This window comes from Labeo rohita, chromosome 20 (assembly GCF_022985175.1).
Source record: "Labeo rohita strain BAU-BD-2019 chromosome 20, IGBB_LRoh.1.0, whole genome shotgun sequence".
In the NCBI taxonomy this organism is placed as follows: Eukaryota; Metazoa; Chordata; class Actinopteri; order Cypriniformes; family Cyprinidae; genus Labeo; species Labeo rohita.
The window spans coordinates 18,568,195-18,629,142 of NC_066888.1; the positions used below are offsets into that span (position 1 = coordinate 18,568,195).

General features: G+C 35.1%; 4 protein-coding genes across 11 annotated transcripts in view; 1 reads left to right on the plus strand and 3 right to left on the minus strand.

Moving 5' to 3' along the window:
* The window catches only part of sipa1l1 (signal-induced proliferation-associated 1 like 1), a 97,012-nt gene extending 96,212 nt beyond the window's left edge, over positions 1–800 (minus strand). For 3 of the 5 annotated variants that reach the window (XM_051138932.1, XM_051138931.1, XM_051138930.1), the window contains exon 1: positions 495–800. The gene's annotated coding sequence lies outside the window, so the exon portion shown is untranslated. The remainder of the gene's footprint in view (positions 1–494) is intronic. The other 2 variants (XM_051138933.1, XM_051138929.1) reach the window with 1 other exon arrangement.
* Positions 801–12,016: 11,216 nt separating this feature from the next.
* rab15 (RAB15, member RAS oncogene family) lies at positions 12,017–26,933 on the minus strand. The gene is made up of 7 exons (XM_051139394.1): positions 26,558–26,933; positions 15,463–15,523; positions 15,324–15,384; positions 15,095–15,172; positions 12,687–12,776; positions 12,542–12,607; positions 12,017–12,423 (listed from the first exon to the last, which is right to left on the minus strand). Exons 1-7 carry the CDS (start codon positions 26,679–26,681, stop codon positions 12,265–12,267), a joined length of 639 nt encoding a protein of 212 aa, XP_050995351.1. The 5' UTR covers positions 26,682–26,933; the 3' UTR covers positions 12,017–12,264.
* A 1,672-nt stretch (positions 26,934–28,605) lies between these two features.
* On the plus strand, positions 28,606–43,888 carry fntb (farnesyltransferase, CAAX box, beta). The gene is made up of 12 exons (XM_051139522.1): positions 28,606–28,877; positions 30,441–30,505; positions 34,523–34,595; positions 36,225–36,316; positions 37,887–38,033; positions 38,132–38,215; positions 38,518–38,604; positions 38,729–38,858; positions 39,248–39,380; positions 40,989–41,100; positions 42,053–42,167; positions 42,258–43,888. The coding sequence occupies exons 1-12, from the start codon at positions 28,779–28,781 to the stop codon at positions 42,378–42,380; spliced, it is 1,260 nt and encodes a 419-aa protein (XP_050995479.1). The 5' UTR covers positions 28,606–28,778; the 3' UTR covers positions 42,381–43,888.
* A 1,492-nt stretch (positions 43,889–45,380) lies between these two features.
* max (myc associated factor X) lies at positions 45,381–53,619 on the minus strand. 4 transcript variants are annotated; one of them, XM_051138674.1, is made up of 5 exons: positions 53,438–53,619; positions 53,091–53,117; positions 49,727–49,834; positions 46,878–47,001; positions 45,381–46,781 (listed from the first exon to the last, which is right to left on the minus strand). In XM_051138674.1, exons 1-5 carry the CDS (start codon positions 53,471–53,473, stop codon positions 46,594–46,596), a joined length of 483 nt encoding a protein of 160 aa, XP_050994631.1. In that variant the 5' UTR covers positions 53,474–53,619; the 3' UTR covers positions 45,381–46,593. The 4 variants fall into 4 exon arrangements, with proteins under 4 accessions (XP_050994631.1, XP_050994630.1, XP_050994633.1 ...); XM_051138673.1 differs by having other exon boundaries at positions 46,878–47,016; XM_051138676.1 differs by lacking the exon at positions 53,091–53,117 and having other exon boundaries at positions 53,438–53,618.
* Between the last annotated feature and the right edge of the window lie 7,329 nt (positions 53,620–60,948).

A 60,948-nucleotide genomic window follows, 5' to 3' on the forward strand; every position in this document is an offset into this window, starting at 1 on the left:
TTGCTCTCCACATTATTAAATTATTTCCTGACTGATGCAATAATGATTAAATGTGCATGTGACATGCACAATCCATGTTGATGAAGTTGCTAGGCTGTCAGCTCTGTGTTCTTCCCACATCTGGGGTTAAGACCAAAACTCTTTAACTATAACCACATAATTTTCACCTTGCACTGTCTTGTTTTGTCAAAATGAGAGCAAATAATAACGACACATAGGACGACGTGTTTATGTTTACATCCTGACTACTATCGGTTATCAAAATATGATCGTTTTCAATGCAACTTTCTGACCGAATCTTGTTTTCCTCTGATAATCAGGTGAGCTGAGATCATTGGTTAACCGTCGCAACTCGCTCGCTCGATATATTAGCGTTTACAAAACACGCTTTCTTTGGAAAAATATTTGCCACATCCGTGGCTCTCTTTCCACATATATACGTGCGGTTCGGAGTTGGCATGGATAGTTAAATCACAGACATCTTACAAACTCACCTTCTTCCCTCTCCACCTCTCTCTCGCTGCTCTTGTGCGGTCTGTGCTTCCACGAAATCTTGCGATAAAAGTCCGACACAAGCGTCTCTCCGCCTCGTAATAATCGCCAGCGGAGTGCAGTCTGCGTGCGGCCGTTATTCCTGCTGTTTCCCCGTGTGTCGCGGGAGATTTTTTCAGTGTATTGTTGTATCTACTCCAGCAGCAGTACCGTTGGCCTCAGCGTCTCGTTCACAATTATTCAACTTCGAAGTTCATACAAAAGTTGCAGCTCCGCCTCACGCTGCAGCTGCTGATGAGGTCACTGCAAGCGCTGCTCCGCTTCGCTTAGAGGAATCTCGCGATAGATGGGAAGCGTGATTTGCAGGATTATTTGTATCTGTGGGAATGGGCCCCCTATGGATAGGGTTGCCGTAGCAACAGCACAATTTATGTGCTGCACGGTTATCACACGACTGGTATTCTGTTGTCTTTGACAAGAGTTGCAGGGTTGACCTGTCCTAAATCTGTGTCGTGTTAATTGGATAGCATTGGTGAAATGTTACATCCTAAGCATTAACATTTTGGTTACTAGTAAGAACAGTCAGTGTTTTACTTCATTAGAAATCGTCTCCAGTTTAACCTGTTGTACTAGATATGTGCTGGTGAGTATTTTAAATTCTCTTTGGTATTTGTAGCCAACAGTGCCTGATAAATGTAAACACCAGCAGGAAGTAGTTGAGAAAAAAACATACTGTGAAATTGTTATACAAGTTGTTATACCATCAAATATTTTGTCAAATATAACTCAAAAAAGTAAAGGCATTTCACAATATATTTTACACAAACTGCCAGTTATACACTACCAGTCAGATTTGTAATGATACTTTAAAGTCTCTTCTACTCACCTGCCTGCATTTGTTTGATACAAAGTACAGCAAAAACAGTAACATTCTGAAATATTTAAAATAAGTCTTTTTAAATATATTTTAAAATGTAATTTACTCCTGTGATTTCAAAGCTGAATTTTTAGCATCATTATTCCAATCACATGATCTTTCATAAATCATTGTAATATTCTGATATGCTGCTAAAAAAATCATTTATGTTTATTATGTTGAAAATAGCTGAGTAGAATTTTTTCAGGTTTCTTTGATGAATAGAAAGTTGAGAAGAACAGCATTTGTCTGAAATAGAAATTATTTGTAACATTATGAATGTCTTTATCATCACTGTTGATCAATTTAAAGCATCCTTGTTAAAGAAAAGTATTAATAAAGTATTAAAAAATATATCAATAATAATTAATAATTTTTAAAAATGTTTCTTCAACAGCAAATCAGTGTATTAGAATGATTTCTGAAGGATCATGTGACACTGAAGACTGGAGTAATGATGCTGAAAATTTAGCTTTGATCACAGAAATAAATTACATTTTAAAATATATTCAAGTAGAAAACAGTTATATTAAATAGTAAAAATATTTCAAAATTTTACTGTTTTTGCTGTACTTTGTACCAAATAAATGCAGGCTTAGTGAGCAGAAGAGACGTCTTTAAAAAAAATCTTAATGTTAAAAAACTTTTGACTGGTATGTCTACAATTTCATTCAGCAACTTTTATGATGACTATTCCACTGAAACGTTCAAAATTTGGTGTCAAATAATTAGAGGTTGACAGATATTAGTTTTTATGACAATACACTAGTGGTTATTTATGGTTAAGGCTCTGATAACTAGCAACCTTCCCTGTTGAAAAAAAAACAACATCTGTTGGTTAGTTATGTTTCTTTGAGCTCCAGCTTTGCTCCAGCTCAAACCAGCAGCGATGCTTCAAAACATACCTAACCAGCATATGCGTTTTTTTTTTCAAAAGGGTTTCTTCTTTTGTTGACAGTGAACACTAATAGGTGTTATATTGTATGTAATGATATAAGGTGCATGCATAAATGTAACTATAAAATGAAAATAATAATAATAATAATAATAAAGAATAAGTAGGTTTGTCCAAACTTTTGTGCAAGATTTAATGTATAGTTCCTGATACCAGTACGTCTACTCATGTCTCATAAATATTCCAGAAAAATCTAATTATCACATCAACTTAAAGGGATAGTTCACACAAAAATTAAAATACTGTTATTCATTTATCTTCAGAACACAAATTAAGGTATTTCTGATGAAATCTGAGAGCTTTCTGACCCTGTATAGACAGCAACACAACTGACACATCCAAGGCAGAGAAAGGTAGTAAGGACATCGTTAAAATAGTCCATGTGACATCAGTGGATCAATCGTAATTTTACGAAGCTCCGAGAATATTTTTGTGTCCCAGAAAACAAAAATACTTTATTCAACAATTTCTTCTCTTCCATCTCAGTCTTTGACACACGTACCACAACGCAATTAATCTCTTTAAAATGAGTGCACTTGATTCCATTACTTTGTGAGACACACAAACAGAAATCATGTCGAAAAGGTTGCTACCATCTGACCATTCCTCCAAAATTATTTAGGAATGTCTTTGTCCTGTTTGAGTGATCAATACTTGACGCCCCCTACATGTTGGCCACACAATTGCATGTGTGACCTCACATAGGAATGTCTTGTCAGGGATGCTGGGGGAACAGGAAGAATGGTCCCATTCATTTAGCTCCACTCAAGCGATGCAGATACACTAATACAGAATGACATGCAGAAAGGTGACAAGTTGTTGCTGAGCACATAGGGTCTTTGTGTGACCCAATGAGAAGCGCAGTGCAGAGAGCGTGCAAGGCCTTCAAAATGGCTGTTGCGCTAGTTAGTTTATGTGATTAACATATAGGATAATTAAGCTAGCCCATGTTGTTTATTGTTCATATCTGTGTTATTATATTGATGGAATCAGTGAAGTAATTACCAAATGCCCACAGAGAGAGATGAATGACTGTCACTTTTATTCACTAGGTGTGTTCCAAGACTTTATTAGCATTTCCCTTAAGAGAAGCATTAACTGCTAATGCAAGTTAGTAATTGCAGTTGCCTTAAGAAATCATGGTTTTTCTTTTTATAGGTGCACAGTGCACACAATGCAGTGTGGAGTATGAAATTGGAGATATCTGTGCTGAATGTTTCTCCTGGTGCTCTGAGATTCATGATGCCTGAGTCAATATCCTAAGGCGCTTCCCTGGCTGCTTACCAACTGATTCTAGGCTGAGAACCACACAGGCACATTCAGTGTTTTATCCACTAAAAAAGTACATTTGTTTTATGTCCTCATCTGTAGAGTTATGAAAACGGGACATTTCTAATTGTACATATTGGGATTTTAAAAGGTACAGAAGGTACAGAACAAAATATGTACAATAGGTACAGAACAAAATACAAAAGGTACAGAACAAAATATGTATATTTTTAATTTATTATTTACGTGTGTGTGTGTTCTATATTTTAACAATATATATTCATATTATTTATTGTAATATATTGCACATTTTATATATATATATATGTGTGTGTGTGTGTGTGTGTGTTAGACAGACATATAGTTAAACAGATCATCATATATTTATTTATTGAATATATATATATAAATACATCTATATGTATGTCTATTTATAGCATATTATATATAATGAACAATATTTATTACAATAATTTTTTTACAATATATATTTCACATTATAATGTTTAAAATTTTGCACCATCTGTAGCATATTTGTATTTTATAATATAATGTATCTATTTATAGCATGTTATATATAATGTTTTACATTATATATGTTTAAGTTTATTTCATAATGTACATTTCTCATATTAGTTACTGAATATGTAAATAAATATGTATTTGTCTATTTATAATGCATTATATATAATAAATTATTTACTGAATATATATAAATAACTATATAACTATCTGCCCATCTATAGCGAATTATGTGTAATAAACATTCATTACAACACATTTTTACAATATATATTGTGCATTATATGTTTAAAATGTTATTTTTTATTTTATAATACACATTTATCACATTATTTATTGAATATGTAAATAAATATATATATGTCTATCTATAACGCATTATATATAATAGAATATATAAAAGATTGTTTGTTGAATATTTATATAAATAAATACATCTGTATCTGTCTATCTATAGCATATTATTTATTGAATATGTAAATAAATCTATCTATCTATCTATCTATCTATCTATATATCTATATATATATATATATATATATATATATAATGAATAATATATATTACAATAAATATTTACAATTTATATTGAGCATTATATATAATGTATAAAATGTTTTATTTTTATTATATAATATACATTTATCACATTATTTACTAAATATGTTAATAAATATATCTGTCTATCTATAACGCATAATATATAATAGATTATTTATTGAATATATATAAATAAATTATCTGTATCTGTCTATCAATAGCATATTATTGACCGAATATGTAAATAAATATATCTATCTATCTATCTATCTATCTACAAGGCATTACATTTAATAGATAGATTTATAGAATATATATAAATAAATCTATATCTATATCTATCTATCTACAGCATATTATATATCATGAATAATATTTATTACAATAAATTTTTACAATATATATTGTGCATTATAGTGTTTAAAATGCTTTACTTTTAATGTACATTTATCATATTATTTATTGAATATGTAAATAAATATATATCTGTCTATTTATAACATTATACATTATTGATTATTTATTGAATAATCTATAAATAAATATTTATCTGTATCTGTCTATCTATAGCAAATCATGTTTAATGAACATCAGTTACAATATATATATTGTGCATTTTATATAGTTTAAAATATTTTATTTTTATACATTTAGCACATTATTTACAATATACATTTATCACATTTTTTAATCAATATGTAGATAAATATATTTATATATGTCTATCTATAATGCATTATATATAATAGATTATTTATTGAATATATATAAATAAATATGTCTGTATATGTCTATCAATAGCATGTTATATGTAATGAACAATATTTGCTACAATATATTTTTGTAATATATATTGCACATTATATGTTTCAAATGTTTTTTTTGTTTATAATATACATTATATGTAAATATATAACATATGCATTATATAATAGATTTTATATTGAATATAAATAGATAAATATATCTGTAAATGTCTATCTATAGCATATATATAATGAACAATTATTTATTGAATATGTAAATAGCTATTTATCTATTTATAATGCATTCTATATGATAGATAGATAGATAGATAGATAGCCTAACAGTAAGGTAAACCAAGGTAACACCAAATGTACATTTAGTTGTGCATATGAACAGAAAGATCAAGCTGCCTTCTCTCAGCCTTTTTCAACATCTCCAAGCAGGTATAAAGGAGAGATGAGAAGGCAGAGTAGAAAGAGTCTGAATGCTGTGAAGTTCTCTCAGGGTGCTTAGCATTCCACATTGCGCACCTCCAGAGCTCAGAGAGCCAGCGTGACTCACTCTGGTGTGAAAGCACAGTGTGGCGAGGTGGGAGGATGACAACACAGTGCTTAGCAGAAGTGTCCTGAAGCTGGACCCCCCCTCTCCTCACCAAACGCCCCCGCTGCATGCGCACGCACCCCAAAAATAATACTAAAGCACATCTTGTTTCTCTCTCTCTCTCTCTATTTCCTAAGGATGTATTGGTTTATTTCTCTCAATGCCTGGCAAGTTTTTGTTCTGAGCAAATCATTGATTAAATGAGGATAGGTGAGAACCAATTGCAGGGAAGTATTTGGTTATGGCATGACAGGATTATCTAGGAAAGGAACACTGAGGGGAGCTAAAGGCTGTTTTTGAAGCTCTCCCTCTCTTTTAAAATCAGCTTGAGCCCGCATCCAAACCTCGGAATGCTGACAATGAGGATAAAGAAAAAAGATTAATCTTGTTTAAATCAAAAGTGAGACTAATGACAATAGCTGGATTAAAGTTCGGCTCAAAAAGAGGCAAATGTGTTCTCATGTAATCTTCAGACTTTAGCTGTTCTTACATGATAGCCATCATTATGTTATCTAAGTTACCCCTTCATTTTTTAACATCTTTATCATGTGTGGAGGGATTGAGTTCCCTCATGCAACTAGACAGTTGATGACAGAGATGAGAACTTGTCAGTATTAGCAACACTATATAGAGCTCTTTCACTTGGCCCACACTGTCTCTCAGAGATGACACATAATATTAGAGTCATCGTCAAGAAAACAAATTGTGACACCTGAATAGATTTACTAACAAGCCTTACAAATGCATCCTCACACACAATGTACATTTAAATGAAGTATTTGTATAAAAGGCAAATAGCAGAGTTAGGCAAATCAGTGAGCCTTTTAGTAGAATATGAAACATTTGTGCATTCATGTGTGTCAAACAGGCTTAGAGCACTCCAATAATATTAATGAAGATGAATGTTTGTTTTTGTAAAGAGATGTACATGCATGTAAAGTACTGCATTACTATTTCACATCATTCATTCTGATTTGTCATCTGGGATAACATAAAAATGTTGTCTTTTGAACAAATAGTTCACCTAAAAATGAAAATACTGTCATTACTTATTAACCCAAGTGTCATTCCAAGCCTGTATGACTTTCTTTCTTCTGTAGCACACAACAGAAATTTGGCCTTTGCAGTTAAAGTTACTTTCATATTATGGACACTTACTAACCCTAACTTTTGATTGTAATAATCTATTGCAAATGTTGGAATTTACATTAACTAAGATTAACAAATGCTTTAGAAGTATTTTTTATTGTTATTTTATGTTAAAGGAGAAGTCCACTGCCACAACAATAATTTAGAAATAATAATTTACTCGCCCCCTTGTCATTCACGATGTTCATGTCTTTCTTTCTTCAGTTGTAAAGAAATTATGTTTTTTGAGGAAAACATTTCAGCATTTTTCCCTATGTAATGGACTGCTATGGTGCCCCAAATTTGAACTTCCAAAATGCAGTTTAAATGCGGCTTCAAACGATCCCAAATGCGGTTGTATAATACAATTTATATACTTTTTATTCTCAAATACTCGTCTTGCCTTGCAGTCCTTGAACTCTGTGTATTCCGGTTTAAGACAGTTAGGGTATGTCGAAAAACTCTGACCGTATTTTCTCCCTCAACTTCAAAAATCATTTTAAAATCATCCTACATCACTGCAGAAGTACCGACCCAGTTTTGCAAAGTGAACATGCAAAGAAGATCAAACACCTTTAACAATAAAGGTAAAACAGCAATATAGGACAATTTTGAAGTTGAGGGAGAACATGACATGGGAATTTTACCCTACCTGTCATGAACAGGAACAAAAACAGTCTTGTAAGACAAGACGAGTGTTTGGCATTAAAAAGTATATAAATTGTATTATTTTTTATTAAAATAACCAATCGTTACGGTAGATAAGACCCTTCTTTCTCAACTGGGATTGTTTACAACCATATTTGGGATCGTTTGAAGCTGCATTTAAACTGCATTTTGGAAGTTCAAAATCAGGGCACCATATCAGTCCATTATATGGAGAAAAATGCTGAAATGTTTTCCTCAAAAACATAATTTCTTTACGACGGAAGAAAGAAAGACATGAACATCATGGATGACAAGGTGGTGAGTAAAGTATTTGTAAATTGTTGCTCTAGAAATTGACTTCTCCTTTAACTGAAGGGCTGGGTAAAAAAAAAAAAAATATTCTCGATTGTAATCCATTCTCAAACAATGTTGATTCTTAAATCGCAAGAATCGATTAGCCAAACCTGTTTTCAGTTAGGCTAATGAATGGAACATTGTAGCCTACTTCCCGTCCAACAAATCGCAATAAGCTTTATTACTTTTTTATTACTTTTACTTAAAGTCTCAGATATCAAATTCTGTCCATTTTATTACAGTATTCAAACAATAAATGTCGTTTTGGCGCTGTTTAATGTGGAGTGACAGATATAGCACCTCAGAAGCTGCAGTTTTACTGATCATCTCTACTTCAATACCAGGTTCAACATGAAAATAAACATGAATAAACATCTAAAGGTACGTTTAAAGAAAGAGTACAGCTTACCAAAATCTGTATCTTGTCTCATGTAATCGCTCAATCAGTGTTTCAACTTCCAACGACGTCAATGTAACAGCTTGTAAACATGGTCACGTAACGTCATATTTACCTCAGAAAAAAAACACCTTGGATGACCATAAATTCGCTAACTGCTAAGGCCTCATTCACTCAGCAGCAGAATACAATTGTCAGTACTAGTTTTGAGAGCTTAATACAGTTACGTTCACACAGAGCACGGTTATTTACAGGTGTGACAACCGCATTCTCGGAACACACGCGCTGTGTGAACGGAACAGGACTGGACAACTAGTTGTCCGTCACGTCATTCACTGTTCTTTCTTGTGTGGTTTCGCTAACTTACAATGACGAAGATATGTGTCATCTGAAAGTTTCATCTCCAGTCTCCCGTCAGTGTGGTGTTCTGTGCGCGACTCAAATGCGCCCTTCACCCGAATATAAAAGCTGCTGTTGGTTAATGAAGGTTTGATGAATGAACTCGGGGCTCGATTGGACTCTTGTGTGTCAGAAAGTGATAAAACGTTAAGTTTTATGGATGTTGCCATCTTTGATATTACTTTGGTCCCTGTTGCTATGGTTACTTGTAAGGAATACAGGCTCGACTCCCATTACACGGTCATACAGACAGTATTCAAAACGCTTCTGTAAGCTGCTGTGTGAACGGAACATTTCGAGACTCACACCTTTGTCAAGTCCCAAAAACTGCAAAGTGAACGTAGCCTTCGTCATCTAGAAAAAAATGAAAACTCAAGAGAAGCATTTTGCTAAATATAATAACCATAACATATTCATTATAATTTTTACTGTTCAATATTTAAATATTTATGTATTAAATATTCATGTTTGAATACATCTGTCAAATTTTTATGACAGCCAACAATTATTTACATTATATTTAAAAAAACAAATTGGAGTAGAAATATAATTACGTAACTATAACTTTATTATTATAAAAAAAACTGCTGAGTGTAATTTAAGCATTTTATACAGATCAGTTCCTTCAATAGTAATGTATTTTACAGCATTAGTTGAGGTTTTTTCCTTGAGAAAATGTATGTACTGTGCCTGATATACATTCAAAATAATCAATATCGAATTGAATAGAATCAAGCTGTGAAATTTGTCAAAACCCAGCACAATTAACTAATGCAGTTAACTAATGTTAACAAATGGAGCCTTACTGTAAAGTGTAAACAATATATCAATCATTTTTATTAAATATCTGTCTTCCACAGAAGAAAGAAAATGTTTGTAGGGCATAGATTGTAACATTTAGATAATTGTATTGAGTAATATATATCTGCACTGTAATTGTTGCATCCATGTATCTGCATGTGGCATCAAACTGGCTTATTTGCTTAAATCAGTGCTCTCTCTGTTCAAACTTTATCTATCGGTGTATGGCCTTGAGAGAGAGATCTGCTTTGCTACAAAATGCACAAGCAGAATATTTTGTTTCAGAGTGCTTTAAAGTACCATTAACAATCAGTAGCATCAAGGCATAAATTCTTGTGTTAAGAAAAAAACATCATGACCTTGATAAAATTGAGCAAATGAACTGACTTCATTATTAAAATACCTCACAAATCCCAGTTCTGAGCATTAGATAAAACCGCAAACACATTCTTCTTCCCCTGTTGTTTGCCCCAAAATGCACAACTACATTTCAGTACAGGGATTTCAGCTTTGCAAAACTGCCTCCTAGTGTTAACTTGTGGTGTTGCACTTACAGAGACTTGTATCTCAAAATTCCTCATTATAATAAAAAAAACCTGTTTATAATTAGATGTTTATTCATAACTATTTGACCCCCTAAACAGAATCACAATATTACAGTTTATATATAAATAACCACATACGCATTTAAATTTCTCAGATTTTTTCATAGACATTTCATGAAACAACTTCTCAGATGAGACAGGTAAACATCAGCATTATTCAAGAGTTCATTTAAAGTAACAGAGTACAATACCACTTGCACATATAAATGCTGCAATAGTGTAATATACATTGAATCATAGCAATACAACTCATTTCATTGCAGCGATGCACATTGGCATCAAATGCTGGGAATCACGACGGTCTGCATACGTTTCACTCAAGTTTGTATAAGATGTTGATTTAAGCAGGAGAAAAATATTATTCGGTGTGCTGTGATGAAAACTAAACCACATCAATTCCAGAATCATTTATAGAGTAAAAGTTGAAACATTCCAATCTATTCTAATCAGCTAAATAGTGATTACTGATGGAAAAGGAGCTTGATGTAACACTGGTATAAAATACCACATTAAATGATACAATTTGAATAAATTTTCTGCAGTAACCTCCAATTAATGAGATAAAAATCCTTGCATTCATTTACAATCACAGTGGACCAGAACTGGTGAGCAGCATGTTTAGTGACAATATTTTTACAGTGCTTTTACAGAAAAGAAGCTTATATTGTTACACTGACATGAGAAGCTTCATCAGTTCATCACTCGGGAATAAATTTATTACCTTGAAACAGCATTTAGTGGTCAAGTGGGTGCATTCATGGTTTTAGTATTCAAGAATTTTATAGAAAGCCAAATCAGATCTGAATATATTCACATGAAGTATCATAGGAAAACACAAGAATATGTTAAAGGAACAGCACACCAAAAAATGAAAAATTGCTTAAAAATTTACTTACCTCTAACTAATGTTTGTTTTCTTAGAAATGTAGCATTACATCACTTGCTCACCAGTGGACTGTGTGGAATGAATGGGTGCCGTCAGAATGAGAGTCCAAACAGCTAATAAAAACATTATTACAATAATCCACATCTTGTCAAGTGAAAAGCCGTGTTTGTAATAAACAAATCCATCAATAAGACACTTTCCATAATATTGCTTTCTCTAAACCAAGAGAGATATATGCACAAACCAAGCACTGTTTACAAGACAAAACATAGCAAAACAAAGTCTAAACATATGTTGGTGTATTTTTATGGATTATGATACTTTAGTTTAAAGTTAAAATGCCTTAATAATGGGTTTGTTTATTACAAATGCATAGTTTGTCGCTTCACAAGACATTACTTGATGAATTGGGGTTGTGTTGATTGCTTGTGGATTATTGTGATGTTTTTATCAGCTGTTTGGACTCTCATTCTGACGGCACCCATTCACTGCAGAGGATCTATTGGTGAGCAAGTGACGCTAAATTAAAAGAAAACTCATCTACATATTGGCTAGACTGAGGGTGTGTAAATATTCAACAGACTTTAATTTTTGAGTGAGCTATTCCTTTGAAAAAAACATTATGTCAATGCTGCCTTACACTTTAATCAATGTTTTTTATATGTCAAATTTAATATAACGTGACTGACTCTGAATGTGTGGCTTGAACTAAATAATGTACAATTGCACTGCAGTGCCAGTTTGATCTCATTTTGAGGGAAAAAAAAAAAGAAAAATATCCTTTATATACATATACAAGAATTCTGTAATGTTCCTAATTTGTAGTAACTATAAAATAAATAATGAATAATAAATAATATTAATAAGAATCAGCAGGAAATAAGCCATTAAAGGCATCAAACACTGTTCAACAATACCGTTCAATTTTGCAAAATGATATTCAAAATGGAAATGCAACTTAAATATGGAAATCAACTGAAAAAGTAGTCATGTCACTTCCTGTCCTCAGCACCAGCAGGACTTACGCGTGTCGTCGCTAACATTACACAATCCTTCCTGCTCCTCCAAAATAGCGAGGTTGAACTCATCATTCATGGATCCTCCCAACAAATCCAGATCCTTCTTATTGGCTTGTAAAACTAATTCAGCCAATCGAGTGAAAGACTGAAAAAACATGCAAGGAAAGATAAAAAAAATTGCATATTTACTGCTAATAAAAATGTGCAAACAAAAATACAGAAATAGCATGCAGAGAAGATAAAACATGCAGATAACATTGTACCTCTGTGATGTTGTGGTTGGTAAAGGCACTTGTCTCAAAAAAGTCCATTCCATAAGCCTTGGCAAGCTGGAGCAAAAAAGATTAAGATGTCTAAAGAAAATCTTTAACCTTAGACATTAGATATTAGGTGTCACATGATTATTACCTTGTTTCCCTGTTCTGTAGCTACTTGTCTCTTCTGTTCTTCATCAGACTTGTTCCCAACTAGTATCTTCTGCACTTTCTCAGGGGCGTACTGATAAAAAACAGAACAGATGAGAGACTTAGTAGAGGCGAATGGATGGAGCAGAGCGGAAACAGACAAATATGGTATGAGACGTAGTATTCATATAACAGAAGAGCTTCAGCTTGAGTAAAAACAATAATCGCAATTTTTTTTATCAAGTTTTCTTTTGACCTCTTGTGGGAAAACGAGAGGTTAATTTTTTTTAAAGTAATCTACAAATCATATAATGAGATCCAAAAGTCCACAATGAACATTGAGATTTGAGATTTGTTTTTCAGTGTTTTATTTCTGATAATAATATATAAACATATCTGTAACATTAAAAAGGCAAAAAAGACTCTTCTGTTCACCAAGCCTGCATTTATCTGATACAAAATACAGCAAAAACTGTACAATTTTGAAATATTTGTACTATTTAAAATAACTGTTTTCTATTTGAATATATTTTAAAATGTAATTTATTCCTGTGATGTCAATGCTGAATTTTTAGCATCATTATTCCAGTCACATGATCCTTCAGAAATCATTCTGATATTCTGATTTGCTGCTCAAAAAACATATATTATAATTATTGTTGTTGTTGTTGTTGTTGTTGTTGTTGTTGTTGTTGAAAAGAATAGAGTAGAATTTTTCCAGGTTACTTTGATGAATAGAAAACAGCATTTATCTTTTGTAACATTATAGATGTCTTTATTGTCACTTTTGATCAATTTAGCATCCTTGGTCAATAAAAGTATTAATTTTGATCATTCCTTTCACAAAAATTATACTGACTCCAAGCTTTTGAATGGTATATTGTATAATGTTACAAAAGCTCTTTATTTCAGATAAATGCTAAACTTTGGATCTTTCTATTCAAAGAATCCAGAAAAAAATGTTAAATAAATAAATACATACATAAATAAATAATATTTTTAATATATTTAATGTTGATAATAATAATAATAATAATAATAATATTTCCTAATTATTAGCATGTTAGAATGATTTCTGAAAGATCATGTGACACTGAAGACTGGAGTAATGATGCTGAAAATTTAGATCTTTTCACAGGCATAAATTAAATGTTAAAATATATTCAAATAGAAAATATTTATTTTAAATAGGATTACATAGGATTAAATAGGATAAATTTACTGTTTTTGCTATACTTTGGATCAAATACATGCAGGCTTGGTGAGCAGAAGAGACACATTAAAAAAAGCCTACTGTTTGAAAACTTTTGACTGGTAGTGTATATTATTAACATCAATAACATTTTTTTTTAAAAAATTAAAAAAAATAAAGTAAAAAAGTGTTTTGGTGCTATGAAATAAAAATAAATACAATAAAAAAAACTGTTGAATTTATAATTAGTGAAAATTATTAATAAGTAACAAAATTGCATATAGTGCAAAATCATAAATATTTATGATTTATAATGTTTCTTTGTTTTACTTTTTTCCTATATCCCCAAACATTCAGCTGTTAATTAAATGTAATTTAAAGTGCCCCTATTATGCCATTTTTAGGGTTCCCAATAATGTTTTGTGAGTCTCTTAAAATAGGTTTACATGCATGTAAGGTCAAAAAAACTGCATTTGTTTTCTCAAAATATGCATTTAATATCACCTCATTTTCCAGTGGTTCTCAAATGATTAATTCGAAGCAGTTGAAAAATGCAGTCTCGCTAAACCCCTCCTTTCCCTGAGCCTACTCTGCTCTGATTGGTCAGATGGCCCAGTCTGTTGTGATCGGTCTACCGCGTAACATGCTCATTATAAATATAAACATCAACTATTTATCATTTTTACAGGTTGTGATTCAGTGGAGCCAACTGGTCCAAATAAACTGGGTACTGAGCCATCTTTCAAAAGCAAGTATTTTGTGAACCCGAGATTAGTGAAGCAGTCGTCAGTAAAATTACGTGACTGAGGGCGGGTAAATTCGTTTGTGGCCGGCCAGTGTAGAACGTTGGCAGGAATTATGAAAATGTGTTACACTGTGATGTGTAGCCATCTTGGAAGTGGGATTCAAATGACTAATGATTTGTTTGGGCTGTTGGAAGACAATAACTTTATTTATTGTGCATTTTCAGCTTTACAACTTTACAACAACAAGCTGCATTACACACTGCATGAAAAGGCAATATTCAAAATGGCATAATAGGGGCACTTTGAAATTCCAGATTTGCAGTGTAGACTCTGACTGTTAGAACCCCACTGTGGATGTAGAGTTAAAGAAAGAAAGGGGCGGTGGAATTTAAATGAAGAGGTATTAATAAGAAGCAGGTTATATTTAGATACATAGAACATAAGACAGATATGCTTTAAACTCCACAGCCTCACCTCATCTACATCACTGGCCCACTTCATGATGTGCTGGAACGAGCGCTCGCTTGTGATGTCATACACCAGAAAAATACCCTGTTGATACAGAATCCATTTCAGTCCACCCGTACATAATAATGAGAGTTTATCAGTGAAGTATCACACAATGGAGACCAACAGGCATCTCTATTAGATCTGACTCCATTATTAGATCAGTATATGAGTCAGTGAGATGTGTGAAGATCACCTGCGCTCTTCTGTAGTACTGCTTAGTGATGGTCTGATATCTCTCCTGACCTGCTGTGTCCCTGCGTACATACACACATCTGATTAGCACAACGAATGGATCATATTCCGTTATATCATCAGCGAAACATAAAACATACCATATCTGTATTCGTACTTTAATGCCATCTATCTCCAAGGTCTTCATTTTGAAATCAACACCTGGGGTAAAAAAAAAATCAAATGAGTTTAAAATAAAATAAGCACTCTTTGTCCTGATATCGACACAACTTATCTGTTAAATCATCGTCAGGCTCGATGCCAGATCTAAATGAAATCTTTCAGTATAATCAGTGTTCTTATGAAGTTTACGGAACCGTTCAAATCACTCATTAAAAGGCAGTGAAGTAATAAAGAATAAGAATAGTAAGAAAGCAGCATTATAAATAAGCCTGTGTTGCTATTTAATAAATATTTCTATAAATGGTATAGCTTCTTTTTGTTGTGAGATTTATTGATTATATTACCTAGGGGCTGGGGGGCTAGGGACGTAGTGCCTCCTCAAATTATTGGATGAGAAAAAAGTTTGTTTTACAAAAATAAAACAATTCAAATATTACAAAATATAACTTTAAAAAGTGTATAAATCACTTGTTTTTCTAAAGAAACATTGTCCAACAGTGACACCAGCAGGGAAAGTTAGAGAGAGAGTTTGCGTCTCTCTCGCCTCCCCTGAGCCCACTGAGTTTTAATAGTCCCCCTAAAGCGTGCGGTGGGTTTGGGTGGGGGGTAATTGAGAATGAATGGGGGAAAAGTCATGTGAGAGGAGGCAATGCCTCCATTGCGATATGATTGGATATGACTGGTTATGTTTGGCTGCGATTGGTTCATGTGATAAATCCCACCTCTTGTGTTCATGTGCGTTCTACAAATCAGTCTGAATTAACAATATAATGGCGTTAATGGGAAGACTAATTCGAAAAATTTGGAAAAAAATTCAATTTTTTTTAAAAAAGGACTTAGATATAACCAGTTTGTCAAGTCAAAATAAGACTTTTTAGAGTTTGTAGTGAGTAATCAGCTTGGTGAAATTTAAATTAAATCTTTGCGTCTGTGTTTAATATTTACTGAGCTTTGATGATTGATTAAATTAAAATTCAAAAATAGTTGTCTGGAAGTCCACTTCCAGAACAAAAATTTACATTTAATATACTCAGCCCCTTGTCATCCAAGATGTTCATGTCTTTTTTTCTTCTGCTGTAAAGAATTTTTGTTTTTTGAGTTAAACATTTCAGGATTTTTCTCCATATAATGGACTGCTATGGTGCCCCGACTTTGAACTTCCAAAATGCAGTTTAAATGCGGCTTCAAACGATCCCAAATGTGGTTGTAAATGATCCCAGCAGAGGAAGAAGGGTCTTATCTAGCGAAAGGATCGGTTATTTTCATTAAAAAAAAAAAAAAATGCAATTTAAGTACTTTTTTATCTCAAACGTTCGTCTTGTCTTGCTCTCCCTGAACTCTGTGTATTCTGGCTCAAGACAGTTAGGGTATGTTGAAAAACTCCAATCGTATTTTCTCCCTCAACTTCAAAAATCATTTCAAAATCATCCTACATCACTGCAGAAGTACCGACCCAGTCTTTGCAAACTGAACATGCAAAGAAGATCAAACACCCTTAACAAAAAAGGTAAAACAGCGATATAAGATGATTTTAATTGAGAAGTTAAGGGAGAACATGAGATGGGAGTTTCGACATACCCTAACTGTCATGAACCGGAAAAAACAGTTTAGGCAGAGTGAGACAAGATGAGCGTTTGACATTAAAAACAAAAAGTATATAAATTATATTATTTTAATGAAAATAACCGATAAGACCATTCTTCCTCGGCTGGGATCGTTTACAACCGCATTTGGGATCATTTGAAGCCGCATTTAAACTCCATTTTGGAAGTTCAAAATCGGGGCACCATATCAGTCCATTATATGGAGAAAAATCCTGAAATGTTTCCCTCAAAATACATAATTTCTTTATGACTGAAGAATGAAAGACATGAACATCTTGGATGACAAGGGGTGAGTACATTATCTGTCAATTCTTGTTCTGGAACTCCTTTAAAAGTTAACTATTAAAAAGAATAGCTGAACATGAATTCACAAAAAAATATACAGTTTAAACTGTTACTGCCTTGAGTTATTATTTTAAAATAAATGTAAAACACTTGTTCATATTCATACTTGGCTTTAACAAATAGAATATTGATTATATTGTTGATGTAAAAATATAAAATAGATTTTTTTTCTTTTCTGAAAGGAGTAGTTCACTTCCAGAACAAAAATGTACATTTACTCACCCCCTTGTCATCCAAGATGTCTTTTTTTCTTCAGTCATAAAGAAATCATGTTTTTTGAGGAAAACATTTCAGATTTTTCAGATTTCAGATTTTTCTCCATATAGTGGACTTCTATGGTGCCCACAATAGAACTTCCAAAAAAAGCAGTTTAAATGCAGCTTCAAAGGGCTCTAAATGATCCCAGCCGAGGAATAACGATCTTATCTAGCGAAACAATCTGATATTTTATTTAAAAACAAATAAATAAATGCAATTTATATACTTTTTAACCTCAAACGCTTGTCTAGCTCTGTGTGAACTGTTTTTTTTCCGGTCATGACAGTTAGGGTACGTCTAAAAACTCCTGTCTCATTTTCTCCTCTAACTTCGAAGTCATCCTACATCACTGTTTTTACCTTTTTCTTTGCATGTTCACTTTGTAAACTCTGGGTTGGTACTTCTGCAGCGATGTAGGATGATTTTGAAGTTGGAAGAGAAAATAAGATGTGAGTTTTTAGACGTACCCTAACCATCATGACCAGAAAAAAACTGAGTTCACACAGTGCTAAACAAGACAAGCGTTTGAGTTTTGAAAGTATATAAATTGTAATTTGAAAAAATAAAAAATAATAAAATAAATTGTTTCGCTAGATAAGACCGTTTTTCCTCGGTTGGGATCATTTAGAGTCCTTTGAAGCTGCGTTTATAACACATTTTTGAAGTTCAAATTTGAGGGCATCACAGAAGTCCATACATGGAGAGAAATCCTGAAATGTTCTCCTCAAAAAAACATAATTTCTTTACGACTGAAGAAAGTAAGACATGAACATCTCAGATAACAAGGAGGGTACATTATCTGTACATTTTTGTTCTGGTAGTGAGTTAATCTTTAAAGTAACATGTTTAAAAAAATGTAAGTTTAATATTTTATTAAGTTTATTTTGAGAAGTGAACATGAAAGTGTACTGCATGGTAGGAATGACGTGTTCTCGTAAGATATGAAACCATAATGAGATCTTGAGCCCTGAAAGAAAGCACCTCTTATTTAAACCTGTGTCAGGCAAGAAAATAAAGCCACAGCAAAACTGCAGTAATAAATGGGTATCTGTCAACAAAGTCCACTGCGAGACATTCCAGCTCCTGGAAGAGTTGTTTTTCGAGGAAGTTTCTTTCTCAATAACAATTCTGACTCCAAAACAACAGTAGTCGGGTGTTTCTTTTATTTTTAACATGCCCTGGCAGCAATGTGATTAAAAAAGGATTAATTACCAAATTTCTTAGTTAGACAGGCTGGTACAAAGGTCTTTATATCAAACACAAATTTTTCAAAGGATTCAATTCAATGTCTGGAACCAGATGGCATGCGACACACAAAAAAAATCCAAGCACAAGAATACTAAAATAAGACACGAGTACAAAACCATCTTGAATACAGTTGAATGCCATCCACAGAGCTCCATAGCCTCCTCTTTATTAAACGGCATTAAATAAAGCAGTAGTGTTAGTGCCCTGAGCTATCACACAGGGACACACAGAAAGGTCATCACTACAGCCACTGAATTGGTTTGTCCTGGGGCAAGGGAAAATAATGAAAGAGCTGCCCTTCCCGTCCTTTCTTCCAGAATCACGGGCAGTGAAAGGACAACAGCAATACTGTGAAATACTACAAAAATAAAAGAGAAACCAAACCAATGATTTCACCTCACATAAAGTGTACTGTAACCACTTTAAAGGTGTTTTGTTTAACATAAATTGTGTCCTCTCATTTTAGCGGCCATGTTGGATCACATGACAAGCTATTCACCGTACCTTGGTAACCCCCCTGTTATTGGAAACTTAAGCTCACATAATAAATTAATCATGGCTGACTGTGAATAGCATATTTCTCCAGTATCATCATTCAAAAACTACTGCTGAAAAACTACATCCCATATCAGCCAGTGTGACATAAACCAAAAATAAATGAGTGCACCTTTAAGAGATTTTATGGTCAGATTTCTTCCATATTCTCAAGGGCAGTTCTGATGGCTTCTTGATTTGATAAACCAGCTTACAAAATCCTTTTATTTGAATCAATACTGTGCAGGGGTGTAAAAAGTATTGTGAACAGTACAGATACTACACTATATACAGTGCATTCAGTAAGTATTCAGACCCCCTTCACTGTTTTCAAGTTTGTTATGTTGCAGCCTGATACTACAATTGTTTAAATTATTTTTTTTCTAATTAATCTACACTCCGTACCTCATAATGACAGTGAAAACAGAATTTTAGAAGTGTCTGTAAATTTATTAAAAAGAAAAAAAGTTAAAGCATCTTTGGCAGCAATTACAGCCTTGAGTCTTTTTGGGTATGACGCAACAAGCTTTGCACACCTGGATTGGGGGATTTTCTGCTATTCTTCTTTGCAAATCCACTCAAGCTTGGTCAGGATGGAGGGGGACCATTAGTGGACAACCATTTACAGGTCTCTCCACTCCAGCATATGCTGGTAGCTATGTTTTGATGCTGGGATGCTGGTTAGGTATGTTTTGATGCTGGTTTAAGCTGGTCCTTTGCTGGTCTATGCTAGTCCTTAGCTGGTTTATCCTGGTCCTTTGGTGGTTTATGCTGGTCCTTGACCAGCAACATGACCAGCATAAACCAGCAAAGGACCAGCTTAAACCAGCATCAAAACATACCTAACCAGCATCCCAGCATCAAAACATACCTACCAGCACATGCTGTTTTTTTCACCAGGGCAGAGATGTTCAATAGGGTTCAAGTCAGGGCTCTGGCTGGGCCACTCTAGGACATAGAGTTGTCCCTAAGCCACTCCTGTGTTGCCTTGGTTGTGTGCTTAGGATCATTGTCATGTTGGAAAGTGAACCTTTGGCCCAGTTTGAAGTTTTGAACAGTCTGGACTGTTTTCATTAGGGCCATCTCAATATTTTTCTTTTCTTCTACTCTGACGAGTCCCTCACCTCCTGCCGCTGAAAAATAGCCCCACAGCATGAGGCTGCTACCACCACACTTTACTTTTGGGATGGTACTCTGCAGGAGTTGAGCAGAGCTGGTTTCCTTCAAACATGATGCTTAGAATTGAGGTTCACAGACCAGATAATCTTGCTTTTCAGAGTCTGAGGTCCTTTAGGTACTGTTTTGCAAATTCCAAGTGTGTTTTCATTGTCTTCACTGAGAAGAGGATTGAGTTTGGCCACACCGCGATGAAGCCCAGATCGATGGAGTGTTGTAGTGTCTGTAGGTTTTTTCTGTTTCTCCCATCTGCATATATGAGCTCAACTAAAGTGACCATCAGGTTCTTGGTCACCAGTCTAGACAAGGCCCTTCTCCATCAATTGCTGAGTTTGGCTGGGCGACCAACCCTTGGAAGAAATTTGGAAGCCACTGTGCTCTTGCAAACCTTCAGTGCAACAGAATTTTGTTTGTATCCTTACCCAGACCCTTGCCTCAATACAATGCTGTATCAATCCAGTTCCTTTGACCTCATGGCTTGGTTTTCACTCTGATATGCATTGTCAGCTGTGAGGCTTTTATAGGAAGGGGCTTACCTTTCCAAATCATGCCCAATCAATTTAGTTTACTACAGGTGGACTAAAATCAAGGTGTAGAAACATCTCAGCAATCAAGAGAAATGGGAGGCACTGGAGCTAAATTCCAAGCATTGTTGCAAAGGGTCTGAATACTTGTATGTAATACTAATACTAAATACTGAATACTAAATGTAATATTTCAGTTTTTTTCTTTATAATAAATTGACAGACATTTCTAAAATTCTGTTTTCACTTTGTCATTATGAGGTACGAAGTGTAGATTAATGAGAAAATAAAATAAAATGTAAACTGTAGTATCAGGCTGCAACATAACAAAATTGGAAAAAAAAAGCGAAGGGGGTCTGAACACTTTCTGAATGCACTGTATATACTTACTGAAAGTATACAAAGTTAAAAAATAAAACACTTTTGTTTCTAAAAGAGTTCACCCAAAAAAATGAGGAGAGGAGGAGAAAAACTATTTTAGGTTGTACTTTTATATCTCCTGTAAATAAAAATATTTTAAGCAAAAAGCATTTTTTTTACCTTGTAAATGTAAGTTAGGGTTTTACTTTAGCATTTACATGACAATCAAACTGAAACATTTAAAGCCAATAACACGGACTTGTGAAAATGACTAATGTCGCTGTATTATGCACGGTAGGCCTGTAGTTGGCGATGACGCTTTGTAAAGAAACAGCATACACACGCGGACACATCTAGACTGAACGTGTAATATGCATAACACATCATACGAATTCGTGTTTTTATAGTTTACACTGAGACAAATAGCAGAATAGTTTTTTAAAAAACTTGCACTTTGAAATGTTTTCAAACATTTTCAGGCCCCCAAAAGGCTGTTGTTGGGTAAATGAAAGGCCAAAACAGTTTTCTGCTTTTAGCTGATGTCGGTGTCATGTAAATGCCCACTTAGTAAACGTACAACTTTTCTGTTTTAAAAGGGGACATAGGATGCCCCTTTTCCACAAGTTGGAATGATTCCCTTATGAAATGTCTGCAACATACTTTGGTTAAAATTCCTCAATGGCCGTATGAAATGACACTCTTTTTCCCTTGTCAAAAACAGCTCTGTTCACAGCGACCCGTTTCGGTGCATGTTTCTTTAAATGATAATGAGCTATTGCTCACCCCACCCCTCTCTTCCGTTTTTTGTGTGCTCGGTGACGCATTACCATCAAAAACAATACTACTTCACTTTGTTCTCAGTGGTTCTAATGTCATGAGAAAATAAAGACTCTTATATTCACGTTTACATCCAACTACAAAACACCTGCACTGCTTACGAGACATTATTGTCACTACAGTTGCTCTGAGAAATTGATGGACAGCTGACTGAGGGTGGAAATAGTCCAATACGGGACAGTCCAACAGCGGTTGTTGGCGGGGCACGAGCAGTATGACACCATACAGCTCAGAAAATCAAAACAGCTTGATAATTGATACTGTTTAGGGAGTAAAAATAAAGAAGTGACTAGATTTTTATCTTGTGGTTGTGTCCACACACTGCTAAGACACATTATATGCAAACACCATGTATGAGTGAATTTTTTAACAGAACCCAAATAATATTAAAGCATAGTAGTGAACTACTTTATACTTCTGACACTAAGGTTTCTAAGCACCAAAAATATAAAGACAATTAAAGCAGATCTTTAAATTAATGGCCATTTGACAGACGGAATAAGTATTAAACTTGTCATAATGTGCCAGAGCTGTAACAATCGAATCATCACTTGACACTTTCCTTCTGTGACAGTAGCTAATTGGAAATGGAAATAATTTTAACAAGACAACAGACAGATATGCTATGGTGATTAGCACATACTAATTTAAACACAAGTCCAATTTCTCTAGCATTGACAGCATCATAAACAATAGACTAGAGAAAGCAATGAAATAGAAATGAAGCTCATATCTTGTTTTATTTGTTATCCTCAAACTAATCAATCAACAGCTGCTTTCTATAGCAAGAATAATTTAGCATAGCAGCATGCTGCCTCGAGGCAAATAGATAACTTATGAGAACCATTAGCTAATGCTTCAAATTAACTTTCAGAGCACACTGATAGCTCTTCCACTGTGAATAATGTTTCAGTACAGCGCTAAGGTCCTTAACAGCCTAGTATCATAATATATATGGGTCATAGCCCTGCGGACTAGAGCTTATTGAACCATGTTTTAGGGCAAGACACCAGCCATCTCTCAGGACCAGTCAGACTAAAGCTTTTATCTCCTGCAGTTAAAGATTGTTCTGTATCACATCACTACTTATCCAAAAGAGATCCATCCCGGCATATTAAATAAACACTAGCGGGCAGACAGCAAGCTGCAGGAATGAGTCAGGGCCTCTGATTCCTTATTGATTTGGGGGGATATCATCATCAGAAACAATAGGAGGGTGGTATGAATTAGAGGTCGACCGATTATCGGCCCTACCGATTATTGGCGCCGATATTAAGCATTTTCACGATTATCGGAATCGGTTATTTTCAAAACCGATTTGCCGATAAAAATAATTTATTTTTGAAATGCGCTCTTTGGCTCCGACGCAGCCTGTCAGAGCTCACCACTCTGTGCCCTAGAGCAGTCTCCGCCGATTTGTTGGAAGTCGCGAGTCCGACCAATCAACTCCAAGGCTGAAGGAAGTGAAGAAACAGACAGAACGCGCTTGCTGGAGCTGCGTGCAGCGTGCGGCAGTAATCACTTGTCTCTCAAAGGTAAGTCAGCAGCAGAAGTTGATTGTGTTTTAGTAATTCACAATCCTTTACGGTGAAGTTGCAAAAACACCTCAATGTTATCTTGATTTCCCGGATGCGGAAAACACGGACGGAATCGCGGAATCCAGTCATATAAATGGAATGTACTGTATACTGTTAACACTAAATGCCACGGAATTTTTCAAAGTTTGGATGAGTCATCAAAGTTTGGATGAATTAATCAAAAGTAGGACCGTATACTAGAGGTCTGCATTCCCGCGGGACTCGACCAGATTTTTTGCGACGCGGGAATAAATTTACAAACAAAACGCGGTAGCGGTCGGTAACTCTGGTGTAATTTGGACGGGAGCAGGCGGTGTAATAATCTCCTTTTCCCGACGTCCTTTCTGAACAGCATGTCTGTCCTTTAGTCTTTGGCTTTACTCATTCTTATAGAGCACCTGTACGGCCTGCGCTCATGACTGTTATGCACGCATGGACTGCGGCGCATTTTATTGGCAAGGTCTGTGCACGCAGGATTTGCATAACGGTCATCAGAGCGGGCTGTACAGACAGAGGATGGCACATGGCCGAGCAAAGTGTGGATGCGCTGTCCTTGAAGGACGTTCAGCTTGGACTAGAAAATGGTCAGTTTACTGTTAAGAAACCGACATCTATCATTTAGTCTATTACTACTTGTTGTTGTATTTATATATATTTTCCTTTGTGGGAGAGACGCTGAAATCGACGTCGGGACATTTTTTCGTTAAAAGTTATTTAATTTCGTCATGGCTACAAGCCAACGGATTTGTTCTTTTGCTTATAATTTTAAATGGCAAATGTAATTTTTGTTTTCAGCTTTTCCTAAGCTACTGTGTTGACAAAAAATGTGACATTTGTATTTTGACACATATCGGTTCAAAATATCGTTTATCGGTGCATTTGATCTGTAATAATCGGTATCGGCATCGGCCCTGAAAAACACATATCGGTCGACCCCTAGTATGAATCTTATGCCTGATTTCAAGAATAAGCCACTTGATATTATTCACTCCCCTGGAAACACAGAGAGAGCAACACAACAGAGCATACCCTGAACTTTTGCAAAATAACAGCTTGACATTCACTTCACACCTAATGAAGCATGTGATTTAACTGAGGAATAGCATTTTTGGTACGGGTTCAGCAACTCAAATGCTTCGTTAAAGGGACAGTTTGCCCAAAACGGGAACTTTGTCAGCATTTATTTTCCCTCATGTCTTTTTAAAAGCATACATTTTTCAAAGCTCAAACAAAATAACAATTTAATCATTATTTAGTTACCCTCATTTCATTCCAAACCCATTTGACTTTCTTCCTTCTGTGGAACACAAACTTAGATATTTAGCAAAATGTCCAAGCTGCTAGTTTCCATACAATGAAATTGCGTAGTGACAGTAGTGGTCATCATTCATGTTTTATGGAAAAGAGCAGCTAAACAGGGTTGCCAGGTTTTCACAACAAAGCCCGCCCAATCGCGCTTCACAGGGGCGTCCCCCATTAAAAATGGCATTTCAAGGGTTAAAATAACATTCCAGGGGATAAATAAATATAAATAGTTATTGGGTTTGCTTCAACTCATGGACATGAAAAACAACATGCGGAAACAGTTTTAAAGTAACCCAATTCTGCAGGAAAACTGTGAACTTGGCAACACTGCAGCAAAGACATTTTGCAAAATAGCTACTTTCATGGTTTCCATTGCAGCAAAAGAGTTTGGAATAGCAAGTAAACAGTGACTATTCATTTTTAATTTTAATATATGCATCACAAAATATTTAAAACTAATAAGTGAAGTATTAAGAATAGGTTTGTGGTTAAAATAAGTTTCCTTTTTAGCATATGAAAAATATAAAATTATGTATTTCTGGAAACTGTTGTAAAAAAATATTTCTGTTCATTCTCTTCAAGTGAGTAAATTGGCTGTTGTCAGGACGTAATGTCAGCTGACTTGGAAAATGTCCCACTAGACGAAGCGGACACTATATGAACACTAAAATCAAAGTTTTATGAAAAGCCTTTTTAAAATCAAATTTTGTTTTTCATAACACTCAGTCAACCACAACAATAATGATCCTTATGCCTATGAGAGTGCTTGAAAACTTACAGAGATTTTAATAAAAATCTTCCCATATTTCACACAGCTGAGAGCAAAACTTACAATTGAGTTAAACCGGATTTTCATTACATATCAATATTGTAGCACTTGCATAAAGCAGCATGTGAGTTGGAATGGCTGACGGGACACTTTTATGCATGAATCTTTTAGTGAAAATGCATGCAATAACACACCTGCACTTTCTGTGTCCTCACTGCCATTCATGCAACCTATGATTTTAATATTAATTTACAGCATTGCATTTTTAGTATCTGAAACAAGACAATCCAAAATGGGTTTGTGACAGCTGTGTAAAAAAGCATCATTTTAAGACTTAACACACAGATACAGTCAGGCATCTCAGAAAGAACTAGAAGAGGTTGTGTGAATGCATCTCACTATGTGGTGTAATTCTCAAGCCATTCTTTTCACGGCTCATAGACTATAATGGCCCAGCGCTGCTATGGGTTTTCTTATCGGTATGTGCTGTTTGTTCTGCAACTCTTTGAACGGATGCATGAAAGTAACACTCTTACCGATGGTGGAAATGTGGGAGGGATGAAATTCATTGTCCGTGAATCTGCATAATAAACAGGTTTTGCCGACACCGGAGTCTCCGAGAAGCAGGAGTCTAAACAGCACATCATACTGTTTGGCCATGGTGTCTTATGGTCACAATTAAAGCAACTCAGCGTCGGGTTTCCATGTCCACCCTCTTCACAGTATCATCTTCTGGCTTTTTCCATCGACCGGTCCGTGCTTGCGTGCCGATTCCGCGAATGACTGTGTAGATAAAGCAGGAGTCGATGTGAGCAGAAACCAGTCGGGGACGCTGATGTGGTGGGTGCGGTGGGCTACAGAACGCTCTCTCTGCGTTTCGCCGACATCCTTCACACCTCAGGAAATGGGTGGAGATTACGGACACACAACATCACGATTTTGATCATCATATTTACCTAGATTCATTATATATGTATAAACACCAGGACTGCGTGGATAAAATACATTTATAATTCTTTACAGTCTAATATCGATATTGTCAAAATATAAAATTGTGGCTTAAAATTAAATTAAATCCGCAACACCAGTCTTTTAGACCGTCATAAATTCATAGGGGTTCGTTTTTTGCCTGTTTGCAACCATAAAAAAATAAAAAATAATCACCACGTGAAAGGCTTAAATCTACAAGGGAATAAAGATTGTTATAATTAGCGATGCCCGATTCGTGACCGAATCATTCTTTTGAGTCGAATCTTTTCGATGAATCCACTGAATTGGTTCACAAAACCGGACTGAACGATTTGTTCACGAATCGAATTGAATGCTTCTTGAATCACTTGAACCGATGACTGTCATTTGAGACACGTCCGGCATAGAGTTGTCTTTAATATGGAGAATTTTCTAACAACGTGTGAATGAATTTTAGTGTTGTTTAATATAACACAAATTATGTTAGGTTCTAACATAATGGATACAGGACACAATAATTTAAAAAAACAACAATTATTATTATTATTATTAATAATATTTAAATATTTAAACCATTTAATTTTCAGTACATTTTCAACATTTCTTTAACAGTACGATTTTTTATGTTTTTTAAAGAATGCTTTCTATTTTAATATATTTTAAAATGTAATTAATTCCTGTGATCAAAGCTAAATTTATAGCATCATTACTTCAGTCTTTAGCGTCACATGATCCTTCAGAAATCATTCTAATATGCTGATTTGCTGTTCAAGATACTTTTTTTTTCAGGATTCTTTGATGAATAGAAAAATCCAAAGATCAGCATTTATCTGAAATAAAAAACTTTTGTAACATTCTAAACTATACCATTCAATTCAGCCTGGAGTCAGTATTATTATTATTATTATTATATTTATTTATTTATTTATTGGAAAGAAATTATAGAACTTAATAGTTTTATTTATCAAGGATGCTTTAAACTGATCAAAAGTGATGATAAAAACATTTATAATGTTACAAAAGTTTCCTATTTCAGATAAATGCTGTTCTTCTGAGTTTTCTATTCATCAAATAAACCTGAAACAAATTTTTCTCAGCTGTTTTCAACATAATAATAATAATAATAATAAATTATTGTTAATAATGTTAATAAAGTGTCTTTTTTGAGCAGCAAATCAGAGTATTAGAATGATTTCTAAAAGACCATGTGACTGGAATAATGATGCTAAAATTCAGCTTTGAAATAACAGGAATAAATTACATTTTAAAATATATAATATTTTTAAAAAAATTCAGTTTTTGTTGTACTTTGGATCAAATAAATCGGGCTTGGTGAGCAGAAGAGGCTTCTTTAAAAAACATTCAAAATCTTACTGTTCAAAAATGTTTGACTAGTAGCATATACATAAGCAAAATAAATAAATAAAACGTAAAAATAAAGAAACAAAATTATAAATAGCTATTATTAAAACGCATATGTAAATTTATAAATGATACATTAATGTCACGCAGGGATTTTTTTAAAGCTACGCAAGGATAGCCTACGACGTGATCCGTACTGCGTCATGACGTAAAAGAATCACTGAATCATTTTTTAGCCGTTGCTTTAAAACGAAGATTCATTTCGCAGAACGTTGCCGCTTTCTCAAATGTGCCTTCAGGCTTTCCATACTTGAGCTGCAAGTCACTTGACGCCGTTGAGGAAACCCCTCCCACGCTGTCTTGACACTTGCTCTGCTGGAAAACTGCTGATTTTCTATTACAGTGCATGTGTTTTCAAATCTCATCATGGAAGAGGCGTCTCCTCCTCTGCGATGCTTTCGTGATTCACACTCCTCTGAGCTTTTTAACGATGACGGCGTTCAAACGGTGACCTCGAGGGAACAGGTGAGCTTAACTCTTAGTATTAGTTAGCTAATTGGTATTAGCGCAAAGCTAACTGTCTATTTACATTGTTTCTGTGCTTCATCACTTTGCAGAAGGAGACAGTAGTGATTACCGAGAGTCATTCTGGGTGTTCTGCACGTGCAGAATAGAATTATGCTAATGCTACTGCATCCAGCTCACCTAGTACTTATTGTTCTAGTTTAATTACACTTTTGTAAATAGCATAGGCTCATTTAAAGATATAGTTCACCAAAAATTTAAATTCTGTCATCATTTACTCTGCTTCATATTGACAACACAAAGAGGAGACATTAGGGAGAACATGAAAGTGTGTAAATTATGACAGACTTTTCATTTCTGAGTGAACGTTGGCGAATCTGTTCATACTTCACTGGTTTATGTTGCACTGTAATGTATGACCTGCATTTTTATATGGGTGGTTGTCAGTTAACCATTAGAGGTTATAAGTGAAAGGTGATATTTCCATGTATAACTTACACTACCAGTCAAAAGTTTTTTTAATGTTTTTTTTTTTTTTTTTTTAAAGAATTCTCTTCTGCTCACCAAGCCTGCATTTATTTGATCCAAAGTGCAGTTTTCTATTTGAATATATTTTAAAATGTTATTTATTCCTGTGATTTCAAAGCTGAATTTTTAGCATCATTTCTCCAGTCACATGATCCTTAAGAAATCATTCTAATATTTTGATTTGCTTCTCAAAAAAAATATCGTTATTATTATGTTGTATAAAACAGCCGAGTAGAATTTTTTCAGGTTTCTTTGATGAGTAGAAAGTTCAGAAGAACAGCATTTGTCTGAAATAGAAATCTTTTGTAACATTATAAATGTCTTTACCATCACTTTTGAACAATTTAAAGCATCCTTGCTAAATAAAAAAAAAAGTATTAATTTTGAATGGTATAGTATATAATGTTACAAAAGCTTTTTTGTTCAGATAAATGTTTTAAATATTGATAATGATATTAATAATAATAAATGTTTCTTGAACAACAAATCAGCATATTAGAATACTGGAGTAATGTTAAAAATTTAGATTTGATCATGAATTACATTTTAAAACATATTCAAATAGAAAACAGTTATTTTAAATAGTAAAAAAAAAAATATTTCACATCATTACAGCTTTTTCTGTATTTCGGATCAAATAAATGCAGGCTTGGTGAGTGGAAGAGATTTCTTTAAAAAACATTAAAAATCTTACATTTCAAAAACTTTTGACTGGTAATGTATTTAGAAATATTAATCTTAGCAACAAAATGTGCAGTAAATTAAAAGTTATAAAATAAGCTTGACTGTTATAGCTCTAAATTTTAGAAACGTGCAGTATGCGTCCACTATGATTTTCAAATTAAATACATAAGCCAGTATTTTGTGTCTTTGTATGACACGCTGAACAGGATGTGATGTCATCCACCCATATACACAAGCAGCATCAGCCACAGTGGATCCTTCTGTCTGCATGTCATTTGGCTTGTTGTCTCATTTTCTATTTGGTTATCTCACTTCCACATTTTTTGTGTTCTGTTTTATCATTAAATTTAGAGAAAAGTTGAACGCAGTATTCAAGAGGTGTACAGTGTTTACCAGCAAATTCACACCTCACCACAGTAAGTAAAGTTTAGCCTTCTCTGGCAAATAACACAAAGCAGGATTCCCACAGTATTGTTAAATCAGTTCAGTAAGTTTCATTGTTCCTGCTTTTAGAAAGCATTCACTGTTGTTCTAAGTACATGTTATGTTCATGAAAATGTCTCTAGCAACAAAACCAACATTAGACTGTCCTCAGCTTGTGTCTGCTATGTATGTTTTGTAGCACAGTCTTTTCATTTGTATTATGTTGCAGCATCACAGCATATGCAGGAAACTGTATATAATATACTAATGAAATTTGCCTCTGGTAGGGGGCTTGGTGATATACCTATAATTTAATATCTTTTTTTTTTTTTTTTCAAATTTTGTCAGTAATCAATATATATTGACAAATTTTCACATTTGCTATAGAGTAATTAAAAAATGTGATTTTCTTCTGCCCCAATAAAAAAAAAAGAAAAGATTTGGATGGAACAGTAATTTTTTCTAAGCAAATTCAAAATGTTCAGTTAATAAAATATTTGCCTAGTGACCACTTTTTTAAAATAAATTAACATATTTAATGGGAAACCCTGGTATTAAGACATGCACGGCTTAATAATGTAAATGATGTCTCTTATTAAGATACGTAGTAGAAAACCTAGCAGAAAAGATTTGTGTTATTTAAAAAATCCACATTATTATGCATATTATGCATATTTTGGACTATGGGGGGGCACCATTATTTTGATGACATCAAATGGTTGCACTCAGTGAGCTACTGGCGCTACCTGTTGCTACCACAACACAACTCCGAATACACAACTTGGACAATAAAATACTGATATGATGCCACATTGTGTGGCTTTTGGTTGTAATTTTCAGTTGAAGGGCAACAAGAGAGGTGATGTAAGTCTTCACTGCTTTCCTAGCAAAAGAAGAGGTTTTTGGAAGACCACAGCTACTGAAAGAGCTTACAAACAGCAGAGACAAGAAACGCTAGATGCCATCCTGGCAGGATACAAACATGTTGACTCTTTACATGTGGATTTCCCTCAACATCTGGGTGACGTTTAGACTCCTTTTGGAGAAAAATTGATGGTACGGCATTTGGTTTAAGCCTACGCTTATAACCACAGCATCTGCATCTGATGGCTCTTTCAGTAGCTGTGGTCATCGTATCAGTATTTTATTTTTCGTGTTGTGTTGTGGTAAAAATACCAACAGGTAGCGCCTGTAGCTCACCGAGTGCAACCATTTTACATAATCAAAATAATGGCGCCCCCCATAGTCCAAAATATGTATAAAATGATGTGGACTTTTTAAATTACATAAATCTTTTTTTTTATGGGTTTACAACTATTACATATTTCAATAAGTGACATAATTTGCATAATAGTAAGCCATGTATGTAAATGAATATGTTCAAAAAGGGTACAAAAAGTGCATTCTGATCTCTTGGGAGCAATGTAACATTTTGCGCTGTGCAACTGCGATAAATTATGCAAGTGTGTCACAAGTTTTTAGCTAAGAACAAAAGCCTGTCAACAGTTTGTGGTTTAAGAGATGCTCTGTGGCATGAAACTGTGTTCCCACTGGCACTAAAAACTCTTTCAGATGGGGAACTAGTTGCTAGAACGCATAAGCACTTCTTGGCTAGTTTGAAGGAGAAGTGAAATTTGGTGCCTCTGTAGCGCATTAATCTTAATACTCGATAGTCACAATGTTCTGTAATTTCATATTGATTATTTGATTATCATAGTAACAGCTCTGATATTCAATATACTGTACATCGCTCAGCCCTAGCCTCTGGTACATCTAATTTTCACCTTCTTCCATCACAGCATGAGGTCAGTGTATTGCAGAACTTATTTCTTTTACTCGTACTTACTCAGAGAGCATTTGTACCTGTAGATGAAATGAAAACCCAGCTGATGTAATCAGGCCGCCGGACAAAGGTTGTGAAACCCTAAACATTTGGTAGAGATGCTGTAATAAACATCAGCTGTTCTGCCACATATCCAGATGGTACTTTTTGCCTCTGTTGTCAAATTTACAACTTTTCTACTTTTACACTCCAGTGGGAAAACTGTGGCAAAACACATTCATAAGCACTATGCTTACCATTTATTGCATGTAATATAATGAAAATACACTACCAGTCAAAAGTTTTTGAACAGTAAGATTTTTAATGTTTTTTAACGCTTCTGCTTACCAAGCCTGCATTTATTTGATCCAAAATACAGCAAAAGCAGTAATTTTGTGAAATATTTTTACTATTTAAAATAATTGCTTTCTATTTGAACATATTTTACAATGTAATTTATTCCTGTGATCAAAGCTAAATTTTCAGCATCGTTACTCCAGTTTTCAGTGTCACATGATCCTGCAGAAATCATTCTAATATGCTGATTTGCTGTTCAATTTTTTATTTTTATTATTGTTATCAATATTTAAAACAGTTGAGTACATTTTATCAGGATTCTTTAATGAATAGAAAGATCCAAAGATCAGCGTTTATCTGAAATAAAAGGCTTTTGTAACATTACTTATATATGTACATATATGTGTGTGTGTGTGTATGTATGTATGTATATATGTGTCTGTGTGTGTAATATGTATAAACAAGTATGTTTTAAATTGATTATAAGTGCTGATAAAGCCATTTATAATGTTATAAAAGACTTGACTTTTATTTCAGATAAATGCTGTTCTTCTGAACTTTCTATTGATCAAAGAAACTTGAAAAAATTCTACCTAGCTGTTTCCCACAATAATACTAATAATAAATGTTTTTTTGAGCAGCAAATCAGAATATTAGAATGATTTCTGAAGGATCATGTGACTAGTAATGATCCTAAAAATTAGATCATTACTAGTCACAGTAATGATTCAGCTTTCGAATCACAGCAATGAATTACATTTAAATAGAATAGAAAACAGTTGTTTTAAATAGTAAAAATATTTCAAAGTCAATTTTCTAAATTTTACTTTTGTTTTGGATCAAATAGGTGCAGACTTGGTAAGCAGAAGAGACTTAAAAAAAAAATCCTTTTAAAAACTTTTGACTTATAGTGTATGTTCTTGTAGTGTTGTAAATGATAAATCATTTTTACATAATTAAGGAATATACAAAGCTGTTGAAATGTTTGGGGTCAGTAAGACGTTTGACTAAAATTAATGTTTATTTTGTAAGGATGTATTAAATTGATCAAAAGTGACATTTACTATGTTACAGAAAAATTATGTATTTCAAATAAATGCTATTCTTTTGAACTTGAAAAATCCTAGTTTCTACAAAAAACATTTAGCAGCACTACTATTTTCAGCTGCATAAGAATAAGAAATGTTTATAAAGTGATAAATCAGCATATTAGAATGGTTTCTAAAGGATCATGTGGCACTGAACACTGGAGTAATGAAATGAAATGAATGATAATTCAGCTTCACAGGAATAAATTATATTTTTAAAGACTGTCAGTTTAATTACAGTTAATTTCAGGCATGACAGGACAAATAAATTATCCTGAAAAGACAGCACAATAAATTTGTCAACTAAAGCATTATTTCACATGAAACTTGGCTGTTGGAGGCCATATGTCACTTTGATCAGCTTGTCACAAATGTAATGACTCTGCTTTCTGTGGCCCAGTAGAGAGCAACAGAGGAAAGAGAGAGAGAGAGAGAGAACAGGGGTTAATGATCTGTTCTTTCAGCTGGGGTACCCTCAAATTAGACATGCCCCAGCACCTCTGTGGCCAGCGCTGAAGTCAAGCGTACTGTGTGTAGGCTGTTCTGACTCACGGACTCTATCATTTTAACACTGCCGCTTCCTTTGGTGGGGATAATTGGAGGATGTCAGCTCAGTTGTTGAACTTACAAATAAGTTGTTGCCTTGTACTGAGCTGTTATAAATCTTGATGAAAGTTGAAATTGATCATTTGCCACTATGTGAAAAGAGAGAGATTTTTAATGCACAAATGATACATAGTTTGCAGTAGCTAGATTCTAATAAGATGATTAAATGGCTGATTCTACACTTAATTTTTTTTCAGGCCCGCTTTACTGAGGGAACAACACTATCATTATCTGAAGAAAGGTTTACGCCATCTCTCTGATGCATATGAGGTAAACAATGTCTTTTGAAAAAAACTTTGCAGTGTTGTTTTAGTATCGTTGATATACTGTTATAGTTTTTCTTTTTGAGTTAGATTTAATTTCGATTTTTTGAAATAAAATAAATGTAAGAGTTGTTTCAGTTTATTTCGTTTCAGTAATATTTATTTTTAATCAATGAAAATGTTTTAATGGTTGAATTTTATTTTTATTTATTTTATTTTTTTTTAGTCTTAGTTAATAACACTCACTTAAAGGGATAGTTCACCCATAATTAAAAATAATTGTCATTATTTACTCATCCTCATGTCGTTCCAAACCTGTATGACTTACTTTCATGGATGGAAAACAAAAAAAATCCAAATAATATTTTCAAATAATATAATATCATGACAGTTCAGTATTTTAATTGAGCAGCTTAGATATTCTGCTGAATATCTCATTTTGTTTTTGATGTTAAAAAGTTATACAGTCATAGCGTTTTGATGGAATGACTCAAGGGTGAGTAAATTATGACCGTATTTTTATGTTTGGCTAAGCCCCATATAACTGGATATTAAAAAAAAAAAAAATATTTAGTTTCAATAATAAATAGTCCTGTCAAACAGTTAATCAAGATTAATCGCATCCAAAATAGATTTTTTTGTTTACATAATATATGTGTGTATACTGTGTATATTTATTATTTATACATAAATACACACACACACACAGTATGTATTTATATACATTTGTCTGCTGTTCTTCAGAAAAATCCTTCCGGTCCCACAAATTTTAGTTTTTTGCACCTTTTCCAACAATGACGATGATTTTGAGATTTTGAAAACTTTTGAACAGAAAGGAGATGTGTACATTTTTCTTAATATTTTTAAATTTAGTACTTTAATTAAGTCCCTCAGTTGTCCTCCATGTAAAAAGATGGATCTCAAAATCATACAGTCATTGTTGGAATGGGTTCAAATACACAAAAATGCTGGAAAACCAAAGAATTTGTAGGACTTGAAAGATTTTTCTATAGAACAGCAGGCAGTTTAACTGTTTAGGAATCAGGGACTCATTAACAACTTTAACAAAACAGAAAACAGTCATGGATCTTTCAGCAACACACAGTATTAAGATTCAAGGGTATGTAGACTTTTGAACGGGGTCATTTTTATAAATTCAGTTATTTTTTTTTCTTCTTGTGAAGTATATATAAACATCTGTTGCGTGAAATAGCTTATTCAGGTCAGTACTAAATAAAGAATAACGTGCAAGTTTCATGATCTCTCTTATTTTGTTAGAATTATTAACATATTTGCATATTCTGCAATGGGTATGTACACGTATGAGCACAACTGCATATTATGTCATCACAAATCTTTATTTTGGATGTGATTAATTGCGATTAATCGTTTGACAGCTCTCTTAATACTGTAACCACACAAAACTGGTTTATGCAGAACTATTAAGGATCTACAGTCTTGCGCTTTTAAGACCATGTGATACATGACTTGTGTGTGGGTTGGTGGGTAGGTTGTTAAAAACACCAGGCTTTTAGGTTTTGTGTGTATTCGTTTGAGAACACCATGTTCCAGTGCAGCTCTGTGTGTGTGAAACTGGTGGTAATGGCTGCTGAATCTGCATGTTGTCTGGCTTCAGTGTTTGGATGCCAGCCGGCCTTGGCTCTGCTACTGGATCCTGCACAGTCTGGAGCTGCTAGAGGAGCCTGTGCCTGCAGCAGTTGCCTCAGAGTGAGTACCAGCTCTTCTCTGCAGTACACTATCAGAGTACACGTGGCAGTGAGACAGGTGCTTAGGTCCCCTTACCCAGTTACTATCCTGGTCTTAACGTGACCACTACAGATAAAGTCAAAGTTGCATTAGCTATGACGCAAATGCATTCTTTCTTCATACAGACTATGCTTAGATGGCTTTATAGCTGCTGGGTTGAAGGCTTTTACATCTTAAGTGGTGACGACTTCTAAAATCAAATGACAGTAACACAAAGTAACACAAATTCATAAGAAGAGTCTTTTTTTGTCATTTTTTCCCGTGATAGTTACTGTATTCTTTAGTGTTTTAATGCTTTTTCTGAAAGTGATAATTTAGCCCCAGAAAATAAACATGTATACAGCATTAATAGCTAATTTGACTTTAATAGCAAAGTCAAAGTACAGATTGGAATATTTTTAGGGAATAATATTATATAGCTGAAATTTTATTTATATTATTTTATATAAGAGGTTTTGGTTTATATAAGGTTTATATAAGAGGTTATTATTTGATGTAAGATATTTTTATTATTATTATTTATATATTGCGTTTTAATTGCGTATGTTTATTTTACATATTTTTACATTTTGGATTATTTTTGCTGTCATCTAATGATTACTTTTTTATATAGTTTTATATTTAATATAAGAGATTTTGTTAATCTATTTAAATCTTTTTTTAAATATCTGCCAATATTGCATTTTTACTTAAGCATGCTTGTTTTCCAGATTTTTACATTTAAATGATCTTGCCTATCATCTTATGCTCATTTTTTTTTATATAGTTTTATACTTGATATAAGAGATTTTTTTTTGAAAACTATTTAATTATTATTATTTTTATTTATATGTCAATATTGGATTTTTAATTAAGAGCATGTTTATTTTCCATATTTTTACATTTAGGTTATCTTTGCCATCTAATGCTCATATATAGTTTTACATTTAGTATAAAAAATTGTCAATTTAAATCTTTTTATTTATTTTTTTTAAATAACTGTCAGTATTGCATTTTTAATTAAGCATGTTTGTTTTCCATATTTTACATTTACATCTTTGCTGTCATCTAATGCTCACTTAAGTTATTTTTAAAAAATATCTTTTAACTTTAATAACACTAAATATGCATTTTTTACTTTACAATATAATGTTGTGGTGCTTACATTCAGTGTAAAATGATTAATTGTGGTTTTAGTTATTTATTTATAGATTCCTTATGAAAATTAACCATGGTTTTACTACAAATGAAACCAAAAAAACATGGTTAACTACAAATTAACCATGGTTTTGATATTCTAACCATAGTTTACCCATGGTATATGTAGTAAAACTGTGGTTTTATGGTAGTCAATACACCAAAAAACCATGGTTACTACTTTTACTATAGTAAAACCATGATTAATTTTCATAAGGAATAATATAGAATGTTTTAAAATAAAGGTGCTTCCATTATCGTTTTAGAATATGGCCTTTTGCTTATATTTAAGTTCCTATTACATCTATATGCCTGTAGTTGTAAATATATCATGACGTTAACTCTTGTCTGTCAGCGTGTGTCAGTTCCTGGCCAAATGTCAGAACAGGACAGGTGGGTTCGGTGGAGGTCCGGGTCAACACGCTCATCTGGCACCCACCTACGCAGCTGTAAACGCCCTTTGCATCCTGGGCACAGACGAGGCCTACAAAGTCATCAACAGGTTTCACATTTGCTTTGTATTATCACCTGCTTACCTGCAGATGTTGTATTGATAATATTACCATGGAAACACATTCTATTTGCCCCCTCCCCCATCAGAGAGAAGCTCCTAGACTTCCTGTACTCTGTGAAGCAGCCAGATGGCTCCTTTGTGATGCATGTGGGCGGGGAGGTGGATGTCAGGTGAGTTCTGTCACTGTTATACCCTGAAGCATCTTCACAACAGTCGTAAATTTTTTTTTTATTCCCCTAAAGCATTTTTCAAGAGTGACCTTTTACTATTCCCAACAGATAGATTAGTGCTAGAAAAATGCTTCATGTTCACTGTAGGTCAGTGCTAGACAAAGAAAGTCACTTTGAAAAGTAATTGGATCTCACAGGCTTTTAGTCTTATTTTAGTAATGTTGCTCGTGGTTATTAACATGCATAGTTGATCATTGTCTGCCTGTTGACTTATGGTTGCTCTTGTGTGTCTAATCTGATAGGAGTGCATATTGTGCCGCTTCTGTCGCTTCACTCACCAATATAATCACACCCAACCTGTTTGATGGGACGCACAATTGGATTCTCAGGTAACAACTTTCACATTCTCTTTCAAAATATGCTAATTTAGTTGCATGCAGATTATCCCAGTCAACATTTTCATATTGGAGAAGATGTAGGCATGAACGTAACATAACTTCCTTTGGTCTTCAGCTGCCAGAACTGGGAGGGCGGTTTAGGTGGAGTACCAGGACTTGAGGCACATGGCGGCTACACCTTCTGCGGTACTGCTGCCATGGTCATACTGGGCAAAGAACATATGCTGGATCTCAAAGCCTTGTTAGTAAGTCCTTCGTCCTGCCTTGTTTTCCCTTTGCTACAGTTCCACCTTTTATTTAACCTGACTCTTCCTGTCCATTAGATTGAATAAACTGAGGTTTATGAGATGCGTTAAAGGTCAGTTGCGTGTATGCTGAACGTTGGAGGAGAAGCGTCTCATTACTAGTTCCTTAGGGACACTAAACATGCTTGGGAATATTAACATCAGTGTGCTGCAATGTGGTAGATGCTTAGATCAGCAGATCTCCAGGGTCTTTGGCAGACATTGACATTAACAGTCCCAGTGCACAGGCAGATTTGTCTTAACGATAAGGCAGCAGCACTAATGATCTTCCTATGCTGTTACTTGTAAACCTGTAAATTGGAGGCTTTTCTCTCTTTTTCCTTCATTAGCGCTGGGTAACCAGCAAACAAATGCGTTTTGAAGGTGGATTTCAGGGCCGCTGTAACAAGCTGGTGGATGGGTGTTACTCCTTCTGGCAAGCAGGACTATTACCGTTACTCCACAGGGCTCTTTTTAAAGAAGGTGAGCGGCCATCCTAGAAAAACAACTAACACTTTGCTTATATGGGCCTTTTTACAGAATTGGTTCAAAGTCAGAGTTGGAAACGTCAAAATGTTCCACAAATTTTGTATGTATGAAAGTTGTATAATATACAAGGTACACATTTCTAGTAATTGCACAGTTAATTCTCATATTGTGTTTTCAGAACGTTTTGGAATATTTGTCCTAACCCCAAATTTGTCACTACCGAAACACTGTAGGTTATATTGACCTATTAAGAGTTTGCTTCCTTCTAAATATATATTTTTTCTATTTTATTAAAAGTTGTCAGAGGTAAATCAGTAACAGTTACAATTTTAAAAATATTTTAAGTGTGATTTATGAGATTTGTTGTGTTTTTAATCCAGTTTTTCTTTGTAAAAGTTGATCATACTAATTTCAAACTTAAGGATTCATTAGTTTGAATATACACTGAACCAAACACTATCATAACATCTTAGTTGACAATTCAGTATACTTTATTTTTGACAAAACATCCCATGTTTTGTTCGTGACTGCGCATTTTCGGTAGTGACAGTAATGTTTTGGTAGCGACCTCATCACATTACATACTAACTCACATACTAAAACACTACTAAAATATACTAAAATACAAAATTTGCGTAACTGACTAAAATTTTGTTTATTTCAGACAAAAATAAAGGATTGTGTGTTCCCTTTTGTCACTACCGAAACTTCACCACATGTTTTGGTCGTGACTGTTTCGGTGGTGACAATTTTAGATACTTTTAAAGTTAGCTCAAAGATGCTAGTCAGCACAAAGTTAGCTATCACAGTTCTGAAGAGTTGTACAAATAAAAATGAAATGTTATGGAATAACTCCCAAAAATGTGCTTAATTATAGAAAAATGGTGTTCGTTAATGACATCTTTTAAAGTTACAGATTTTTCAGACTTTTGAATACATTTACCTCAAAATGATGGTACCTACCTACTCACCATGTAGTGATGAGAAAGTGACACATAAATATTTACTGATCATAAATGTAGATTTGTAGTTAAAATCAGTCTCAGCCAATGGACTAAAACATACACTGTTTTGGTAGTGACATGCAAGCATGTAGGACAGAAAGAAAATATAAAATAAATATATTTAAAAAAAAAAAATCAAAAATATATTTTTAAAAACAAGAATGGAATAAAATGCAAAAATTATTTTAATATCATTTTTAACAGTAGAAAATGTAAGGGTTCGGGACAGCCACCTCCCAATTGAAAGTACCCACTAAATGATGATTTTGTGTATATTAAGCTTACTGATATTTTAGATGTTGTGGGTTTCAATCGATAATAGATCTTAGTAAACATCTAAGATTTGAGTACTTAAATGCTTTTCAAATGTGCTTTTTGGTTGTGGAACAGCAGTTTGCACCAGTTCTGTTGAATGGCCCATATATGAAACATTTCGCAATAATCAACTGATTAAAATACTACAAGGTTCCTAAGGTTATAGTTTCCATTTCCACTGTACTTTTTTTCTTCATTTAAACCCAACATGGATATCAAACACATAGGGTCTAGTGTCAGATTTAATAGATTAACCTTTGAAGATATTATTGTGTGTGTAAAGGAGACTCAACGCTGAGTGTGAGTAGCTGGATGTTTGAGAGAAAGGCCCTGCAGGAATACATCCTCCTCTGCTGCCAGAATCCTGGTGGAGGCCTTCTGGACAAACCGGGCAAGTGAGTACAGCTCTTCTACTGCACACACACACACACACAAATAGACACATATATAATGCAGTCCATAAGCTTGCAATAATATCACCAGTAATGTGTTTTTATTAAATGTCGGATTCACTTTATATTTAATCCATTAACGATTTGGGTTAGTTCACCCAAAATGTAAAATTCTGTCATTAATTACTCACCCTCATGTCATTCCAAACCTGTAAGACAAAAAAACTAAACCTTTTGACCTGCATGCACAGACAGCAATGCAACTGACACGTTCAATGCCCAGAAACGTAGTAAGGACATTGTTAAAATAGTCCATGTGACATCAGTGGTTCAACCGTAATTTTACAAAGCTACAAGTATACTTTTTGTGTGCAAAGAAAACTAACAACTTTATTGAACAATTTCTTCTCCTCCATGTCAGTCTTTGCACATGCACAATTTTCATTTTTGGTTGAAGGTCTCTTCAAGGTTCATATTGTAGCTGCATTTATAATCATGGAAAAAAGTTTTATAATTGAGTAAACCTATAAATGTGAAATGACTCTCTAGGACTGTAATGGAATTTAAAAAAAATCATAAGTTTGCATTTTGTGGTTCTGCTCTGCCCTAAAACATTTCATCAGCTAGATATTGCTCATCTAGAGTCTGTGTGGAGCAAAACTTTATGTAGTTTTTGTGTGAATCATTCTTTTCGACTGAATCACAAACAGGATTTTTAATGATTTGTAAATACCCTTTTCCAGTAACAAACAAAACCACAAACATCTACCTGGAAAGGTCATGGAAAAACCATTGGCCTCTTGAAGGCCATTACATCAGTCTGGTTCAACTTTGGGGATCAAACGAAAAATAAAATCTGGATCTGAACTTTAAAATCTTGGATTCTTTTTGTCCTTTTACTAACTATGCAGACCAAAACAACCTTTCATAATAGTTGATCACTGATTCCCCACAGGTCTAGAGATTTCTACCACACGTGCTACTGTTTGAGTGGACTCTCAATAGCACAGCACTTCGGAAACAAAGACCTTCATAATGAGCTCATCCTCGGTCGGGACGAGAACAGACTGGTGAGAGATACTGAAAATTAGATCTGAGCTCAGCCACACTGAGATTTATGTACTCGTATAACTAAATGCCCTTGTATTTCTTCCATCCAGGCACCAACTCATCCAGTTTACAACATCTGCCCGGAGAAGGTCGCCCAAGCGATTGAATATTTCCACCAGCTATCTGTTCCGGTTCAGACGGGACCTACACCAAGTGCGATGGACCAGTCATAGACTTTTCCTTCTTTTTCTATTGTAAACATATTTGGGGGTTTGAGCTAGTTTGACCTAACGCAGAGTAAAAATGCTGTAGCCAAACGTCCTGGTCTGTGCAGCATCTACAGATGGGGAAACACTCTGAAGGTCTGATCTACTACGGCTTCAGCATGGGGTTATGGGTTTTAGCCAGGGACAACAGTAGAGGCTGACTAGACGAGGTGTTTTTCATGCACCAGTCGTTGATTGATATTTTATTGCACATACCAGCTTATTTTGGGCTTTGGAAATGTTTCCCAGAGTGCACGTGGCAGTAAGTTCTGGAGAGGAATAAAGACTTGGATGGAAGTTTGTTTTTATCCTGGTTGGTGTATTATGGATGATCTATACTCACTGTGGGCAGTCCATCATTTGACTTTAATCTCTGTCATCTCTAATTTGGAGTGCTGTTTGGCCATTATGACTGAAACGAATATGGGAACTGCCAAATATTTAAATATAGTTTGGGTACAACAAACTCAGTACAGTGTTTACATTTTGTAATCTTTGGCTGCAGTTGAAAAATATCATCTGTGCTGTTCAATGAGCTTTTAAACTGTATTTAACAATTCAATCATCATGCTTTTAATCTTAATATGCTGGTATTAAGTATCAAAACAGAATGGCATTTCATCATAGTACATTAAAGAAACAGTTCATCCAAAAATGAAAGTTTTGTCATTATTTACTCACTCTCATGTCTTTCCAAACCTGTATGAGTTTACTTCTTTGTGAAACAAAAGGAGAAGTTTAGAAGAATCTTGACACTGCATTTTTTTCTCATAAATGAAAGTAAATGGAGACTAAGGCTGTCGCATGACAAAAAAGAAGTATCGAAGTAATCCATAAGATTTGTCCTCATGCAAGTTGATTCAAACAGGGTCAGGGCATCTGATGTGTGTGTATGAATATGCATAAGTATGAATGAAATTTGAGAACTACAATGGAGGGAAACTAGTTCAGTTAATTTTTACTTGTTATTCACACAAAGCTTCAAACATATGGTTTAGAAGACGTGGATCAAAGCATGCATGTAATATAGATTTTTTGCATTTAGCATCTAAGCTTAGCATTTTTAAAAAGCTATTGAAGTCATACAGGTTGGTACAACGTGACTGTGAGTAAATGATCAAGTAAAAACAACTCCAGTTCTGACTAATGACTGAAAGACCAGTTTCATAAAATATTAGTACAGTACAAAACTGCAACCAGTTTTTTTTTTTTTTTTTCAGGGAGCCAGGAAAAATGAGTCTTTGTGATGACTTAAATTGACTTAAAGACAGACAAAAGCATTAAAATAACATTTTTTATCATTATTATTCATCCCCTCAAAAACTACTTTTTTATTTGAAGAGCCAGGGTTCCCACCGTCTGGATATATAATTTTAAAATTATCATTTTTAGACCTTGGGATTAAGTGTTATTAAATGTCTATAATTATTGGACATTTAGTACTAAATGACCTCCTTAAAATATTAAATGAGTATTATTTAACTAAAACACTGAACATTTATTTAACTGAAAAATAAGCAAGCAATACCTTCGGGTTAAATACAAGAAAACCATATTAGCCCATAGGAAAATTAACTATGGTTTTATTATTGTAAAAGTGCAGTAACCATGTTTTTGGTGCATTGATTACCATTTGTATAACCATAGTTTTTCTACAAATACCATGGTTAAACCAATGGTTAGTGTAGCAAGACCATGGTTAATTTGTGGTTACCATGGTTTAACTATAGTAACCATGGTTTTTTGGTTTTATTTGAAGTAAAACCATATTTAATTTTCGTAAGGGTTGTCTCTCCATCACTCTCTAGAATAAAATTATACTGTAAATGTCATTTACATGTCATCAACGTAAAATTCAATGCATAATATGTCATAATGTTTACCAAAAATGGCCGGCGAGATTAAAGCTTGTCGCAGCACTGTTTTTTCAATGGCTCTGGTGTTAACAGAAGCGCTTTATTTTACGATTTACGCCACATTACGTGCGCCAAAGCGGTATTTATCTTAAGAATTTAGTATTAAAATTTACAAAGCTGCAATTTTGTTTAAAATCGTAAGCAGGATTGCCAATTTGGCGTGAGATTTTGAGTAGCAATTGGGCGGGTCTTGTTGTGAAAACCTGGCAACCCTGATTGCATTATCCACCAAAATTTTCCCGTAAGAGCGGACGCGGCCATTTGTAAATTTTAGGTGTCTAGCTTCTGGTCTCATCCACTTCTAGCTATTTTTAACTGTATAAAACTCATTTTGGTGCTTGATATTGCAAATTGGTGTGTCTAACCATATTATTTTAACGTATTATACTTAATATGAACACACTGGTTTGTAGTGCAAACAATCTTACCGTTTACTGCACCTTGTTATTCAAGTTATTTCCCCATAGTGTTTTCACGACGCGTCATCAGTCGGCCATATTGGTGGCACTGAATGCAAACAATGCCACTGAATTGAACGAAACTCGCAAATTTTGTTAAAATTGGCCAAACTGAACCAGGATTTCCAGGGCATCTTGACAGCATTCGTGTTTGTTCTTATTTCCAGTCAGGTAGGTGAAATATTAGGCTAATATCTTGATTAATACTGCTCGTACATATCTTTACCACCTATTAACTTTAGTTTGTCAAAATATTGTGCCCTTTCCTGCTTACTAAGGCATTCTCTATATGATTTAGCAACTTCCACATGTTTTTTTCTGTGGCTGAGGCCACATAAATTAATGGAACAACGTATTCAGTAGTACATTAACCATGCAATCCTTGCTGTTTGCATCTAGGTAACTGACCAAATCGTGATGTTAGTGCACACCCCCTAACTCTAAAGTATTTAATCTGGTAGAAATTGCAAATAAAATAAATGTTTAAATCCTTGTAAATCACAAACATGCATAAAAGTGACATAGACTTAAAATTTTGTTGTGGACAATTGGGATGAAAAAGATTGAGAACCAAAGGAACCACACAGCATATGTAAAGGATAAAATAGTTTTATTTATATTCTCATTGTAAAGGTAGGCCTCAACTTGCAAGACAACTGTTGGCAGTATGTACAACATACCTGTAATTTCCATGGAATGGAATCAGACAAAGAAAGACCTACTCAGTTTACTAACGTACTAAGTGGAAAATATGGTAAAAGATACACGCGCACATACACACACTCACATCTCCTAGACACTCAAAATGCAACTTTTGCGGTGTGCAGCGGTCAAATTTCCGATGAACATTTAGAACATTAACCTTTAAAAGTCACGACATGAATCTACTCTTTCAATATCGACTAGCTTTGTGGGGGGGCGGACATCATTTGGAACGTTTATATTCCCAATATGGAGTGAAATACATAAAATACATGTTTGGGAGGCTCAGATGACAGATGCAAAATATATGCTTTATCACTTTTTTTTAACCCCCTTGTTTTAAAAGAAACAATCTCTTTTTTTTCCCCCAACCTGTAAACTTTACTACATCAGGCTAAAACAACAAATACAACACAAGCTCAGCAGCCTTCCCATAAAGCATTTTTTTTGTATTTTGTATTTTTTAAATAAGGGATTTTATCGATAACATGTCAAAACGTGTCACTCATCCCATAGGTCTAACAAGGGGTACACTGATAGATGCTTCAAAAACATTCCTTTATGGAAAAGTAACAAATATTTAGAAAGGCAAACCACTCGGGACAATTCAGCTAAGGGTAAGTTCTAAGCAGGCTTTAAGATATTCAACAAAAAAAAAAAAAAAAAAAAAAAAAAAGTATATTTTAGCAGTGCTAGGAGCTGTACGCCTCATTCACCCCTTTGGATTTCCATCTGGAGGGATTGCAGACAAGGGTACAAAAAAAAGCATCAAGTCCTTAAGTTGCAAAGCTGCCTCATTTTGGGTTTAAAATCATCGTTTGTTGTTGCGTGTGCCAGGACGCAAGATGGACGAACCGAGTCGGAGAGGGAGGGAGAGTAAAAACAAGCCATGAGTGTTCTTCCCGTAACAGGCGTCCCTCACTCTTGTAAACCTGGCGGAGGTTTCTTCACGCGTGGAATCGAGGGTTGACATTCACTGAAAGAGATTGATCAAGGTGGTCTGGGGCGATTGAGGTACACAAAATACAACAAGAAACAGGCCATTGCTGTGACTCTCCCTCCCCTCAGAGGAGAACTTTGTGGAGCGGGCCGAGGATCCGCCGTTTAGCTGTCCTCCGGGCGGTGCTTCTTCCGGGTACGCTGTTCCTCCGGCTCAGACTCCGAGCTCGAGTCGGAACCGCCGTCGAAGGCCGATACAGCGCTGCCCTTGGGGTTGGTGTACAGGCTGCTGTCTGAAGAGGAGTAGTTGGCCTGCAGCTGCGTGGTCCCCTTGACTTTCTCCAGTGCCCGTACTGGAAATTAAAAAAAAGAGAAGATGACACGCTCTTCATTTTTTGCCGGAAATCATAGTGATGCAAGAGTATGAGGAGTAACGCAGAGTAACCCACCTTGTTGCTCCAGCAGAGCGTTCTGCCTCTTCAGATCGTCGATGTCCTGCTGGTGTGTGTGGTTTTTTCGTCGCATGTACTGGATGTACTCTGTGGCTTTGTCTAGGATTTGAGCTCGGGATGCCTGTTTGATAGATTGCTGTCAGCAACAAATGAAAAACTAGAATTTGACGCAAGGAATGCAGTTACATTTCATACACATGAACCCAAAGCAATTCAAACAAGCCTAATAAAAAAAAAAACACAAACAGCTTAATCTCTTATATTAATAGCTACATATTTAGAAATTCTGTTAAATGCTGATAAGCCAAAAATGCTCATGTTACAACTGATAACCAATAAATATTTGTCTACAGTATAAAATGCAAATCGAAACACTTAAAATCATTCAATTAAAAAAAAATAAGTGAGCATCACATCATAGTTTACAGTATAAAAACAGACATTCGTAGTTGACCCAAAAGTGAAAACTACCTCATTATTTACTTACCCTCAAGCCGTAATAGGTGTATATGACTTTCAGAGTTACATTAAGAAACGTCATATGTCCTCCGCTGGAACACCACTCACATGTTCGCAAGTCCACAGTTAGCGGAAGCTAGAGATTACGGTTTATAAAGTTGTAAATATGGATATTTTTCTTACAAAAATGCATTGATTTGCTTCAGAAGGCTTTTATTCACCTCATGGCGCCTGTGGAGTACTTTTTATGATGGGTGGATGCACTTTTTTGGACTTCAAAATCTCAACACCCATTCACTACCATTATAAAGCTTGGACATTTTTAATATAACTCCAACCACATACGTCTGAAAGAAGAAAGCCATGTACACCTAGGATGGCTTGAGGGCGAGTAAATCATGTTGTAATTTTCATTTTTGGGCGAGCAATCCCTTTAATCATGCTTTATTATATATATCATATTAGCCAACAACCAATATGGTACCAATATACAGTTGAGAAAATACAATTGTCTAAAGTTTGCACCCCTTTCAATATCATTAAAAAGGTTATTTAACCAAAATAAGAGGGATCATACAAAATGCATGTTATTTTATATTTATTACTGACCTGAATAAGATATTTCACATAAGATTTGATAATACAAATGTGAAAATGTTCAAAAGTTTATATCCCCTTGATTCTTAATACTGTGTTGTTACCTGAATGATCCACAGCTGTTTTTTTTTTGTTTAGTGATAGTTGTTCATGAGTCCATTGTTTGTCCTGAACAATTAAACTGCCTGTTGTTCTTCAGAAAAATCCTTCAGGTCTAGGGATGGGACGATAAATCGTTGCAACACGAATTGGGAAATGATTCAGCATTGATTTGAGATTTTCCGAACACATTGCAATTCTTTCTCAAATCGATTCTGAGCTTAGCTTTGAACAGCAGATGGCACTGCTTGTTTTAGAAACAGCTGTACTCTGTTTGTTTCCAAATCCTTACACGCACTTGAACCTAAAATAATCATTTATACAATTTGAAAAGGTTAAAGCGAATTACAAGGGTGTTCACAGTGGGCTGTGTTTACAATAATCTCGTGTCATAAACACATTCTGAGAAGAGGTGAAATTACATGACTCAGCTGAACGCACAAGTTCTCTTCAGCACTCTTCTTCATGAGCATTTGAGTGTGTGGATAAAAACTAGATTAGAGTGCCATCTGCTGTAAAGCTCAGAATCGATTCCAAAGAGAATGGCGATGCATTCGGAAGATCTCAGAATCGATCCACGAATTGATGAATTGTCCCATCCCTATTTAGGTTCCACAAATTCTTTGGTTTTCCAGCATTTTTGCATATCTGAACTCTTGCAAACAATGAGTGCATGGTTTTGAGATCCATCTTTTCACACCGAGTACAACTGAGGAACTCATATGCAACTATTACAGAAAGTTCAAACACTGCATGCATTAGGAGCCGGGGGGTGAAAACTTTTGAATTTGAAGATCAGGGTAAATTTAACTTATTTGGTCCTCTGGGAAACATGTTGGTATCTTCTGTAGCCTCTGAAGGGCAGTACTAAATTAAAAATATATTTAGGCAAAATTAGAAAAATGCACATCTCCATTCTGTTTTCAAACCCTGGCTCTTAATGCATGTTTTTCCTTCTGGAGCATCAATGAGCATTTGAGCCTTCTGTAATAGTTGCATATGAGTCCCTCAGTTGTCCTCAGTGTGAAAAGATTGATCTCAAAATCATACAGTCATTGTTGGAAAGGGTTCAAATACACAAATATGCTGGAAAACCAAAGAATTTGAGACCTGAAGGATTTTTCTGAAGAACAGTGGGTAGTTTAACTAAAAACACAGTATTTAGAACCTTTTATGTGAAATATCTTATTCAGTCAGTACTAAATAAACAATAATATTCATTTTGTATGATCCCTCTTATTTTCGTAAAATAATTAACATTTGTAATGATTCTGAAAGTGGGGTGCAAACTTTTGACCTCAGTTTTGTGCATCCCTAGTCACTAGACTACAAAAACAGCTCTATCATAAAGGTCAAAAATTATTTCTACTACATTCTTCAACCCTCTACTTCAGATATGAAACACAAGAGGAAGGAGAAACCACATTTCCCCTTGTAATGGCTTCCTGGCACCATGCCTGCACTGGGATCACACATCAATCAGCCTGGACCTATTCTGCTCCCAATTCTCATAACGCTTTTCATTCACACCTCGACATGGAAATCCCATTCTAATCACCTCATGGTTACATTTAATTACATTCAACGAACATACTCAGTATAACAGTAGACATTTCATTAAGAAAAAGCACACGAAACATCCTTTATGCCCACTTATGTTCCTCATGATTTTACCAACGACATTCACCAACCTTTTCCCCTTGCAAGGCAGGAACGGAATCCCGAAGGCTGTGAAAGCTGTCTTTGATGTGGTCCCTACGTTTGCGCTCCAGCGCATTGTGATGTGCCCGTTTGTCTGCCTGCAATGAGAGAATCACAGTGGCTTCAGCCTCTTCACAAGACATAGTGTTAGTTATAAGAAAACATTTATAGTTTGACTAACAAACAGGGTTCTATAGTTTTGACTTTAAGTGATCATGACAATCTAAAAAAAATAAATAAAAAAAAATAGAGACAAGTTGCGTAAGGTCTGTTTTTGTATTCTAGTGGATCTTTTTTTTTTTTTTTAATTAAATTAAACTATCTGCTTTTATAGGACAAAGACTGCGATTGTACTATCCCTCAAAAAGTCTCTCCGTTGGGTCTCATTTTAGTACCCTGAGACTGTTGCTCTGAGAAAACAACATGGCCACTGGAGTCCAATGTCACTGGGCTTGGCCAAGACACTGTTATTACATAAAAGCACAGCTGTAAAACCTGTTTCGAATCCAGTGACTCATTAACAAGTGCCTCTTTTGCATTTCATGGAAAAAGAAGCAAAACGAAAGCATTTATCCGAAAGGCTGAAGGGCCGCTGGGCAGCACAAAGACATTCCGGTGTCTATGCGCCACCTGGAAGAGCAAGGTGTGGCCGTAGTGTTACTGGCAGATCCAGGCTGTCTGTCTAATGTCTAGAAGGTTACGCGGTACACTGCCAATGTGAGGATTGAGTTACGTGCACGTGAGTTGGCCAAGTGCTCCACATGTCAAGGGCTATTCTGCTAAACTACGCATATGGTTTCTCCACAATTCTATCATAAAAAGCTCAATGTCTCTACTACATTAAAGATATGAAGGGGTATAAATTACATTACAGCAAGCAAAATGACAAGTACAATTGTAAAAGAAAGCGTCCTCGGAATATAGTCTACAACATGCGCTCCTCCTGTTGTCTTATGATCTCAACATCCTGATAAAAAAAACTATTTCCTCCCAGCACAAAAAGAAAGGGGGAGAGATAAACAGGACTTTGGGGACATTGCAGACCTTGTGTCTCCAGTCTAGCCAATGAAAACTCAAGGCTAGTAAAAAACAAGCCTGCTTTGTGATGAGTGCTATTTTAAACATCTCGCAATGAACTCTATCGGCACACCTTCACACTGTCCAGTCACTACTTAAAAGTCATAGTTCACTTAAAAATAAGCTTTTGTCATCACTTGCTCACATTCACATCATTCCAAATCTGTACGAGTTTCTAATGTAGAACACGCAACCTTTTTTATGCTTTCAGTTATGACTGCATTAACTTCCATTGTATGTACAAAAACAGTTGAAACAGAACTTTTAAATATCTTCTTTTTGTTTGAAAAGTCATAAGTTTGGAACGACATGAATGTGAGTAAGTGACGGATATGTCTATATCTTTAACATCAGAGCATGTTTAAATACCAGTTTTTGTAAGTAATCTAGTGATCTAGTCTCAGTCTTAAGGTAGGGTGTGAAGGGGTCAAAAAATGTTCTATTTAAACACAGCAGCCCAAACACAAGCTGAGCAAACAGGTAAGGGCTACACATAGTACTTGGGAAGAAGCTGAATTTAACACTTAAAACCTCATAACCAAATATGTGACCCTGAACCACAAAACCAGTCTTAGGCAGAACAAGTATATTTGTAGCAACAGCCAAAAATACATTGTAGGGGTCAAAATTATTGATTTTTATTTCAAATCATTAGGAAATTAAGTAAAGATCATGTTCCATGATGATATTTTGTACATTTCCTACCATAAATATGTCAACTTAATTTCTGATTAGTAATATGCATTGCTAAGAACTTTATTTGGACAATATATAAAGGCAATATTCTCAATATTTTTAGCTTCCAGATTTTCAAAGAGTTGTATCTCGGCCAAATATTGTCCTATCTTAACAAACCATTCATCAGTGGAAAGCTTATTTATTTATTTGAAGTTGATCCTTACGACTGGTTTTGTGGTCCAGGGTTACATATACTGAAATCTTTCTGGCAAGTTAAGAGACTGTGGACCCATATCCACAAAATCCCAAGAAATTTCCAAATGTATGGAAAGCTACACTGCACTGATTTCAAAGTGACTTATGGAGATGATCAAATGTACATTTTAATCCACTATATTATTTTATACAGTTTCTGAGAGGCATTTAATTTTAACACGAAATATTTCTTTTTAAAGATGCTTGTTTGTTAGCATAGTTCTTTAAGCGGCAGGTTCACGCACTTGTTCAGGCTTCTGGGTTATTGTCATGTCATAATGGCAAAAACAAAAGCATTATGCTTTAATAAAAGGACTATCACATGTGCATGAGTAACATAAGGTGTGAAAGCTTGAGAAATCAACTGCCTTAAAACCTCACTGCCCAGACTGGAATTTTTACAATTAATGTAAAGTGATAATTCACTAAAAAATGAAAATCGCATCATCATCATGAACACCTTCATGCTGTTCCAAATCTATATGACTTTAACACAGAGTATAGACAATATAATAATATACATACAAATTTAGAATAACATGATGGTAAATAAGTGATGACGGCATTTATTTTGAGGATAAAAATACCTTTAACATTTACGTAAAATAAAGATCCCAACTAGTTCATACACGCAAGTTTACGTTTCTTTTTCTATTTATACACAGGCGTGCATGCGTGTGTGTATATGTACACATGGGTGTTTCATTTTCATTTCAATATATTTTCCTCTTTTCTATCACCGTTTTGTCTGTGTAATAATGCTTTGCTAAAAATGACTGAAATTCGAAAAGGGGGTGTTCTATAGGTTCATGATTAATATTTAATATTGCTTATTTATTCATACACAATCTAACGTAACAAAAACAAGACCTCGTTGAGGTCAAATGCATATGTTACAAGGGATAACCCAGCCGTCGTATTAACATCGTCTAACTAATACGCAATATACACTGCGAGCGTCGCGACGCATCAGAACGCTCGCCAGTAGAGAATCCGTTCGCGAGCGTTCTAGTTTGTCGCGTCGCGCACTCGCAGTGTAGATGCGGCTCTCTCACGTACGTCCGTCCCTCCCTTCCTCCTGCAGCAAGTGTCCTGCTGTCGAGCACTGAGCTCCCTGAACCGAGTCAAAACAAGCAGAATGTGTGCTCTTGTGCTGGTGCTCATTCAGTTCAGCACATCTACCCCCTTTTAGGCTTGATTCTATCTTGTTTTGTCGTCCAGCGATGCAAATTAGTTACGGCCGTTCAGTACCTACCCGGAAATAAATTGTAGCTAATCTCAAAAAGAGAAGAAATTTTCGGCATTAAAGGCTAAACTGGATTAATTGCTCCGCTTATTACGCACCACAGAGTGAAATCTCGGTGATTCTTCCTGTAAGAAAACAGAACAGAAAAGTACAATTGTAGCTACAGCTGTAAGAGAGATACTTAACTGGCTATTGATGGATGCAATGCACTGTTTTACTAACACAGAGTCGCAAATGTAAATATACGGAGACAAGTATAAACTCGACCCCGTGTGTAACTGCTCATTTGGCTTGATATTCTTATTAAACTGTCTGGAAAATGATTTCAAACGCTAGGATGGCTAACTAGCTAACAGGCTAGCCTCGTATTGAGGCTCAAGTATCGAAAATACAAGAGGTTTCATTCTCATACATGCAGAGTACAAACACAAATAACTATACTTACATCACTATCGACCTCGATATCATCGTTGTCGCTCATTCTTCGGCGAAGATCGAGAAATCTATACGAAATGTTGTTTTGAAAACAACATGAAATGGGGCCCAAATCAAATGAACAAACAGGAGAGATTCACTGCTTACACGAAACGAGATCAACGGACTCTCCACACGTGACTCGCCTACACACGGACATTTACCGTGGCTTGTCACGCCTGTGATTGCGTCGCAAGGTGTTATGGGATTTGTTGTTGTTTTAGAACTCGATGTAACAGCGAACGGATTATGTAGAACTACAACACCCAGACGGAATTTCGGAGTTGCGTCTCTACTTAGCGTTGAAGGAAAGCCCTTTTAATGAGAATGCTATATGGTAATTGTAGTTTATTTATTGTCGTGCTACAAGCAAGACACGTGGAAAGTACTCAGCGCTGTTTGTGACTAATATGGTGATTAGTAATACTACAAGTATGTGTGAGTAATACTGCGCGATAAATATTTAAAGTATTGTAAACAGTCTTATTTTATTATTGTTATCAAATCAATAACAATACAAACCACAGACGTATATACTATCTTATAGATGAGTTGGGGTTACAGGTCAAAACAACAACAAAAATCTAAATAAACTTAATTCCTACACTTATTTAGTTACTCTTCTTAAATAGAAACTAAATTTTGATTTCTTATTAATGTATCTTAGATAAACAATGCATGTTGTAAACACAATCTGTCAACCAACACTAAAAACACCACTATATATATATATATATATATATATGTGTGTGTGTGTGTGTGTGTGTGTGTGTGTGTGTGCACCTGGTATTTATCACGTTATGGGGACCAAATAGGATAGGTCCCCACAAGGATAGTAATACCAGTAAATTTTGACCTTGTGGGGACATTTGTGAGGTCCCCATGAGGAAACAGGCTTATAAATCATGCAGAATGATTTTTTTTTTGAGAAAGTAAAAGTGTGCACAGTCTCCTGTGAGGGCTAGGTTTAGGTGTAGGGTAGGTGTAGGGCAATAGAAAATAGGGTTTGTACAGTATAAAAACCATTACGCCTATGGAATGTCCCCATAAAACATGTAAACACAACATGTGTGTGTGTGTGTGTGTGTGTGTATTACTCACACATCTATATATATATTTATATGTGTGAGTAATACACGTGTGTGTGTATATAAAAAAGAAAACTTAGCACATAAAAAAACTCTAATTCTTTTAAAATCTCTAAAAAGTAACAACATTTTATGATATGAGTGTGAATTTTTATTTAATTGAAAAATCGTTTTTTTAACTTTAAAATGGTAAGGGAAACGTCTAAATAATGTTCATACTCTTGACATGCTATAAAATGGATTTATTACCTATAAAAATAACTTTGTTAAATGTCCAAAAAGGCCACATATCTTATAATCTTTTCACATACATAAACAAAATAACGGTGACTATTATCAGATGGCATATTCTGCTATTTTATGAGACCACTTAACTTTTATATATCTTTTAGAAATGTTAAAATTAAATCCCCTACTTTACAGGCTGTAAATCAACAGTCAATTAAACTCAACTGTTTATAAAAGCAAGACAGATAGTATATTTTTCCCCCTCTCTCCTCAAAATAGTGCTACAGATAAGGAGCTTAAACAGTGGATTATATGAGCTGCTGGATCAGTAAAAGGGTAAAAACAAGCACATAGTTGTGTTCACTCCCCCACAAGGTCAGAGTACCAAATAGGGGGACTCATGCAAACACACAAATACTGTCACTTACCCTTTCTCACTAGTGTAGCTTCACTCTGACGCACCCTATACCAGAACAAAATGACCCTTTAAATAAGATAGTCCAAATGAATAACCCAATTTTCTGCAGTAATTAAACTTGTTTACTCATTATGCTGCATTAAATTATTGCCTTTTAAAATTCTTCATATAAGTCATGCACATTTTGGGAAGCCATAATGTGGTCAAAGATTGTTAATGGGGTGTCAATACTGAGAATGCATTGCAGTCCTAATGGCAAAACCCCTTTTAGTCATTCCCATGATGCTCCTTCCATTACTAATGATCCATTTTGCACTCACAACTCTCTGTTTTCTAAATCCTAGTACTGGCTGTGGAGAAGGAAACAGACTACAGGACACTGAAGCCGGGATGAAGGGTGACCGCCCTAAAAAGCAGCTTTGTCTATGTGGCAGCTCGCAACTATGAGCTCAGACAATCTGCGTGACCCACCAGCACCCTTCCCCCATACCTCCTCAGGGGGGCTCTGCTTCACTGCCGGATTAAAATCTCCCACCCTGTTCCCTTTCTGAAAAATGCAATGCTAGTGTATGTACATAAATGCACGTTATATCAATCAAATACAAAAATGTGTACTGTCATAACACTGAATAATGTAATAAGTACCATTATGTTGGATAAAACCTTGCAAGTATTTAAAAAATGACAGTTCATAACATGGATAATATTTTTATTTAGCTATTTTTTTATTTTGTTACACCATAAAGTATAATGGAACTTTTTTAAATATGCTTTCGTTTTAAACACATTTGATATTTATAATGTATTTAATATTCAACACTAGATGGCACTATAATTATGCTTCATAAGAGCAAGATTTTCAGATGATGTTGTTTAAATAACATTTGAATAATCCAAATTTGTTTGTAGTAGCCTAGTGTTATTTAAAATAATATAGTGTAATAATGCATTAAAATATCTAACTGATCTTGATTAATTTGTAATACTGTTATTGATAATAACGTATTTTTAAGAAAATATCTAACTGAACTGGATTCAATACTGGTACTGTTAAATGTAATATAATACAATATAATACCTTAAAAAATCGAACTGATTTTGATTAATTAGTAATAACAATGTAATAATGCATTAAATATCTAACTGATCTTAATTCATTACTAGTTCTATTAGTAGCACTGCCATTAATGATATTATAATGTATTTTTTTAAATGTCCAACTTTTCTTATATTTTATATTTTATATATATCTTATATAAATATTTTTATTACTGATTGGAAATACACTGTAACAACTTTTTATTTGTCTTGCATAATGTACTTGTTCAAAATTCAAAACACTCATGGCTCTAATAATTCCTAGCTCAAATAGTAGAGAAAACTGCTAGGTTGAGCTTTTTTTGCATCCTCTTAAGGAGAGAGCAGTTCTAAGTGCAATCTAATTGATGTATTTCTTCAGTAAAGTACTGGTTTGTGTACATTTTATTTTATCTAGAAATTTGTTACTGTGCTGTATATTGTTTAATTTTATGCAAAGCATCATACAGGCATGGTGTGAGTCACCTAAACAAGTTTTGCATCTGTGTTTTCATGTGATGGAAACGGCAGATAAATTAGGAATATTAATACTTTGGATGTTAAACGAGAAAGGATGTTTATGGGGAAACTCCTGTTTACTCTGAATACTGAAGCCTGATTTGTTGATGTTCTTGTAGCTCTTCAATGGCTCTTCCTGGAAGGCCGGTGTCCTGCAGAGTTTAGCTCCAACTTGCCTTAACACACCTGCTGGAAAGTTTCTAGTATGTGTAGTAAGAGTTGGATAAGGTTCAAGTGTGTCTAACTGGGGTTGGAGCTAAATTCTGCAGGACACCGGCCTCTTCAGGACCGAGTTTGGGCACCCCTGCCCTAAGAGGAGGCGTTGAGCCAAACTGTGGAGGGAGCGTGACCTGAAACCACCTTGGCGATTTATAAAGGCTACCACCATCATGTTGTCCAGGCAGACCAAGACATGGTGCCCCTTCAAGGCCAGCAGGAAGGTTTTTAGAGCTAGAAAAACTGGCATCATCTTGAGGTATTTGATGTGCAAATTCTGCTCCAGGTTTGACCAGGACCCGAACGCCAATCTGCCCTTACACAGTGCTCCCCAAACCGAGTTATAGGTATTTGTTATGACCATCCTGCTGAAGGGATGCCTGATATAAACCGGCAAGAGGTTTTCCAAAGGGCCATAGTTCTGATGCAGCGATGGGTTACCCTGAGATGAAAATGTCCCAGGTGCCAACCGTGGGATGGTACATGGGCTTTGAGCCAATATTGGATGGGCCGCATGTGAAGCAGGTCCAGAGGAATCACAGAGGAAGCAGCTGACATCAGACCAAAGTCCTCTGGAAAACTCTAAGGGGACGTAAACTCTTGCCAAAATTGATCTTTAACCCAAGCCGCTCCAGGTGGCTGAGCAGCAGCGACCTGTGAGCAGTGAGTTCCTGTTCTGATCTGGCTAACATAAGCCAATTATTTGAAGTATTTCATAATGCAGATTCCCATCTGTCTCAAAGGAGCTGCATCCATGCACTTTGTAAAAGTGTGCAGGGCCAGAGACAGTCCGAATGGTAGGACTGTATATTGATAAGCCACTCCCTTGAACATAAATCTCAAGAATGGTCTGTGATGAGGGGTTATCTGGATAAGAAAGTAAACATCTTTCAGATCCACCAATAAAAACAGTCCCCGGGCATATTTGCGCGAGGATCTGCTTCAAAGTCAGAATCTTGATCGGACGTTTCAAACCAAAATTTGACTAATACCTCTGAAGTGAGAAGGTCTGCGTGCAAACTGGAGCAAGTAACCCTGTTCTATGATTTTTAGAATCCAGCTTGACACATCCAGAATGGCTTTCCATGCCTAGAGCCGGACATCAAATGGTCTGAGTTTTTTGAGTGGCAGGTCCCACAAGGAGGCAGAGAGCTGACCCTTATGATAGTGGAAAAAGGAGAAGTGCTCTTTTGAGTATGTTGGTCTGCTATCATAGCGGTAGTTTGCTTGGGCACGTGCTGAGTGAGAAGGATTGGCCCAGCTTCAACAGAGCTTTCATCTCCCAGAGCTAAACAGGGGAATGGAAAGTGAGTGTGACTTTTTTGAGGGTAGTCTGGCCTCGGCAGGAACTGACTCTTTCCCCTTTCTCTCTGCGTTGGGATCAGGACAGCCTCTACACACTCAGGGTCCAGCACTACTCTGGGGCGGGGACCTTGGCACTTAGGGCACTACTGAAGCCCAGGCTCAGATTTAGGCTGGGGCTGGGTTGGATGCGGCACGAACTTTGCAGGCTGCTGGGAGAATGGCGCCTTATGTTGATTTGTACCAGCCACCAAATTGGAGTGCTTTGGCAGGAAGTGATGCATGGCCTTGGAAAGCATTTTTTCAGCAACACCAGACTGGCCATGGCCTTGACAATCGACTGCGCAGTGGCCTTTTTTTCAGCTGCCTCTTTAGGGGGCCTTTGGCGGGAGGATCGTTGACGCTGTCCTTGCAGGTACCACTTGTCTCAGCACCATGGGCGGACAAGTCCAAGCTGAGGTTCTCCACAGCCTTAGAGAGGAAGCAGATCAGCTTGGCAAACATAGAGCCATCAGCGACAACTTCCTTTTCAGACATGCTGAAGGAGATCAATTGGTTTGCAGCTGACGAGAGGCACGGAGGCACCCCGCAAGTCAAGGTGATGCGGGGAGAGTGAAGCATGTGGGACCTGTGCCGGCATGAGTTCACTAAAGCCCGATGGCTGAGACCCGTTGCCACACTATCTCTTCTTTGAATTCAGCTTCAAATGATCCCAAATGCGGTTGTAAATCATCCCAGCCAAGGAAGAAGGGTCTTATCTAGCGAAACGATCAGTTATTTTCATAAAAATAATGCAATTTATATACTTTTTAAAGTCAAATGCTCATCTTGTCTTACTCTGCCTGAACTCTGTCGAAAAACTCCCATCTCATGTTTTCCCTCAACTTCAAAATCTTCCTATATTGCTGTTTTACCTTTTTTGTTAAGGGTGTTTGATCTTTGCATGTTCACTTTGCAATGACTGGGTCGGTACTTCTGCAGTGATGTAGGATGATTTGAAATAATTTTTGAAGTTGAGGGAGAAAATATGTTTGGATTCTTTCATCATACCCTAACTGTCTTGAGCCAGAATACACAGAGTTCAGGCAGAGCAAGACAAGATGAACGTTTGACTTTAAAAAGTATATAAATTGTATTATATTTATGAAAATAACCGATTGTTTCTCTAGATAAGACCCCTCTTCCTCGGCTGGGATCATTTATAACCACATTTGGGATCGTTTGAAGCTGCATTTAAACTGCATTTTGGAAGTTTAAACTCAGGGCACCACAGAAGTCCACTATATGGAGAAAAATGCTGAAATGTTTTCCTCAAAAAACATAATGTCTTTACGATTGAAGAAAGAAAGACATGAACATCTTGGATGACAAGAGGGGTGAGTACATTATCTGTGATTTTTGTTCTGGAAGTGGACTTCTCCTTTAAGTTATTTTTAAACATTAATTCATGTACACAAAAAATCTCCCTTTAAAAAAAACGGTAATCTACTGGCAGCTGTGGTTGCCAGCATTATACTGTAAAAATACAGTGTGCTACTGTTTTTGAAATGAACAGCAAAATGCCGTTTTGTCATCTACAGTATACAACTGTAATTTAGCAGCATATATCTGTTAAATTACATGCTACTCGTAACTCCATGACCTCAATTTTCAATGCATATTATACCCTGCATTTTCTATTTGACTGTATTACACAAGAGAACAAAGTCAAGTTATGTTTTGTTATTTTATTCTGATATAACACTAGATAAACTTTTACAATATTCCATAAAACAGGCATGCATACAAACATGCATAAAGTCTTTATTTGTTCATAAAATACAAATGTACTCTTAAATCAGGCTTCATTGAACACCAGCTAATGTTTTTTGATTGTTTTTTTTTTTGTTTTTTTTGGTTTTTTTAAACAACTTGTTTATAAAATATATCAGATGAAATGACTGGTATCTTTAATTAATCATACCTTTATGTTCCTTTTGGAGCTCAAAGGTTTGGTTCCCATTTGTCTATTATTATATGGGCAAATATTTCTCTATGACAATATCTTAATTTGTCCTCTAAGAGAAAGTCTTACTGGTTTGAGACAGCATAAGGTTGAGTTAAGGATGAGATACTTCTGGACTGATGTTCTTCTTCATCATCTTGGGTCTTCTGCAGTTTTTCCAGTTATTTTACACACCTCTTTTCTCCATGCAGCTTTGATCCTCTTTTCTGGATTTATTCCAATAAAGTATCTGAAAAATAAGAGGAGAAAAGCTTCAGAACATATTCTTGTGTATAATTTGATTTGGTCAAATTAAACTTTCTAACTAAAACTTCACTGGTGCCCTGATTTTGAACTTCCAAAAAGTAGTTTAAATGCAGCTTCAAAGGGCTCTAAATGATTCCAGCCACGTAAGAAGGGTCTTATCTAGCGAAACAATCTGTCATATTTTTCAGTAAATAAAAATTTGTATACTTTTTAAGCACAAAAGCTGGTGTAGCACAGACTCTGGGATGCGCCTCCACAATGCTACCTACTACTGAATCAAGTCGAAAGGTCATGCAAATCATTCAAAAATGACCCATCACTAATTCGTAGCATCGTGGATGCGCATCTCAGAGCCTGTGCTACACAAGCTTTTGTGCTTAAAA

Bases quoted from the DNA above. Each gene is read 5' to 3' on its own strand.
- rab15 (XM_051139394.1), bottom strand. From the start codon at position 26,681: ATGGCCAAACAGTATGATGTGCTGTTTAGACTCCTGCTTCTCGGAGAC. The intron at 15,524-26,557 runs GTAAGAGTGTTA...TTTTTACCCCAG, and splicing joins CTCCCACATTTCCACCATCG to GTGTTGATTTCAAAATGAAG. The intron at 15,173-15,323 runs GTGATCTTCACA...CTGTATCAACAG, and splicing joins AGTACTACAGAAGAGCGCAG to GGTATTTTTCTGGTGTATGA.
- fntb (XM_051139522.1), top strand. From the start codon at position 28,779: ATGGAAGAGGCGTCTCCTCCTCTGCGATGCTTTCGTGATTCACACTCC. The intron at 38,605-38,728 runs GTAACAACTTTC...TTTGGTCTTCAG, and splicing joins ACGCACAATTGGATTCTCAG to CTGCCAGAACTGGGAGGGCG. The intron at 41,101-42,052 runs GTGAGTACAGCT...GATTCCCCACAG, and splicing joins CTTCTGGACAAACCGGGCAA to GTCTAGAGATTTCTACCACA.
- max (XM_051138673.1), bottom strand. From the start codon at position 53,473: ATGAGCGACAACGATGATATCGAGGTCGATAGTGAT. The intron at 53,118-53,437 runs GTAAGTATAGTT...GTTTTCTTACAG, and splicing joins ATATCGAGGTCGATAGTGAT to GAAGAATCACCGAGATTTCA. The intron at 47,017-49,726 runs GTTGGTGAATGT...TGTTGCTGACAG, and splicing joins CTGCCTTGCAAGGGGAAAAG to CAATCTATCAAACAGGCATC.